The sequence below is a fragment of the Rana temporaria genome, chromosome 1 (genome assembly GCF_905171775.1).
Source record: "Rana temporaria chromosome 1, aRanTem1.1, whole genome shotgun sequence".
NCBI lineage: Eukaryota > Metazoa > Chordata > Amphibia > Anura > Ranidae > Rana > Rana temporaria.
The window spans coordinates 302,321,280-302,393,368 of NC_053489.1; the positions used below are offsets into that span (position 1 = coordinate 302,321,280).

Genomic DNA, 72,089 nt, shown 5'->3' on the forward strand with positions numbered 1-72,089 from the left:
CAATGTACTGCACAGACAGTATATCACAGGGGACAGGTAGAGTGCTGGTGAAATGGGCAGAGATTCACCTATATATTTCTCTACCTATAGCAAGAAGCAGGAAGCCAGCCCTAAACAATGTACTGCACAGACAGTATATCACAGGGGACAGGTGGAGTGCTGGTGAAATGGGCAGAGATTCACCTATATATTTCTCTACCTATAGCAATAAGCAGGAAGCCAGCCCTAAACAATGTACTGTACAGACAGTATATCACAGGGGACAGGTGGAGTGCTGGTGAAATGGGCAGAGATTCACCTATATATGTATCTACCTATAGCAATAAGCAGGAATCCAGTCCTAAACAATGTACTGCACAGACAGTATATCACAGGGGACAGGTAGAGTGCTGGTGAAACGGGCAGAGATTCACCTATATATTTCTCTACATATAGAAATAAGCAGGAAGCCAGCCCTAAACAATGTACTGCACAGACAGTATATCACAGGGGACAGGTAGAGTGCTGGTGAAATGGGCAGAGATTCACCTATATATTTCTCTACCTATAGCAATAAGCAGGAAGCCAGCCCTAAACAATGTACTGCACAGACAGTATATCACAGGGGACAGGTAGAGTGCTGGTGAAATGGGCAGAGATTCACCTATATATTTCTCTACATATAGCAATAAGCAGGAAGCCAGCCCTAAACAATGTACTGCACAGACAGTATATCACAGGGGACAGGTAGAGTGCTGGTGAAATGGGCAGAGATTCACCTATATATTTCTCTACCTATAGCAATAAGCAGGAAGCCAGCCCTAAACAATGTACTGCACAGACAGTATATCACAGGGGACAGGTAGAGTGCTGGTGAAATGGGCAGAGATTCACCTATATATTTCTCTACCTATAGCAATAAGCAGGAAGCCAGCCCTAAACAATGTACTGCACAGACAGTATATCACAGGGGACAGGTGGAGTGCTGGTGAAATGGGCAGAGATTCACCTATATATTTCTCTACCTATAGCAATAAGCAGGAAGCCAGCCCTAAACAATGTACTGCACAGACAGTATATCACAGGGGACGGGTAGAGTGCTGGTGAAATGGGCAGAGATTCACCTATATATTTCTCTACCTATAGCAATAAGCAGGAAGCCAGCCCTAAACAATGTACTGCACAGACAGTATATCACAGGGGACAGGTGGAGTGCTGGTGAATGGGGCAGAGATTCACCTATATAGCAGGATACAACTCTCTGACACTGTCCCTAAGAATCAGCAGCAGCCTCTCCCTATCATAACTACAGCAGAGTTCTATGAATAAATAGTGCTTATTTTAGATTTCTGAGGCAGGATACAACTCTCTGACATTGTCCCTAAGAATCAGCAGCAGCCTCTCCCTATCATAACTACAGCAGAGTGACGATGAATGAAGAGTGCTTGTTTAGATTTCTCAAGCAGGATACAACTCTCTGACACTGTCCCTCTGTGCGTCCCCCTGTCCATCCCACTGTCCCCCACACTGTCCATCCCACTGTCCCTCTGTGCATCCCACTGTCCATCCCACTGTCCCTCTGTGCGTCCCACTGTCCATCCCACTGTCCCTCTGTGCGTCCCACTGTCCATCCCACTGTCCCCCACACTGTCCATCCCACTGTCCCTCTGTGCGTCCCCCTGTCCATCCCACTGTCCCTCTGTGCGTCCCACTGTCCATCCCACTGTCCCCCACACTGTCCATCCCACTGTCCTTCTGTGTGTCCCCCTGTCCATCCCACTGTCCCTCTGTGCGTCCCACTGTCCATCCCACTGTCCCCCACACTGTCCATCCCACTGTCCCTCTTTGCGTCCCCCTGTCCATCCCACTGTCCCTCTGTGCGTCCCACTGTCCATCCCACTATTCCCCACACTGTCCATCCCACTGTCCCTCTGTGCGTCCCACTGTCCATCCCACTGTCCCCCACACTGTCCATCCCACTGTCCCTCTGAGCGTCCCACTGTCCATCCCACTGTCCCCCACACTGTCCATCCCACTGTCCCTCTGTGCGTCCCACTGTCCATCCCACTGTCCCCCACACTGTGAGGAAAGATTAGAGGAACTGAATTTATTCACTCTTGAGAAGAGGAGAATAAGGGGGGATATGATCAACATGTACAAATATATAAGAGGTCCATACAGTGAACTTGGTGTTGAGTTATTCACTTTACGGTCAACACTGAGGACAAGGGGGCACTCTTTACGTCTAGAGGAAAAGAGATTTCACCTCCAAATACGGAAAGGTTTCTTCACAGTAAGAGCTGTGAAAATGTGGAACAGACTCCCTCCAGAGGTGGTTCTGGCCAGCTCAGTAGATTGCTTTAAGAAAGGCCTGGATTCTTTCCTAAATGTACAGAATATAACTTGAGTATTAAGATTTGTAGGTAAAGTTGATCCAGGGTAAATCCGATTGCCTCTCGGGGGATCAGGAAGGAATTTTTTCCCCTGCTGTAGCAAATTGGATCATGCTCTGCTGGGGTTTCTTGCCTTCCTCTGGATCAACTGTGGGAATGGAGTTGGGTGTATAGGATTTTACTGTGTTTTTTATTTTTGTTTTTTTATTTTTTGTAGTTGAACTGGATGGACTTGTGTCTTTTTTCAACCTGACTAACTATGTAACTATGTAACTATGTCCATCCCACTGTCCCTCTATGCGTCCCACTGTCCCCATGTGCATCCCACTACCCCTCTGACTACTCTGCCGCCCCCCTGACCACTCTGCAGCCCCCCTGTCCACCGCACTGCCTTCCCCTGTACTTCACACTGGTGTGGGGTCCTTACATCCTTCGGAGTTCCCCACCACCAAGGTAGTGTAGCAGTGGCTGACAGACTATCAGGAGGTGGTATTGCACTCCTCTATCCACTAACTACCCCCCGCCATACACTCCACACTCCTCTCCTCTACATATTACCCCCCACCATACACTCTGCACTCCTCTCCTGTACATATTACCCCCCAGGAACAGGAAACTGAATCTCCTGCCACGCGGTAAGGTAGAGGGGGGGGCTGTAAAAAAAAAACATGGGGGGGCTTTGTGTGCGGGGGGGGGGGGCCTCCATGACAATTTTGCTTGGGGCCCCCAAATTCCTTCTAACGGCCCTGCTTGTAGCTATTTTGTGACTATATGCATGAACTCCTGCAATGCTTTTCTTATGCCCCGTACACACCATCACTTTATGTGATGAAAAAAAATGACGTTTTTAAAAACGTCACTTTAATTGACTGTGTGTGGGGGAAAACGTCGTTTTATGTCTTGTAAAAAACGACCAAAAAAAATTGAAGCATGCTTCAATTTTATGTGTCGTTTTTCAAAAGTGCACTTTTTACTTCACAGAAATTGACCGTGTGTAGCAAAAAACGTCGTTTTGTAAGACGTTTTTTCATCCACGCATGCCCAGAAGCTACTTCAATGGTAAAACGTGGTGGAACGTAACCTCACTTTGCAAGAACATTGTGAGAAAAACGATGGTGTGTAGGCAACTTCGTCTTTGAAAATTGAAGTTTCAAAAACGTCATTTTTTACTTCACAGAAAGTGTCGTTTTTTTTCATCACATAAAGTGATGGTGTGTATGCGGCATTAGAGTTGGCTTCTCGATGGTGACAATGATAGAGTATGCCTGCACAATTAATGTCAGTATGATTGCTCGCAGTCTACATTAGGCGTGTACAGTTTTGTTCAAAATTATTCAACCCCCAATGCTGTAAAGGGTTTTAGGGAATTTAGTGTACATTTGTAATTGTATTCAGAATGAAATCCTACAAGGACTTCTTAAAAAGAACCATGTGCAACTAAAATGACATCAATTGGTTTTGTAATACAGTAGTAAATGTTTATTTTGGGCATTCTTTATTTACACAATTATTCAACCCCTTAAAGACTACCACTCTGAAGAACAGAGGTTCATTGAAGTGTTTTCAATCAGGTATTGAAAACACCTGTGGATGTCAGGGAGCAGCAATAAAGCCTAATAAGCACCAATTAGGCAGCTTTAAAATGACTGTGATACTCAGCTCCTTCTAGACATTTACTGGTGTGGTTACAAACATGGTGAAGTCAAAAGAATGGCCTAGGAAGACAAGAGAAGAGGTGATTACTCTTCACAGGAAGGGCAATGGCTATAAGAAGATTGCAAAGATGTTAAACATACCAAGAGACACCATAGGAAGCATCATTCGCAAATTCAAGGCAAAGGGCACTGTTGAAACGCTACCTGGTCGTGGCAGAAAGAAGATGCTGACTTCGACTGCTGTGCGCTACCTGAAGCGTAGAGTGGAGAAAAGTCCCCGTGTGACTGCTGAGGAACTGAGAAAAGATTTGTCAGATGTGGGTACTGAAGTTTCTACTCAGACAATACGGCGCACACTGCGTAATGAAGGCCTCCATGCCAGAACTCCCAGGCGCACCCCCTTGCTGTCTCCAAAGAATAAGAAGAGTCAACTGCAGTATGCCAAAAGTCATGTGGACAAACCACAGAAGTTGTGGGATTGTGCTCTGTGGACTGATGAAACAAAATTAGAACTGTTTGGGCCCATGGATCAACGCTATGTTTGGAGGAGGAAGAACAAGGCCTATGATGAAAAGAACACCTTGCCTACTGTGAAGAATGGTGGGGGGTCAATCATGCTTTGGGGCTGTTTTGCTTCTGCAGGTTCAGGGAAGCTTCAGCGTGTGCAAGGTACCATGAATTCTCTTCAGTACCAGGAGATATTGGATGACAATGTGATGCAGTCTGTCACAAACCTGAGGCTTGGGAGACGTTGGACCTTTCAACAGGACAATGATCCCAAGCATACCTCCAAGTCCACTAGAGCATGGTTGCAGATTAAAGGCTGGAACATTTTGGAGTGGCCATCGCAGTCACCAGACTTAAATCCAATTGAGAACCTCTGGTGGGACTTAAAGAAAGCAGTTGCAGTTAGCAAGCCTAAGAATGTGACTGAACTGGAGGCTTTTGCCCATGAGGAATGGGCGAAGATACCCGTAGATCGCTGCAAGACACTTGTGTCAAGCTATGCTTCTCGTTTAAAAGCTGTTATAACTGTAAAAGGATGTTGTACTAAGTACTAAGATTGAATGTCACTTGGGGGTTGAATAAAACTGATAATGATGTGAGCACAGAAAAGACATTTGTGGTTATTTCATTATAAATGTTATGTTATATTTGTCTGACCTACACGTGCCTCTTTGATTTAATTGTAAGCAGGATGACTGAATGATCAAAATCAATGTCAAACTGGCCAAAACAATCTATTTCTGAATTATATTTTTTAATTTTGTCTGGATCGGCTGTGGATAATGCTTTGATGTTACTCTCTGCCCAGACATTGGGAACAAGTGCTGCATACCTATCCTCTGTTCTGTATACTTCTGTCTACCCATTCAGTTTTCTATGTCGATTCTTCATAACTAAGGTATGTGCTGCTGTGGGTAAAGCTATGCCCTTGGTGTTACATTATCCAAATATTTTTGTTTGCATTCCTAGGCAGAGTTTCCTCTTAATCTATATAACCCTGTGAAATATGAATTCTGGGTCATGTAACAGCACAGGCCTTTGATTAACTTTAACTTTGCTAAGATAGGGTAATTAATAGAGTAATATTTGGTACTATTGAGAGCATTTCATTTAGGATATTCATAGACTCTGGATGATTGCCTACAGTGCTTAACATTCAGTACATTGCATTTGCTGCATGATCACTCAGGAGAATACTTCTGATGCAATATCATATTTTAACTCATCTTTCATATTTACATGTTAACATTAACTTGTTGTATGTTAAATACGCATTTACATTCTTTACAAAGTAGATTAGTTATTATTTATCAAGTAATGGTGTTGCTAAAACTAGCCAATCAAATGCTGTCCATACCAGAAAGTCAGCGTTTGCTATTATTTGTAAAGGGACTTAACAGACACTAGTGATGAGCTGAACTGCCCTGGGTTTGGTTTGGCAGGGGTTCAGCAAACTTAAAAGAAGTTCAGATGCCAAACGCTATTAAAACCAATGGGAGATGAATCTGACAAATTAAAAATGCCTATTTTCTGGGTTAATAGGCAAGGGGGTGTCAAAATAGCATGGGGATGGGCACTGCTCTGGGGAACATGTACCAATGCAAAAAATAATTCTACTGTATTTAGCTGTGGAGTGATTTTTGTGGTTGTGAAGTGTTTTTTTTTTTAGAAGCTGGCAATGAATGTAATTTGCTGGCAATTTAATTGTTCTTTCTTTGTAAATGTAATTTTTGCTGTAGCATATCATACATTGAGAATGAAAAAAAAATAGTCTTTGAGTCTCTCATTGTAAATCCATTGTCAATCCTGTTGTCCAGCAGATCCAAATCATTCAAGAACTTCCAAAATAATACAATTCTGCAGCTGAGACATGTCTTGCTTGTTTTCTTGTCAGCCACTGAGTCCAGCCAGCCTCAATCACATACTTTGCCAGTTGCCACACATAATCACAGACAGTCTCTCACTGACTCACGATTACCTAGTATGAAGCAGCAGCACAGCAGTCTGAGCAGTGGTAAGTCTGATGACACTCTCTGAGACACTCTGAGACTAGGCCAAAAGAGAAAGAGGGACATACCTGGACAGGACAACAGCAGTTCATCCATGTGGGGGGCCAGCAGCTACGTAGCACTTTACAAGCACTTTGCACTCCAGGGCCTAGGCAAAGCACCTCTCTGTGTACGGGGGTACAGAGGTGGCTATGGACAGGGGGGTACAGAGGTGGCTGTGGACAGGGGGGTACAGAGGTGGCTGTGAACAAGGGGATACCGAGCTGGCTGTGGACAGGGGGGATACTGAGGTGGCTGTGGACAGAGGGGGATACAGAGGTGGCTGTTGACAGAGGGGGATACAGAGGTGGCTGTGGATACGGGGGGGACAGAGGTAGCTGTGGATAGGGGTTACAGAGGTGGCTGTGGATGGGGGAATACAGAGGTGGCTGTGGACAGGTGAGATACAGAGGTGACTGTGTACAGGGGGGGATGCAGAGGTGGCTGTGGGTGGGAGGTGCAGAGGTGACTGTGTACGGGGGTTACAGAGGTGGCTGTGGATGGGGGGGTACAGAGATGGCTGTGGATGGAGGGGTACAGAGGTGGCTGTGGATGAGAGTTGCAGAAGTGACTGTGTACGGAGGGTACAGAGATGGCTGTGAATGGTGGGTACAGAGGTGGCTGTGAACCCGGGGGTACAGAGGTGGCTGTGAACCCGGGGGTACAGAGGTGGCTGTGAACCTGGGGGTACAGAGGTGGCTGTGAACAGGGGGGTACAGAAGTGGCTGTGTAGGGGGGTACAGAGGTATCTGTGGACAGGGGGGATAGGTGGCTATGGATGGGGGGGTACAGAGGTGGCTGTGTATGGTGAGGTACAGAGGTGGCTGTGGACGGGGGGATACTGAGGTGGCTGTGGACGGGGGGATACCGAGGTGGCTGTGGACGGGGGGATACCGAGGTGTCTGTGGACAGGGGCGATACCGAGGTGTCTGTGGATAGGGGGGGATACCGAGGTGTCTGTGGACAGGGGGGATACCGAGGTGGCTTTTGATGGGGGATACAGAAGTGGCTGTGTACAAGGGGGTACAGAGGTGGTTGTGTACAAGGGGGTACAGAGGTAGCTGTGGACAGGGGGGATACAGCGGTGGCTGTGGACAGGGGGGGATACAGAGGTGGTTGTGTACAAGGGGGTACAGAGGTGGCTGTGTACAAGTGCGTACAGAGGTGGCTGTGGATGGTGGGTGCAGAGGTGGCTGTATACGGGGGGTACAGAGGTCACTGTGGATGGAGGGGTGCAGAGGTGGCTGTGGACAGGGGGGTAAATAGGTGGCTGTTTCCAAGGGGGTACAGAGGTGGCTGTGGTTAGTGGGTGCAGAGGTGACTGTGTTCAGGCGGTACAGAGGTGGCTGTAGTGAGAGTCAGTGATCGGAGTGGGAGCATCAGTGGAGCTCCCGTCCCCGCCCCAGGACCTCCGTATTCCCCAGCCAGCATAGAGTGGGTGGGGCCGGGAGCTCCACTCAAAACAGAGCGGCTGTAGTCAGAGCCAGTGATCGGAGTGGGTGCGTCAGTGGAGCTCCCGCACCTGCCCCCAGACCTCTGTATTCCCCAGCTAGTATATAGGGGGTGGCGGGGCCGGGAGCTCCACTGATGCTCCCACTCCAATCACTGCTCTAACTACAACCGGTCTGTTCCGAACATACAGGCTACATGGGGCAGGGGCAGGGTCAGCACGTCAGTGGAGATTTAGCGGATCAGGGCCGGAGATTTAGCGGATCAGGGCTGGGTGCGGCCTGCGGGCCGCGTGTTGCGGTCCCTGGCCTAAATTGATGAAAAAATTATTTTTTTTTACATTTTTTGTTGGGTATGTTTTATAGCAGAAAGTAAAAAAAAAATATATATATATATATATATATATATATATATATATATATATATATATAGTCGTTACCCTCTGACCAAGAGAGATGTGGATCACATAAACACGCGACAAGACTTACAACATAAATAAACCTGAAGTGTGCCTTGGTGGTCAGGTCAGTATGCCAAGAAAAGGGGGCATACCCAAAGTAAGTAATGGGTAGTTAATTGAAGAAGGATATGCTCAGAAGTGCCCTGAAAAAGGGAAGGGCGGGAGGGTGTCGAATGCGATTGAATGCGCAGACTCACCGACAGGATAGGAAGCATAACGAATTGCAAGATTGCACATGATACGAAAAGGTTTGAATCCTACCTGCGACAGTAAGCGGGAACCGCCGTCGAAAGACCATAAACGGAGAAGCCGCAATGCGCTTGTGATGTTGAATACGATTGAATGCGCAGACTCACAGACATGAGGTGAGCTGGGAAGAGTCGGCCCAGTGACGTGTAGTACCGCACACTGAACCGACAAAGAGTATGTGTGAGTGGGCTGCTTAAATACCCTCCGGGGCTCCTCCCATAAACTCAGGCCACCATACTGGCCTTCTTATTTATGGTCGTTACCCTCTGACCGAGAGAGATGTGGATCACATAAACACGCGACAAGACTTACAACATAAATAGATCTGAAGTGTGCCTTGGTGGTCTGGTCAGTATGCCAAGAAAAGGGAAAAGACTCAGATAGGGAAATAGCTTTTATTGATTTCTTGTATTTATTGAGCCAGCTTGGTAAAGGCTTGTGCCATTTCTTCCTGAGGATTTGGGATGTATGTGGCAAAACAAGGAGACATCCATCATCCTGGTACCTTTATTACGTGGTCTGGTACTCCCTGTTGGGAGGCAGCTGAGGCTGCTCTAATTCGGAAAGAATGTCCAGAGAACTGACTGGGGTTTGAAGCACAAGTTGCTTAGGAGGATTCTGACATGCTTGACAGACTGGCTGCCACTCAGGGAGCTGGTTTAGAAAGGGTAGCAACAAGCTACCATCAGATTGGCTGGGTAGATGGAGCAGTAGTCGGTCGAGCACCGTCACTGGGCGTCAGGCGTTGTTAGTCTGAAACAGGTTGATGTCAACCCCCAGGGCTGGTTTGTTGCGTTTGCAGACAGAGTGTAGTGGTTCGAAAGCGAGTTGGGTTGCTTTGGAGCAGTGTCTGACTGCCGGAGCCACTGACTGTAAATTCACTAGGTCGTAGGGAACCGTAGAAGGCCTGGTAGATGGCTGTTTGGGTGACTATGCTGGGCAAAGCCCTAAACAGGGAACGAGTAAGATTTCAGACATGTCCCTAAAGAGAGCACTCTTGAAAGGTAGGCGCTTGCCACTGACTACAGGTTGGTGCTTCTGTATGCCCTGTAGGAGGGACTTGACTGCATGGGCTCGAGAATACTGGCGGTTTACTGGGGTCCTGCAGGGACAGGAAATGCTGGACGCCATCTAGATATTGTGTGATAGTATTGTGAGAAAGGGTCAGCTGCGTGTGGCAATACGATATGAAGGCTAGGACGTGTCTAACATTGCCTATTGCTGCTCCGGGGCAAGGGGCCAAAAATTAGCGGTTAGTGTTCCAAGCAGTGCGATAGGCCTTCAGTGTGTTGCGTGCCAAGGAGTGGTTAATAAGCTGGGTTGAGTTGGTGAGATGCCACTTCAGTCCATCATCAGCAATGACCAGGGTGGGACAGGGATAGTTGTTGGGTCGGCTCCAGGCTCTTGCTGGAAAAGGTAAGTAAGGTTGGAATGGGACAGAGCATCAGCTGCGATTTTGCATTTGCCTGGAATATGTCTACAGAACATATTAAACTGGTGACGGAGTGACAGCTGCGTGAGCAGGCGCAGGAAGGACGTGATGGGGAGTGACTTAGATCTACCTTAATTGATGATGTCGGCTGTGGCCTGATTGTCTGTGGTGAAGAACACTGTCTGTCCTGTTCAAGTGTGGCCCCAGACCTGGGCAGCTGCCACGATGGGGTACAGCACGAGGCGTGATGAAGACTGGGTGAAGCAGAAATTTAAGAGAATTTCTGGGGGCCAAGGTTTGGAGAACCAGTGGCGGTCGAAAAATGGCCGCAAAAGCCCTTGGTGGCTTGGCTGACACTGCCGGGATGAAGATTGAAATGCTGTTCTATCAGGTGGGGAAGTTGTCCCACATAGCTAAGTCTGCTACTGATGCTTGTTCTAGTTTGAGAACTTGGACTGGATCTTGCATTGGTGTGAGAAAATCAAGACAATACACAGGTGCTCAACAAGACGATATACCTGCACTCGCTGATCAATGTGCACTCGCAGACCAACGTGTGCCCGCAGACCAACGTGCGCCCGCAGACCAACGTGCTGGTGCTGGATGGAAACCTGAACTAACCGCAGGGAAAAAGACAGAGAAAAGATGAGTGGCCCACGTGCCACTGAAGATGAATGGCCAACTAGGTGCCACTGTGTGCTTGTGTGGCTGATTGTTTGTCACTGAGGTGTGTTTGCAAGTTTAGTTTGTATTCGGGTTTGCATGTGGTGCGTGCTGCAAAGTGTTTTATACTACTGCAGACAATATTGTGTGGTTGCAAGGGTGTCAGTTAGTGTCAGGTTGCTGGGATGATATTGTGTGGTTGCAGGGGCCTCGAGTATGAAGGTTTGTTTTGAGACGGCATTGCGTGGTTGCAAGGGTCTCAGTCTGGTTTGCTGAGACGATATTGCGTGGTTGCAAAGGTCTCGATGATTACGAGGTTTGTTTTGAGATGGCCTTTTGTGGTTGCACGGGTCTCAACAAGTGAGGGGTTGCTGAGACGATGTTTCATTTTGCAATGGTCTCAAGTGAGTGTCGGGCTGCTGAGATGACTTTGTATGGCTGCAAAGGTCTGAACGGGTGTCAGGTTGCTGAGACGATATTGCATTTGCAATGGTCTCAAATGAGTGTCAGGCTGCTAAGACGACTTTGTATGGCTGCAAAGGTCTGAACGGGTGTCATGTTGCTGAGATGAGATTGTGTGGTTGCAAAAGGTCTAGACGAGTGTGAGGTAGCTGAGATGATATTACATTTTGCAAGGGTCTCAAATGAGTGTCAAGTTGCTGAGACAATTTTTTTTTTTTTTTATGAAAACGACTATGAAAGAAACGCTGGTAAACATGAATTACCGCGTCTGGCAGTGTTTACAAGCTGTTACAGGCATTGGCATTTTGAATGCCTCTGAACATCTGTCTGAACCCATTTTTTTTTCTTTCGGGAAGGTTTCTAACTCAACTGCCTAGAAACGACTATAAATGATCCCGTGTAGATGTACTGGTAAGATAACATAGAGGAGAGATTGGGGGCGGCTGAAAAAACACCCAACTGTTCCTAAACATCCGTTTACCATCAGCAGTGTACATGATGATTTGTATGGCTGCCAGGGTCTCTATAAATGGCAGGTTGCTGGGGCGAGACTGCATGGTCACAAAGGTCTTTAACGAGTGGGAGGTTGCTCGAGACAGTATTGTGTGGTTGCAAGGGTCTCGATGAGTGTGGGGCTGCTTAGACGGTATTGCATTTGCAAGGGTCTCAACAGGTGTCAGGTTGCTGGGCTGAGATTACGTGGTGGCACATTTTTTTTTTTTTTTTGTGTTTTTATAAAAAAAAATTCTCTTTGCGTTTTTTGTTTTTTTAACGTTTTTTATATATATATATATATATATTTTGCGTTTTGTAAGAGTCATGTGTTGCAAGGATCTTAACAAGGGTGTCGGGCTGCTGAGATGATTTGCGTGGTTGCAAGGGTCTCGATGAGTGTGGGGCTGCTGAGACAGTATTGCGTTTGCAAGGGTCTCAACAAGGGTGTCAGGTTGCTGGGCCGAGATTGCGTGGTGGCAACGTTTTGTTTTTTTGCGTTTTGATATATATTTATTTTTTTCTTAGCGTTTTTTTTTATATATAATATATATTTTTTGCGTTTTGTAAGGGTCATGTGTTGCAAGGGTCTTAACAAGGGTGTCAGGCTGCTGAGATGATTTTGCGTGGTTGCAAGGGTCTCGATGAGTGTGGGGCTGCTGAGACGCCATTGCGTTTGCAAGGGTCTCAACAAGGGTGTCAGGCTGCTGAGACGATTTTGCGTGGTTGCAACGGTCTCGTCAGGTGTCAGGTTGCTGGGCCGAGATTGCGTGGTGGCAAAGTTTTTTTTTTTTTTGCGTTTTGTAAAGGTCATGTGTTGCAAGGGTCTTAACAAGGGTGTCAGGCTGCTAAGACGATTTGCATGGTTGCAAGGTCTCAATCAATAAGAATTGGGTTACTGAGAGAGGATAGAAACGCCTGGTTTGTACCTTTAAGCGAGCAGCAAAAGGTAGAAGGACAACGTCCGTTTGATTCGTAGGTTCTGTAGGGGCCACTAACGAACGATATGGGAGACAACGAATGGTAGAAAATTGATAGGACATAAAGAATGTAATAACAAATCTTACTTGCGACAGTGGGCCTTGCGAGAGAGTTTGCGTTGGACTGTGGCTGGAGTGAAACATATCGTGAAGGTGTAGCGCGATGCCGTGCATGGGGCAAAACAACAAGGTTTGGTGTAGAAAATAGAACGCGAGAAGTGCGTACAAATATTTTGTAAGCTCCACTGCGGGAACCGAACATATGGTACGGGTAATACCACAAGTGGCCACGAATTTGACATGACAAACAAGCTAACGAATCCTACCTGGGACAGTGAACGTGCAACTGGGTTTGCTTTGGACTGGAGTGGGTGTGCAACACATCCGAAGAGTGTGGTGTGACGCCATGCATGACGCACAGGCATTAACTTTGGTAAATAAATGAGAGAGAAGAACAGTGTACAAACAATTCATAAGTTCCGCTGCGGGAACTAAAACACACGGCATGGGGGAAACAACGAATGGCAACGGTAGAAAGTATGTAATGTATCTGATACAAAACGGTTGTAAAATGCATGAAACGAATCCGATACGAATCGGTAGTAAGGAGTATTGAACAAATCTGATATAAATTGGTTGTAGAGTATATGCTACCCCTTGCTGTGAAACCAAACACCTACCAACCACCCATCCCTCCAGGCTAATCAAGTGCAGACAAGGCACCAGGTGAGTCCAATTACCACCTCAATCTGAACCCAAAGAACCCATACAAACAATACATGCTAATCTCCAAATGAATGAGACAGCAACCATGGAGAGTGAATTTTATAACCAGTGAAGCCTTGGATTTACAAATGAATCGTATGTTTGGCAGGAGGAAGTTACAAGTGTACTACGCCTGTGCCGAATGATGTTGGAACATGAGCAACAATGACTCAGAGGCAGTTTTTTTACAAAAGAAATGCAGGATAGGAAGCATAACGAATTGCAAGATTGCACATGATATGAAAAGGTTTGAATCCTACCTGCGACAGTAAGCGGGAACCGCCGTCGAAAGACCATGAACGGAGAAGCCGCAATGCGCTTGTGATGTCGAATGCGATTGAATGCGCAGACTCACAGACATGAGGTGAGCTGGGAAGAGTCGGCCCATTGACGTGTAGTACTGCACACTAAACCGACAAAGAGCATGTGTGAGTGGGCTGCTTAAATACCCTCCGGGCTCCTCCCATAAACTCAGGCCACCATACTGGTCTTCTTATATATATTTTAATTGTCTGCCTTTTTTTGTTTATAGCGCAAAAAGTAAAACCGTAAAGGTTATCAAATACCACAAAAAGAAAGCTCTATTTATGGGAAAAAAAGGTCAAACATGTATTTGGGTACAGTGTTGCACGACTGGGCAATTGTCAGTTAAAATCATGAAGGGGGCCTTCCGGAGCTGAAGTGGTTAAAGTGTTGCCTATGGACAACTTTGGGTACTGTTGTTTTTCGCCATTTCATGGGCACATGCAATTTTTAAGGCGTAATAAGTTTGCTATCTATTTACTCAACTCATTGGGTGTTATATTGTATAGAAAAGAGAAACAAGTGCAGGACTTTAAATGAAGCATGTGCGGGAAACTGTTTGCAATAAATGGGGGGAATGAATCAAAGATAATAAATCTGGAATAGGTTTAAATATTTTATTACTTTCACATAATGCACCGTCCATGACTATATTGCACTATTGAAGAAATAGATAAACATATATGTTTCACAGATTAGTTGGGGGACAAGGTACGTGGGCAGTGACCCAAATATATAAATACAATGAGTACAGCGAGCTGTACTAAATTATTGAGACATAAAATAGATATCACATATTAAAATGGAAATTACATCGCATGACACTGCAGTGATAATACATTAATGCATGAGGTATAGAGCTCTACGCGTTTCGCGACTGTTGGCCGCTCATCAGGAGCAGGCATGCATTACATTGGTTATCTGGAACGACATAAGCACATAGCTGGTTAAACGGGGCATCCAACATTTGTGGGGGCTGAGGACTCATCAAAAAGCCCCAGATGGTACTCACCAGGTTGCCGATTGCCGCCGGCACTGGAGTGAAGCTCCGGATGGACCCCAGGATTGGGGTGGTCACTGCCGGGGACTAGGGCTGGAGAATGAGGGGTGCAGGGCCCGTCAGGAGAGCGCACCCAGGTGGCACAGGCATGAGGCATGGTGTATTGAATGCACTGTGGTCGGTAAGGAATGATGGCTGTATTGGAAATAAATGAAGAATGTATTATGTTTGAATGGGATATGGAGATATGATGAAAAGGAAAAGGGGGGAAGGGGGGAGGAAAACAAGCAAAGGAGAAGGAAAAAAGAAGAAAGAAAAAAGAAAAGGAAAGAGAAAAAAAAGAGAAGAAAGGGGGATGGGGAAGAAAGACAAGGAGAAATGGGAATATAAAGATAGTAAAGTGAGGTGAAGGTACTGGGTGTGGTGAGGTATAGGAGAGAGGAAGAGGATCACCTGTGAGTTCCGAGTGTGCTGCATGGAGTGATGACATGTGAAGAGCCAAATGCCTGTACCTGCCATAGGTTACACCCTCTTATAGGGACCACCCCCCCAATGTTACCCGCCCAGAGACACGCATACGAGGGGGAGGAGAAGGGAGGCGTCTGCATTGGTGCAATTCATCATATCTCCATATCCCATTCAAACATAATACATTCTTCTTTTATTTCCAATACAGCCATCATTCCTTACCGACCACAGTGCATTCAATACACCATGCCTCATGCCTGTGCCACCTGGGTGCGCTCTCCTGACGGGCCCTGCACCCCTCATTCTCCAGCCCTAGTCCCCGGCAGTGACCACCCCAATCCTGGGGTCCATCCGGAGCTTCACTCCAGTGCCGGCGGCAATCGGCAACCTGGTGAGTACCATCTGGGGCTTTTTGATGAGTCCTCAGCCCCCACAAATGTTGGATGCCCCGTTTAACCAGCTATGTGCTTATGTCGTTCCAGATAACCAATGTAATGCATGCCTGCTCCTGATGAGCGACCAACAGTCGCGAAACGCGTAGAGCTCTATACCTCATGCATTAATGTATTATCACTGCAGTGTCATGCGATGTAATTTCCATTTTAATATGTGATATCTATTTTATGTCTCAATAATTTAGTACAGCTCGCTGTACTCATTGTATTTATATATTTGGGTCACTGCCCACGTACCTTGTCCCCCAACTAATCTGTGAAACATATATGTTTATCTATTTCTTCAATAGTGCAATATAGTCATGGACGGTGCATTATGTGAAAGTAATAAAATATTTAAACCTATTCCAGATTTATTATCTTTGATTCATTCCCCCCATTTATTGCAAACAGTTTCCCGCACATGCTTCATTTAAAGTCCCGCACTTGTTTCTCTTTTCTATACCTAATTAGGGATGGAGGTAATTGACCCATTACCTCATTTAAAGTCCCAACCAACCCTCCCCCCGCCCACTTTATATACCATAACTAGGGATGGAAGCATGTATTTTACGGGACTACATTTTTGTCTATTTTGTGTTAATATCCAGTACTGCATTATTGTTGTTTTTCTAAGTGCTAGCAGCAATGTGCTTACAACTGTTTCATTAGTATCTGTCACATTTTGAGTACGGCTGGGTATTTTGGGCCATTCCACATCTGTTCACAGGTTCCCTGGCGCTGTCTGGCTAAGGGTGTTGGCACCTCCGGCCCCCTGTGGGTTGTGGTCCTATCCGGGGGCAGCAACACTCACTGCACACGCTCTCCGTCCTGTGCTCCGAAGACGCACGGACGGATGGGCGGGCAGTGCGTGTCGATGTCACGCCTCCATCACCTGACACGGAACTAGGTCTCCGTGCGGTGTATTGGTATACCATCCACGAGGGGTTACAGGAGTCAAACGGCGCCGCATCATTGGGCGGTTACCCCGCACCAATGCAGACGCCTCCCTTCTCCTCCCCCTCGTATGCGTGTCTCTGGGCGGGTAACATTGGGGGGGTGGTCCCTATAAGAGGGTGTAACCTATGGCAGGTACAGGCATTTGGCTCTTCACATGTCATCACTCCATGCAGCACACTCGGAACTCACAGGTGATCCTCTTCCTCTCTCCTATACCTCACCACACCCAGTACCTTCACCTCACTTTACTATCTTTATATTCCCATTTCTCCTTGTCTTTCTTCCCCATCCCCCTTTCTTCTCTTTTTTTTCTCTTTCCTTTTCTTTTTTCTTTCTTCTTTTTTCCTTCTCCTTTGCTTGTTTTCCTCCCCCCTTCCCCCCTTTTCCTTTTCATCATATCTCCATATCCCATTCAAACATAATACATTCTTCATTTATTTCCAATACAGCCATCATTCCTTACCGACCACAGTGCATTCAATACACCATGCCTCATGCCTGTGCCACCTGGGTGCGCTCTCCTGACGGGCCCTGCACCCCTCATTCTCCAGCCCTAGTCCCCGGCAGTGACCACCCCAATCCTGGGGTCCATCCGGAGCTTCACTCCAGTGCCGGCGGCAATCGGCAACCTGGTGAGTACCATCTGGGGCTTTTTGATGAGTCCTCAGCCCCCACAAATGTTGGATGCCCCGTTTAACCAGCTATGTGCTTATGTCGTTCCAGATAACCAATGTAATGCATGCCTGCTCCTGATGAGCGACCAACAGTCGCGAAACGCGTAGAGCTCTATACCTCATGCATTAATGTATTATCACTGCAGTGTCATGCGATGTAATTTCCATTTTAATATGTGATATCTATTTTATGTCTCAATAATTTAGTACAGCTCGCTGTACTCATTGTATTTATATATTTGGGTCACTGCCCACGTACCTTGTCCCCCAACTAATCTGTGAAACATATATGTTTATCTATTTCTTCAATAGTGCAATATAGTCATGGACGGTGCATTATGTGAAAGTAATAAAATATTTAAACCTATTCCAGATTTATTATCTTTGATTCATTCCCCCCATTTATTGCAAACAGTTTCCCGCACATGCTTCATTTAAAGTCCCGCACTTGTTTCTCTTTTCTATACCTAATTAGGGTGTTATATTGTGTTTGTGTGCACTGAAATTAATTTTAGGGTTTTAGTTACTGAAAATATAGGTTTGATCAGCAGTTCTGCTAATATCACGTGACATAAAAAATGTGCTTCTACCACACACTTTTATTCTACGGGGTCTCTTCTTTCAGAAAATATATACTGTTTTGGGGGTCTTAAGTGATCTACAGGCCTAAAATGTGCGATTTACCATGTATATATATAAAAAAAAAATTGCTCTGGCAGTGAAAGGGTAAATGTATTGAAGCCAGAAAAAGTCGGGCAACTGGATTTTTCAGAAACAGGATAGTAATGACAGCCTACATATTTCTCTCAATATATGTTTCCTTTCAAATAAATGTTGGTTTTGACCAGCTTGCCTCTACAAATGAATCCTGTAATTTGTTGTGTGCAACAACTCTAGTTTTCTCCTCAATTAATTGTATGATTTTACTTTTTATACAGTTCTTTTGACTATTTACAAGAAACAATATGGATTATGTTCTTGTATGAAACTATTGTCTCATTATTTTAATCTACCTCCTAAATGGAATGCAGAACATAATAGAAATAATACAAAGGTAGCAGGCAATGTTGCCAATTTGCATATTTCCACCACACGGTAAAAGCATAAAAAAAAAAAATGTTTGTTGCTAAAATCAACACATTATTCTTCATTCAAAAGCTTTCAAACAAACACTCATGTTTGAACGTCTCTACCTTGACCTTATTTAGCTTTCCTAAACGACTCTTAACCATTTTTTTTTCTAAGCTGTGAACTACAGTAAGGTTGGTTTGAACTATGTTTATTATTTTTTCATTTGCAGTGCTTCGGTATTTGATGTTTCTAGCAGCGAAAGCTTTATTTTAGGACCATAAATCATATTTATCTAGTGTGAGCTGAATGTTTGCTTTCCATCAAAGAATGCAGTACTGACCGATACAGCTGTAAGAGTGCAATTATTTTCCACGCTCCCATTAAAGTGCATGTGTCAGAGTCGAGGAAACTCCGGATCTCAATTTTTGTCTGGTCCTCTAGAGGGCAGTGTGTAATCTTTTTCCCAGAATGCATATGCCATATTCTCCCCAGCATTAATGAGGGCCTTTCGGGGTAGTAAACATTCTGGAGCAAGAGAGGAAACCTGACACCGCAGACAGGTACATATTGCTTGCTGTGAGAGACCATTAGAGAACTAATAAAACTTTTCGCTGCTGGTGAAGCAATGGGAATCATTAGCACATTTCTGCTAGTAGCAATATTATGTTATTCAAATCTTTCCTTGCCTCTGGTCATATATGCAACTTTATTAACCCTTCTCCTATCAATGGATACTATACAACCGTATGCTTAGCTTGGAAATCGAAATTTAGGAAACAGTTCTCTATTTACTATGTGCCTTATGTAAATATTTAGTGTGAGGAGCCTAATTAGACCACAAAATGTCAGGTGGATATGGTTAGACATACAGTAAAAGCTTTCTTATAAGGCCAGCCTTATGCAATTTCAGAAAAGAAGTGATTTTGCGAAGGCATATTTTACCTCCCAACTTTCTAAAAGAAAAATGGACACTTTTTCGCACCAACGTTTCACGACACCAAATGTGCTAAAAATACTTACGTACCATCTAACACCATATAGGCATATGACACCTACCTATACCCATTATGCTCACACAAATTTCTAGAGAATATTTTATCATAGAAAACTGCAGTTATAGCTGGATTTCCTTCCAGAGCTCTCAGAAACTTTTTTGTGGTTGATGAGCAGCTATTTGACTTGTCAAGCACAGTAAAAAGGTGTCCTTTTCAGAGCTTGTCTTCTTCACAATCTATGCAAAGTTATTAATCTGTGCATTTTGAAGCTCCCATAAAAAAAAAAAATTAAGAGTAGGGAAGGATTTATACCTCTATCAGGTTTTTATTGTTGTATTTGACCCAAATCAGAAGATTTTTTGCCTCGCTTACTGCATGGTCACCTAAACATCCAAATTTAGTCAAGGCTAAAATACTTTTTTTGTAAAATTAGGAACTGTTAGAGCCTATGGCTATTGTTGTGTAAAGGAGTTGTAAAGGTTTTTTGTGTTTTGTTTTTTAAATAACAAACATGTTATACTTACCTCCTCTGTTCAAGGGTTTTGCACATAGTGGCCCCTGAACCTCCTCTTCTGGGGTCCCCCAGCGGCGCTCCTGGCTCCTCCCCATATTGAGTACCCCCTCGGAGACCTGCATTCCAAGGGGACACCTGTCCGTGCACGCTACCGAGTCCTGCTGCTGCGTCCATTGACAGCAGGACTCTGCCCCGCCTCCCAGCTCCCTGGTCGGGGACAAGCACAGCAGCTCCAGCCGCTGTCTCAGGTCCTCACGGTAATTGATTAACAGCAGCGGGAGTCAATGGCAACGCTGCTATCAATCTATCCAATGAGGACCCGAGACAACGGCTGGAGCTGCTGTGCTTGTCCCCGTCGATGGAACGATCGGGTTCAGGTAAGTAAAAGGTGGGACTCTGGGGGGCTGCTGCACTACAAAAAGTTTTTCCCCTTAACCACTTACGGACCACCTGCCGTTGTGTTAAGTCGGTTGTTTGAAGAGGGATATCGTTGTTAGGACAGCAGCTAGCTACCATAACCCATTATCCTCCTCTTCAGCCGGCGGTCCGCTATTAATATAAAAATGGTCTCTGCAGTGCAAGATTCGCAGCAAGATCACATTTATTGGCGGCGGGATAGGGCCCCCCCTCCCGCTGCACTTCCGCAGCAGCAAAATCAGTAAAAAGTAACTTCAACATACTATTTAAAGACATCAATTACAGCCTATTGTTAATCCCTGATGAAGTCACGTGATGTGATAATACTTTTTTTTTAATCCCTGCGATATGAGTCGCGGCATCATCAGCGTTTCCATTGCTGGCAATGGGGTGCTACTTGTCATGCGATTTGGAACTGTAAAATTGCATGACAAGTCGCACCAATATGAACAAGGGGATAAACCACAATGGGGTTGATTAACTTAAACTGGAGAATGCAAAATCTGGTACACTCTGCAAAAAAGTAGTTTCCATTTTTTTTTGTCAAAGAAAGTGATACTAAAGTCTTGTTTTATTTCTTTAAAAATAACAAACATGTTTAACTTGCCTGCTCTGTGAAATGGTTTTGCACAGAGCAACCCGGATCCTCCTCTTCTCAGGTACCTTTCCGGTGTTCCTGGCCCCTTCCTTCTGTCGATTGCCCCCACAGCAAGCAGCTTGCTATAGGGGCACCCGAGCCAAGTCGCAGCTTAGTGTGTCCATCCAGACACAGGGCCAAACCGCGCACTCTCTCTCCTGATTGGCTGACTTTTATTGACAGCAGCGGGAGCCAATGGCGCCACTGCTGTGTCTCAGACAATCAGAAGGGAAAGCTCCAGACTGCTGCGGCACTTGTGCACATCGCTGGAGAGAGATGAGGCTCAGGTAAGTATTAGGGGGGCTGCTGCACACAGAAAGCTTTTTATCTTAATGCATAGAATGCTTTAAGATAGAAAAACCTTCTGTCTTTACAACCACTTTATTTGAACAAGCTGTAGATTTGAAGCTGATTGGTTTTAATGCAGAGCTGCACCAGATTTTGCACTCTCCAGTTTTAGTAAATCAACCCCAATGCATGTCTAAAGCTGGCCATACAAGTGTCAGTTTTTTTTTTTACAGAGAGGGCCACATTCTCTCAGTACAGATTCTGCTTCTTGCTCACAGTAGTTTGGTGTAGCAGAGTAACAGTCACACCTCTCATAACAAACGTCCTTACACAGACCTGCAGGACGAGGAGTGTTACTGAGTACTGATTACAGAGAGCACCATGTCAAACTTTGGTGCCTGTCTGTGTATCAGAAATGGAACAGTAAGGCCAGAAACAACAAGAGAACTGCTGGCAGAGCTTTGTTGCCGAGAAAACCGTGCATGTATGGTTTCTCGTCAAGAAAACTGCCTGGAATCGCGACGAGAAAAATAGAGAACCTGCTCTCTATTTTCTCGTTGTGATTCTCAGCAGTGTTTTCCTGCCGAGAAACCCGAGCGTGTGTATACTTACCTGCCTCCATGGAAACCTGCGCATGCTCGATGAGACTTTGGCGCATGCGCAGTAGCTTCCAAGGTATAGTGTAGGGTGTAGAAAGATGGCGTCGACGGAATCGAATGTGACGAGCGCAAGCTCGTCTTAGCCGATGACGTCACCGCGTTCTTGCCATTCAAAAGAACAGCCGTTCTTTTGAATGGTGTGTGTGTACACTCGGCGAGCAAGAAAGCTTGACAGGAATCTCGTCAGGAAAACCAACGTTTTTTTCCTGACGAGATTCCCGGCCGTGTGTGCAGGGCTTATGACTATAAAAATTGAGGTTGATATTACATGGTCTATCTAACTGCATATTTATTTCTGTGACTTTATTTGGGCTCTTTTACACTTATGCATCATGTTTTTTGTATGCCTTCTGAGCCAACACACATACTTGTGAACTATTCACATTATAATAAGTAGACTTTCTACCTTAAAAGCATTTTCATGCAGTAAACATGTTCCTTTCCAATGAGGATGAGTGAATTCCAATAGGTAGATTCAGGTAGGGGCGCGCTAATTTGCGGCGGCGTAGCCTAGCGTGTTTACACTACGCCGCCTTAAGTAAGAGAGGCAGGTACATGATTCTCAAAGCACTTGCCTCCTTACTTAGGGCGGCGTAGTGTAAACGCGACGGGCGTAAGCGCGCCTAATTCAAATGGGTTGGAGGGGGGCGTGTTTAATGGTAATGAGGCTTGACCTCGCGTTTTTGACGTTTTTTGGCTACTGCGCATGCGCCGGGCGCCTACAATTCCCAGTGCGCATTGCGGCTAAGTACGCCGTACGGGCCTATTGATTTTGACGTGGACGTAAACGACGTAACTCCTGATTCGTGGACGACTTACGCAAACGACGTAAAAAATTCGAACCTCGCGGCGGGAACGGCGGCCATACTTTAACATTGTTATTCCACCTAATAGGTGGAATAACTTTAGGCCTCCTAAGGCCTTACGGAAACGGCATAAATCGACTGCGGCGGCCGGGCGTACGTTTGTGAATCGGCGTACAAACTAATTTACATAATCTATGCCGACCGCAATGGAAGCGCCACCTAGCGGCCTTCCGAAAAATTGCAATCTAAGATAGGACGGCGCAAGCCGTCGTATCTTAGATATGTTTAAGCGTATCTCTGTTTGAGCATACGCTTAAACATACGTCGGCGTAGATTCTGAGTTAGGCCGGCTTATCTACAGATAAGTCGGCCTAACTCTTACTGAATCTACCTAAGAGTGTTTATTCAAACCATAGCACATGTAAGAATGTGTGTTTATTCCCATGTTTTTAACATGCATTGCTGCATTGGAACATGCTATATACTTGCTATGGGTTACATTGCCATTTGTTCCTCATTGTACCGCAATGCATACTGTATATACAGTAAAAACAAATGCATCTGTATTATGGCACACCAAAGTGCACATATGTGAATGCTGCAGTGTCAAAAATAGTGCAGGTCCATTTTTTTGCTGATTCAGACACTTTAATCGGTTTCAATCAGTTTTTTATAATGCATCCCATCAAAATGTTTAAGTTATTGTGCAGGTGTTATGGTGTAAATGAACCCTTTTTATCACTTTTTATTGAATAGTGCTTCTGCATTCCCATACATGTCTGCTCCTGGGGTCCTTTGGCATCTCTCTTTGCTCCCCCCCGCGCCAAGTGCCCCCTGCTTGCTATGGGGGCACTCGTGCATGCTCTCTTCTGTGCTGACTCTGTGTGTCCATAAATTACCCCTACCTCCAACTCCCTACTTACTTGCTGTGTCTGAGCCAATAATGAGGGAGAGAGCTGAGAGAGACACTGCTCTCGTGCACATTGCTGGATCAAGATCGGGCTCAGGTATTTTAGGGGGCTTGGGGAAGCTGGACAAAGACGTTTTTTTTTGCCTTATTGCAGATAATGCATTAAAGGAAAAGTCCAGCCAAAGCTAGTTTGGCTCGGCTTCTCCTATGGATCACAGGAGTGCAATACATCTTGCACTCTTATGATTAATTTTCAGCAGAGAGCGGTCTGAAGTCCGCTCTGCTGACATTACTGCAATCAGTTCAGGCACCGTGTCATCATGACAATAAAGTCTGGATTGGTCAGGTGCCTGGACTGACACCTGTCTCAACCTCTCAGCAAGCTGTTGAGAGCCTGAGACGGCTGATTCCCGCCCCTCGACGGCTCAACGCTCTAGTGAGCGTGGAGGAGCAGAGTGGAGAGCTGCTGATTCACAGTCAGCATCTCTCTGCTGGTGGAGCTGCGAGAACCTGAGCCATCGGCGGTGTTCTATCCCTCAGTTCTGAGTACGCTTGGGTTGCACATCTTTACATGCTAATGCAAAAAAAATAAAAAAATAGATGCGACACACTTGTATTATTTCTGCATTGATGTAGTATGTATTTTTATATAGTATCTTATTTTATTTAAATGTGTTTGTCATTTGGTATAATTTCACAGCAATGAATATCATACAGGTTAACATTTTCAGCAGGTCTTTTTCTTAACACATGAGCACACCAATTACAGACCTCCCAGCATGATGAAAAAATTAGATATTACATATGTTTGCTTTTGATTTTGGACATGCCATTTGGAAGAAAAATTATGTTTTGGCAGTGTAGTAGGAATTGAAGCTCACCCATATTAATGGCCTTCCTCTGTGTGTTTTTATACATCTAGTCCAAAAATTCAGTTCTGTCTAGCAGTACCTCCAACTTAAAGAATGCGTTATTTAAAAATAAATAAAAATGTGTTCTTAGTTGATGGTAACATATTTGTATACTTCAGTATATTTTATTTCATCTGGCAATTACATTTTTTTTTTTTACAGAAAAGTGTACAAAGCCTGACTTCATGAATGTTTACCGGTGATTTTTATCCTTACTAGTACTCTTCTTATTGGCAAAAAATGAAGCATGGTGTCTGTAGATTATTATTTTAATTATTTATTGTGATTTTATCACAATGATGAACAGAATACAAAAAAGATTAATGCAGTAAACATTATGATAGGTAGAGAAGAGAAGCAAAGTAGGGGCAGGAATGAAAGAAGGGGAGTCGGTGAGCTGGTACGGCAATGGGTGATATCTAGGTATAGGGAGCACGATATAATTTTTTTCTAAATTTCCATCCCACAGGCATTGTGGAAGATGTAAAGCCTGCATAGTATACATCAAAGAAAGCCGTGTAGCATCGTTCATTTAGATTTAGGAGTCATTTAGTTTCAAAGTTGTAGTGTGCAAAGTGGATGGTTTAGCCATGAGTGCCAATTCAGGAGGAACTTAGAATGGGTCCTTGGAAAAGGAGTTTTCGTATTGAGCATGTTCATTCACAATATGAGTTACACTGTTGCTGTCCGGTGGTGTTGGTGATTTCCAGTTGCGTACAATGGAGAGCCTTGCTGCTATAAAGAAGTGGGTGAGTAGGGCATGAGATTTGTAAGGCCAGGAGTCCATGCCTATGCCCAGTAAAGCCAGTTTTGTGTCTGTATGTTCATTTTGATGGTAGCAGATATTAGTTGAAACAGTTGGGCCCAGAATGGTTGAATAATAGGGCATTGCCACCCGATATGAAGAGAAGATCCTGAATTTCCACATTGTCTCCAACACAGAGGTGATTGGTTAGGATAAATCTTCACTCGTTTTTGAGGAGTGAGGTACCAGCGATAGATTAGCTTTTGTAAGGATTCCTAATGAGAAATACAGCGGGAATATTTCACTGGGAGATCTTGAGCTTGTTGCCATTGTTTAAGCATAGAGGAAAAGTAAAGAATTTGTTCCCAGATTGACATTGACTTGTGTTTGTCCAGTTAAGACGGAGTAGACAACAATAGGTATAGGGGGGGGGAAGTCCTTTGTGTAGGTTTGGAGAAGATTCAAATATGTCCAAGATGGAGTCTACTAGGACCGAGTTGCTAATTTGAATATTTATCAGGACATGACAGATCTGTAGGTATTTAAAGAATGAGGAACATGGAATAGGAAATGATGAGCACAGTTCTTGAAAAAAGCATAAGCGGTTTTGGAAGGTAAGTTGTCCAACTTTAAGTATTCCAGCAGATTCCCATGAGCAGGTAGACAGCTCAGGTATGAGGGTTTCCAAGGAGTTCATAGGTATTTTTTGTAGAGTTGCGATAGATAAGTAGTGGGATTGACCAATTAGGGGAGTCCAGACCCTGCATGCCGCATTTATAGTGTCCAAGAAGTGCTTTTGAGGATGAGGGTGAAGAACCATAGCTCCTAAAAGGAATTTGAGATCATACCCTAGGGCAGCTTTTTCAATTTTAGCCCTGGATGTTGTAGGGCTGGGTCTCCACCAGAAGCGTATTTGGGTTAAGATTGTGGCTTTATAGTACAGTGTGATATTGGGAGCACACAAGCCTGTAAATTTTGTAGGACGAAAGAGGCTTGTGGCTTTTGATACGAGGGTGTTTGCCTCGCCAGATTAAGTTATTGAAAATGCATTGCAGTTTCTTTAGATGAGCTGAAAAAAAGGGTATCGGGAGGACTTGGAACACATATAAGATATGAGGGAGTATGAACATTTTAACTAGAGCAATACGTCCTGCCCATGATAGAGATACATTTTGGAGAAAAGCACTAAGTTGAGTGATTTTGGAGATAAGGGTGGAGAAGTTATTATGTAATATTTTAGAACTGGGGGAGGAAAATTGGATTCCTAAATATTGTAGAGAGGAAAGTGGAGCACACGAGAAAGGTGCAATGGTCGTAATACAATGTTTAGTGAAATTGGAAGGCCAATGAAGAGCATATGAGATTTGCTATGGTTTAGTTTATATAAAGAGAGGGTGCCAAAGGGGTTGAGTAGTTGACAGAGAGGAGATAGTGTAATGCCCTGTACACACGATCGGTTCATCCGATGAAAACGGTCTGATGGATGCATGCGTCGACTTGATTCTGAGCATGCGTTGATTTTTAACCGATGGATTTCCCCACAGACGATAATTTTTTTCTATCGTTTTTTTAACCATCAGATAATTTTAAAACAGGTTCTACGTTTTTTCACTGATGGGAAAAAAAAACAATGGGGCCCACACACGATCAGTTTGTCTGATGAATACGGTCCATCAGACCGTTTTCATCAGATGAACCGATCGTGTGTACGAGGCATAAGGGTCAGTTAAAAAAAGGATTATTTGATCTGCATAAAGTCCAATTTTGTGTTGGGTGTCATCAACATTCATTCCAGATATTGAGCAACTAGTACGGATGGAGAAAAAACTGCGCTAAACCACAAAAAAGGAAGCAGCCAGCACTCAAACAAACAAAGTAAATGGAAATATAGATAATTGGTGCGCCGCTAAACGTGTCAGAACACAATACTTATAGTGACATAAGATCCATGATGGTAAGTACAAAAATTGTGATTCAAAAAATAAGAAATAAGTCTATGTGCCAAGACCAGACACCACAAACAATGTGATGCTGAAAAAAAAATACACAAAACTATATGTGAAGTAGTCCGTATACAAAAAATATGTGTATCTTTCCAATCGCTGACATAAACTGATGAATATCTAGTTGTCTGCAGGGATCACCAAGACATCAAGTATAAATAATGAGGTACTCTTACCATGGACTTTTGCAACAGTAAGTCTAATACGCTTGATGGCCTCTATGGACCTGGATCACTGCAACAGGGACTCCAAGGATGATGGTGCGTTCTCGATCATTCAGGTGGGATGAATGCCAGGAACAACAGGAACCAAACCGATGGGCCTTCCGATGCAGGATAAGTGGGAAAAGACAATTCCAACAGGCTCAGAAAAGCAAAAAGAAACAGAGTGCTCCAGATGGTGCAGGTCAAAAATAAACCATGACAGGTTTTATTTGAAAGGTCATGTAAAATGACAAAAAATAGGTAAGTTAAAAGTGATCACATAAATAAAAGCAGTATAGGGTGCTGTAAAGCGGAACCTGACGCTTAGAGAGCCATCATCAGGGGCATGTCAAACAGGTGTGTTCAGCTAAGGGTTCTATAATAAGGGAGAAGATAATGGGGAAAAGAGGACAACCTTGACTCGTTCTATTTGTAATGGAGAATGGAGCTGAGAGGAAACCTGAAGTCCAAATATTGGCTGTTGGGCATGTGTATAAGGTGGTGATGGCTGATAGGATTCGTCCCTGGAATACAAACCTCTGTAGCACTTCAGTCATGTCCAATGTACTCTATCAAATGCTTTTTCAACATCAAAAGAGATTAATAGAGAAAATATGTTGTGCCGTTCGGCCCATTGGATAAGGTTGATGGAGCCCACGTGGTCAGAGTGGATAAGAGATAGTGTGAATTGGGATATGCGATTAGCCAAAATCTTTGCGTATAATTTGGTATCTGAGTTAAGGAGTGAGATAGGGCGGTAGTTTGCAGGGTTTGTCTGGGGGTTTAACTGGTTTTGGTATGGTTACAATGATGGATTCTTAAGCCCTGTACACACGGCCCAGATTCTCGTCAGGAAAAAAATGTTGTGTTTCCTGACGAGATTCCTGGCAAGAATCTCTTGCAGGCCGAGTGTACAGACATACCATTTTGAATGGCACGACCGCGGTGATGTCATTGACTACGACGAGCATGTGCTCCTCACATTCGATGCAGTCGCCGCCATCTTGCTTCACCCTACCTATGCCTTGGAAGCTAACGCGCATGCATCAAAGTCATTTCGAGCATGCGCGGGTTTCCTTGGAGAGGTAAGTATACACACGCTCTGGTTTCTTGGCAGGAAAACAGGTTCTCTATTTTTCTCGTTTAGATTCTGGGCTGTTTTCTTGACGAGAAACCTCAAAGCCTCGTACACACGCACAGTTTTCTCGGCAACAACCAGCAAGAAAACTGCTGGCAGGGCTTTCTTGCAGAGAAAACTGTGCGTGTGTACGAGGTTTAAGAATCAATCTATGATGCTATTATAGGTGTCGGTCAAGTAAGGGGTTAAGGGAAATTTTCTGTAATATTCATTCACAAAACCATCAGGGCCGGGAGATATGTGTAGTGGGAGGGATTTAATGGCTTTAGATGCTTCTGATGGAGTGGAGAGGAAAGTTCTGCAAGGTGGGTGTCGGATATGAATGGGAGATTAATTGAGTTTAAGATTTGGCTTAGTGTGACCATATTTAATGACGAGGAGGTGGAGTCTGCATTGAAATTATATAGTGAAGAGGTCCGTGATTTCCGAGGGATTATAGATTTTCGGATTGTTATTGGTCGTTAAAAAGGATATCTTGGAGGCTGCTGATTTGCGTTTATGTTGCTTTGCTAAAAATGCGCCTGGCTTGTTGTTTAGTGCATAGAAGGAAAGACAACGTTTTCTTATTTGATATTTAAAGGACTGTTGAAAAAGTCCACAAAGAATGTAGTTCTTTCAGTTTGGCGGAAGTGACAGGGTCAGTTTTTTGTTTGTTTTGTGTTTCTAGGAGACACATTTGGGAGATGAGTAATGGAATGTAGATGTTGGCATTTCTCTTGGGCTGAGATTTTGATGAATATTCCCCTCACAAAGGCCTTGTGGCTGTTTCATATAATTGTAGGGTCAGAAACTGAACTAGAGTTGGTTGCAACAAGGGCAGAGTAGATCTGTTTCTGGTATTCTGATTTAGTGAGAAGGGAAGAATTGAGTCTCCACGGAGAGGGGTGTCACTTTTTGCTGGAACAGAGAGTTCTAGGGTTATGGGATCATGGTCGGACCAAGTAATCAGTCCGATAGATGCTGAAGTTACTCGTTGCAGTGTCAATTTGTCTACCAGAAAAAGATTGAGTCTGGAGTACACTTTGTGGGTAGGGGAGACGAAAGTAAAGTCTTTCTCATTGCCATGAATACATAGCCACGGACCAAAAAGGTCCTCCTGGGGTAACAGGGATTGTAATGATGAGGATGGCCTATTTGTAGGATTAGCGGAGTCCATAGAAGGGCCAAGAACTTTGTTAAAGTCCCCACATATTACTATAGGGTTGGATTGGAAGGATTGAAGTTTAGAAAGAGATTTAGAAAAGGACTTTTGGTGGGTATTAGGTGCTTATAGGTTTTATAAGGTTGTATGAAAGTTATTAACTGTTGCTGTAACTATGGGAAAACAATGATTAGGATCAACATCTAAGGAGTGTAGGATAAAGGAGGCTGAGTCACGGATAGCTATCATGACTCCTTTTCGTTTGGAATCGGCATTGGCAAAAAAGCTGTGGGGAAATTTCGGGTGAGAACATCTAGATGGTTTAGAAGCTATGAAGTGTGTCTCTTGGACGCAGACTACGTCACACTTGGCTGAAAGTGCTTCCTTCCACAAGAGGGATCACTTAAAGGTGCTGTTAAGCCCTTTAATATTTAGGGATAATATTTTATTGACATGACTAATAGGAGCGATTGTAAACAAGTCAGATGTTAACATTGGCAACATGGAAGAATTGACCCTCTGTGGAACTACTAGGCACAAGAAGGTTAATATACCAGATATAACATTGCAATGAGCATGTTAAGACAAGAAAACTGTACCTGCTCATGGGGAGGAGGGGGAAAAGAGAGAAGGGGGGTAGGTGTAGCAGGAAGATACAAAGATAGGAACATAAAAGTGTGTGCATAGCACACCAATACTCTGGAGTGGAGAGTAACAAATGTAAACTAGAGAATAAGAACAAAGATAAAACAGTAATTAGTTTGAACATTAGGAGCCAATACGGGGAAGTAACATTAGAGGCTGTGGAGGCTGCAATGGTCTGTGATGGTCAGTCAAGACGACATGATCAGGTGTTGTCAGCTTGTCGTCATACAGCCGAGATGCGTTGCAGGAATGCAGCGGTTGAAAGAATGGTAACTGGAGGTGGGGATAGGCCCCAGTTTTGGAGTTGTTTTAGGCCATGTTTGAGGTGGTACAGCTTTGCCCTGGAATGTGACAATAAGCTTGGTTAGGAAACCCCATTTGTATGCAATGCTTTGCTCCCTTAGGGCAGATGTGATAGGCACAAGCTCTTTGCGTTTTTGGGCTGTGGCTGAAGATATGTCTTCGTAAAGTGTTAAAGCTGCATATGGATCTGGGAAGGTTGACATATTTCTGGCAGATAGGAGTATTCGTTCCTTAGATTGGAAGTAATGGATTCTCGCCAGTATGTTGTGAGGTTTTTCTGCTGGGATATGTGACGGCTTGAAAATTCTGTGTGCCCTGACGATCGTGAGATCCAGGGTAGTAAGTGAGAGGACTAGCATTTAAAAAAATTGTTGTAGGTAAGAGGTCAACTCTGTAGGGGAGACAGTCTCAGGAATGCCTTTAATTTTGAGGTTATTCCTCAGAGAGCAGTCCTCTAAATCTGCCATTTTTGCAGTGATGTGTTTTAGCTCTTCCGTGTTGGTAAGCGTTAACTAATTCATTATATGCAGTGGCATAGTTGCTCAATTGGTGTTCAAGGTTATCTGTATGCTCCCCCAGGCCATCAATTTGAGATTGAATGTGAGAAATGGATTTGCTTATGTCTTTTCTAAGCTCTTTTCTGAGATTTTTTTGTAAAGACAGCAGCATGTGTTTAAGGACGTTATCGGATACAGGGGTTTCAGTGGTTGGTAAGGCAGCAAAGGTGGCTGTTTGTTCTTGCTCATGATCATGGAAATCATCATCTGTATCCTGGTGGAATTTGAGGTGTTTCTTGCTTACCGGACCTTGTTGGGAAGGTGAGGAGTGTAAGGATGAAGCTGCCCTTTTTGTGTCCCTGGTTTTGTTCCCTTGAGGAGCAGAGCAGTCCATGTCCTCTAGTGTCACTCTGGGAGAGGTGCGCTGTGAGGCTGTGAGCACAGCTCTGTGAAGTGAGGCGGCGCAATTTTGTCTGTCTCCGGGCCGGGAATCTCTGAAGAAATTAGTGAGCTTACGGGGCACGCTGGCAGAGGTTTCCTCCTTGTCATGGCCTACGGTGTCTCAGGAAGTTGCCCTGATGGTTTGTGAACGATGATCGCGGCTGTAGCAGGTTGATCTCTTCCCCGTGCTGGCAGAGAGGGATATCTAAATTTACGAAAACACACATCTTAACAGTATACTCACTGTGTTGGACTGCCTCTTTGCATACATCTTGTAAAACAAAATGTGCGTGTGAAAAAAAAGGTACAGGCAGTAGAGTGACCTCCTACAGGTGACCCTGGGAAGATTTTTTGCTATACACTACTGGATGGTGATATGTTTCGCCATCACCCCATTCCTGAATACCAATAGGACTATATAAACACCCTTTTTTGCTAGGAGCGGCACTACAAGTATTAGCACATCACCCTGGGAATCTTGCTTGTAAGCATCTGTAGAGATTGCTGAAGAATTCAATTGATGTTATCTAAATATTGGTGGATCTCTGACATGAGGAGGACAGTTAAAGTTATGTGTAGGTGGAAGAATCAGTGTATAGCCAAAGACATGTAAACATTTGAGAGGATTATTTTATTGATATCTACTCTGGACAATCACAGCTGAGACATCCTAATATTACATTGTAGATTTCCACAGGGAGGCTGGGTTCACACTTATGTAAACTGGATGTGGATTTCTCTGCATCCAATTCACATAGCAGGAGATTGTGACCGGCTCTCTATGGAGCCAGTTAACACATCTCTGCAGTGGCTCTGATGCGAATTGCATGGGAGTTCTGTGCATCTTTTGGTCCATTTCAGATCTGAATTCAGCCCAAAATTCAGGCGGAGTCTTCTTCTTTGAGGGAGATAAATACAACTACCTATTCAAATCACCTGATTATGGTGTAGATCCCTTGTCTTGTAGCTTTTGTGTCTCTTCCACTCAAGAATTTGGGCTCCCAGCCCAAAGCACTGTTTGGAGTTATGGATATGATCTTTATGTAAAGTGTTTAAGGCCAACAATTTTTTTTAAAACTTACAATTTCTTTCCGTGTCCTCCTAAAAATAACAAAACACATAGAAATATTCCAGCCCTAATTACAAAGATCTAGAAACAAAATACAGACTGAGTAATCTTTACCACTTTTCAGGACATGAGGCGGAATCTGTTAATTATTGGGTGTAATACACTGTCCAAAGGCCCTATTTTTATGCAAAGAGTTTTATGCAAGGAGTTCATTTTTAACAATATGTAATAAAATGTTATGCTTTTTAAAATGGTGGTTTTATTTTGGGATCGTTTAGGGTACAGCTTTTTTCCAACAGTCGATACTAACTAAAATGTATTGAAAATGTGCAATAGGGATCGTGGTACTCACCCCAAATATTGTGTCAAGACCCAGATATGCGAATGCAATATTCCCAACGCACACATTTCTGTATAGATGGCTGTATTTATAGATGTGTGCTTGGCTTCGTAACTTGGCTTTCTGCTGTAATTATGTGATCACTGATTAAAGTTTTGGACCCATTTTTGGAGATCCTGCTGTGCTGGTGACATTACTTTATAAGACCCAGATCTGAACCTGCAACCTATGTGTTCTGTGTCTGGCAGTAGCTCTTAATGCTGAGCCACCTGATATACTGTATGGCTCCCTGGACAATTCCTGGGACAATATTACTTACCATGAACTTTCTATTTAAGCCATGCCTTTGTACTTCCTGTGTGCCAGATTAGTGTGCTCCCTCCGCGCCAATATTTCACTCTTTTTACTTCTGTTGCTGTCTGCATCTTCGCTACCACTCACTAACAGCTGCTTGGACAGCTTGTTCCTTGACTACGCTTGTGCTTGATTCGAACTTGCAATCACTTGCTCCCAACCTATTGTTTGTTTGTTTACTTTCTATGTTTCTGCTTGATCTCTATCTGCTATACCTGCTACTGGACCTCAGCTTGCTCACCTTCTGGTGGGGCAATCCTGAGGACCGTGACCTGATACTATGCAGCAAAACCCATCTCCACTATCTGGAGCTCTGGTTAGTGCTTAGACCCTGCACCTGGGGTAAGCCTGCATCATCCACTAGGGTGACCTGCTTGCATTCTTATGCTGCTGGTCAGTGGGAGCCTCTCTACTGCTATAGCTATTGGTCTCTGAGCCTGACCAATTACCATTACATAATGGCTAATGCCAGAACAGGTATCATAGGAGGTTTGATTTGTACAACATTTTTCAAACTACATGTATGTCCCTGTAGAATTTGTTGTTTCACTTACTGTCTGGTTAAACTATTATTGACAAGAGTGATATCTTTCTTTTTCCATCAAGATCTGGGGACTGTAAGCTACTCAAAATCTCACTGAGAAGAAGCTCCCAGCACTGTAGTACAGTGTCTTCTCATATGATTTGGAGTGCTCAGCAGTCTCAGGGATCTCGTCGGCAGGAGAATGACATGCACCAAGGAAGCTGAAGGATAAGTGAGTATATGAAAATGAACCTTGCAAGATCTGCTTTGATTTTGACAATGCTGAAAGTTGTATTCGATTTTCATTGAGACATTGGATTGGAAAAATGGAAACACTTTTGGTAAACAATCATTATGCTTTGAAAGCATATATCATTACCTCAATGTTTCTAATCTAACTACAGTAAGTATTAGGGGTGTTGAAAATAATCGTAGCATCGATGCATCGAGATTCGACCACCCACGATGCTGCATCGATGCTACGACTTGCATTAATCGATTTTTGATGACGTCACCTGCGCGCCGCTTTAAAGGCCTTTCGAGTCTCAAAGCAGAAGCCGAGGGAAGCCGTGGGCGTCAGCTGCGGGCGTTAGCCGCGCCTCTATTCCCGCCCCCGCCAATGCAGCTAAGGGAGCTGTGGGCTTAAGCCGCGCCTCTTTTCCCGCCCCCGCCAATGCAGCTAAGGGAGCCGTGGGCTTAAGCTGCGCCTCTTTTCCCGCCCCCCTGCTGATGCAGCCGAAGACGCCGCGCCTCCTTTCCCGCCCCCCGCTGACGGCATGCGAGAGACACGTGGAGCGAGTGTCCCCGGTCCCGGTTCCGGTCCCGACCCCCGGAGCCTTCCTCCTTGGCTCACCTCACGCTGTGCACACTGCACAGGCTGCTGTGGGAGACCCGACACGGCCGAGTACTTCAGGCAGCAGAACAGTGACAGGAGTCGGAGACCATCATCATCAGGTACTTGGGGGGATGCACACTGGTGGCAATTTATGGGCACACTGATTGGCAGCAATTGATGGGACACTGATTGGCAGCAATTGATGGCACACTGATTGGCAGCAATTGGTGGCACACTGATTGGCAGCAATTGGTGGCACACTGATTGGCAGGAATTAATGGCACACTGATTGGCAGCAATTGATGGCACACTGATTGGCAGCAATTGGTGGCACACTGATTGGCGGCACACTGATTGGCAGCAATTGATGGCACACTGATTGGCAGCAATTGGTGGCACACTGATTGGCGGCAATTGGTGGCACACTGGCGGCAATTGGTGGAACACTGATGGGCAATTTGGGCACACTGGCAGCAATTGGTGGCATACTGGAAGCAATTGATGGCATTGGCACACTGGCAGCAATTGATGGCACACTGGTTTATGTATGTCTTATTGTCTTAGTGATTGATTAACATCACAACTTCATTGATTTGAAATTGATACCCTTTTTTTTCGTATGATTTTTGCTTTTGCTCATCACTGCCACACACATGCAGCCATGCATTGCACGTGTGTGGCAGTAATGAGCAGAAGCAAAAATCATACAAAAAAAAGGTATCAATGAAGTTTTGATGTGAATCAATCACTAAGACAATAAGACATACATAAACCATAATTTATGACATGGCATACATTGTCGTTTGGCAATACATTGTCGTTATGGGGACAATGTCCGCAGTCTCTGATCCTCTCTAGTATCATTGTCCGCAGTCTCTGATCCTCTCTAATATCATGTCTGCAGTCTCTGATCCTTTCTAGTATCATGTCTGCAGTCTCTGATCCTTTCTAGTATCATGTCTGCAGTCTCTGATCCTTTCTAGTATCATGTCTGCAGTCTCTGATCCTTTCTAGTATCATGTCTGCAGTCTCTGATCCTTTCTAGTATCATGTCTGCAGTCTCTGATCCTTTCTAGTATCATGGCCGCAGTCTCTGATGCTTTCTAGTATCATGGCCGCAGTCTCTGATCCTTTCTAGTATCATGTCTGCCGTCTCTGTCCATCTCTTGTAGTATTTTGGGGTCAGTCTGGAGCTCCTCTTTAAGTTGGCTGCTATGTATACAGTTTTCTACATGCAGAGATTTTTTTTTAAGAACAGAAGAAAACCGTGCGCAGTAATCTTGATGCATCGTGATGCATCGCGGAATCGAATCGAATCGAATCGTGGACTTGATAATCGTAATCGCATCGAATCGTGAGACCGGTGAAGATGCGCAGCCCTAGTAAGTATACACTTTAAAGCTCAGAGACATTTTGGTACAGCTGTAGCCATTCATGGCAAAAGCATTCATATGTAGTTAGCTGGTATATCTACATTTGATTATACATTTAATAACAAAAAGTTTTGGAATACATAGTTCTGACAGATTCTACTTTGCAGATTTAATGGCACAAAATAGAAGGCATATGGAATAAAGGTAGCGTTAATAAAGTATAACAAACTGCACTCTCAAGATGCTCTAATCAAAACAACTCTAATAGAATACAGAATACATAAAGAAAGTGCATCAATAAAATGCAGTGTCCATTGAACAACCACCAGGTGTCTCCAAACAAGTGTAAACACATTTTCCTTATAGATTTTCCCAACAATAGGGAATTTTCAGTGTCTTTTTCCACCAACATTTAAGCACACATCCCATTCACTGGACATATATGACCCATAATACAGGTAGTTACAAACAGCATTTGAATAAGGGGATGCCACTCTCACCAGTCCTCTTAACCGGTCTAATGAACAGACTCAGGATGCCACATCAACCACTGGTGCTTCTACACTAGGGTGACCACATTTTCAAACTACCATTCAGGGACACCCCCCTTCCCAAAAATCAGCTTGTGCTGTAACGAATCACAGCACAGTGATTGGACACAAGAGGCGGATTTATGATTTCTCCAATCACAAGCAGGGGTTGGGGACTGTGCTCCTCCAAGCATTCCCGGTCAGGGCAAGTACTGTCAGTGAGTAAAGCAGTGATTTGGCAGCCTTTTTTGGGGGCATAAGATTGGCATGGGTGGTGGCTGTGTCAGTTTCATTCCGGGACACTGTATTGTCCTGGAATGAAGGTGCCCGGGACAGACCTGCAAAATGCGGGACTGTCCCGGCCAATCCGGGACACGTGGTCACCCTATTCTACACCCTCATGAACCCAGACCAAGTCTCACACAGAAAAGCAAAAATAAAAGGTGCCTCTCATAGTGCAGTACAAAAAGGTTTATTAAAATTCACACATTAAAAAATGACATTTACAATGTTTGGTATTAAATACAGCCTGTTAAAAGCAGGGACGCCTGTTTGCGTTCCACCTGTGTTCCACACAGGTGGAAGTGACGAGACATGTAGATCCAACCCAATGTGATCCCAGTAACATCTAACATCATCAGGACTGCATAGGGAAGCTTTCTGGAGTTGTTTTAAAGGTAAGCAGACTTCCCTATGGGAGAGTGGATAGGAAGAGCTGTGTAGGACAATGTCACTAAACATGTTGTTTTTTTTTTTCAAATACAGGGAGTGCAGAATTATTAGGCAAGTTGTATTTTTGAGGATTAATTTTATTATTGAACAACAACCATGTTCTGAATGAACCCAAAAAACTCATTAATATCAAAGCTGAATATTTTTGGAAATAGTTTTTAGTTTGTTTTTAGTTTTAGCTATTTTAGGGGGATATCTGTGTGTGCAGGTGACTATTACTGTGCATAATTATTAGGCAACTTAACAAAAAAAAAATATATACCCATTTCAATTATTTATTTTTACCAGTGAAACCAATATAACATCTCAACATTCACAAATATACATTTCTGACATTCAAAAACAAAACAAAAACAAATCAGTGACCAATATAGCCACCTTTCTTTGCAAGGACACTCAAAAGCCTGCCATCCATGGATTCTGTCAGTGTTTTGATCTGTTCACCATCAACATTGCGTGCAGCAGCAACCACAGCCTCCCAGACACTGTTCAGAGAGGTGTACTGTTTTCCCTCCTTGTAAATCTCACATTTGATGATGGACCACAGGTTCTCAATGGGGTTCAGATCAGGTGAACAAGGAGGCCATGTCATTAGTTTTTCTTCTTTTATACCCTTTCTTGCCAGCCACGCTGTGGAGTACTTGGACGCGTGTGATGGAGCATTGTCCTGCATGAAAATCATGTTTTTCTTGAAGGATGCAGACTTCTTCCTGTACCACTGCTTGAAGAAGGTGTCTTCCAGAAACTGGCAGTAGGACTGGGAGTTGAGCTTGACTCCATCCTCAACCCGAAAAGGCTCCACAAGCTCATCTTTGATGATACCAGCCCAAACCAGTACTCCACCTCCACCTTGCTGGCGTCTGAGTCGGACTGGAGCTCTCTGCCCTTTACCAATCCAGCCACGGGCCCATCCATCTGGCCCATCAAGACTCACTCTCATTTCATCAGTCCATAAAACCTTAGAAAAATCAGTCTTGAGATATTTCTTGGCCCAGTCTTGACGTTTCAGCTTGTGTGTCTTGTTCAGTGGTGGTCGTCTTTCAGCCTTTCTTACCTTGGCCATGTCTCTGAGTATTGCACACCTTGTGCTTTTGGGCACTCCAGTGATGTTGCAGCTCTGAAATATGGCCAAACTGGTGGCAAGTGGCATCTTGGCAGCTGCACGCTTGACTTTTCTCAGTTCATGGGCAGTTATTTTGCGCCTTGGTTTTTCCACACGCTTCTTGCTACCCTGTTGACTATTTTGAATGAAACGCTTGATTGTTCGATGATCACGCTTCAGAAGCTTTGCAATTTTAAGAGTGCTGCATCCCTCTGCAAGATATCTCACTATTTTTTACTTTTCTGAGCCTGTCAAGTCCTTCTTTTGACCCATTTTGCCAAAGGAAAGGAAGTTGACTAATAATTCTGCACACCTGATATAGGGTGTTGATGTCATTAGACCACACACCTTCTCATTACAGAGATGCACATCACCTAATATGCTTAATTGGTAGTAGGCTTTCGAGCCTATACAGCTTGGAGTAAGACAACATGCATAAAGAGGATGATGTGGTCAAAATACTCATTTGCCTAATAATTCTGCACTCCCTGTATATAAGCTGTACATGCCAGAACTAATATCAGAATAAAGCAGAAACCAGAAAGAAAAACACAATGAAATATTTTGTGTCAGTAATATGACAGTATGATTGATTTTTACAGAACAGCATATCGGTGTAACAACAACCAATTTGCCTTGGAAAGAAGTACAGATTTCTTGTGAGGCCCACAGCTTAGAAGCACTAAGTTGTTTTTGTCTCAGAACCACATTAATTCCAACCATTTGTGCCCTGACTACGATTTAATCGAGTGTTTTGAGGTCTGGCATGGCTCCCCAGTTCGTCCAAATACATTACTTACAGCTGCTGAAACGCCTCTGTTGAACAGTCATAACAGTGAGAAAATGTCATGCAAATGTTATTATGCTACTCTAGGAGTAAGGAGGAGCAAATGAGGATACCCAGATCGTGTTAAAGGCAAGCTGTGGTTTCAGGAGACTGCAGCCAAAGTTGTGAGGCAGACTCTTACATTTAACACTGCATTTAAATCCTAATGACCTTTCTGTGTTTGCTGTATGACTGTAACCCACAGCCTCTTCCTCTGCAATAAATCTGTTGAGGGAACAGTTTGGATAAAATATAAAAGGTTTTTTTTTCCCAGCCATTGTCGAGTCAAACCCAACACACATTTGACCTTTTAGAACCCTTTAATCTACTTAAACTCACTGAAATGTATAGTTTTACCACTAACTTCCTGCACAGAGCTATAACTTCTGTAGCACAATAACAGTACACTTTCCATTCACATTTTTGTGGAGTTAAATGGTGCATTTAATGGTACAGTAGATATTAATGCATCATATAAAGCAAGCATAACAAATGCAAGGTCATGCTTGTTTCACAAATGGATGTGGCTGAAAATGGATATACAGCACAAATGTGAGATGCTTATATCAAATATCATCATATATCAATTCTTATACATAATATCATCTCTGTTTTGTATTATTGTTGTTAGGAATTCTTCTTCAGAGGCTCAAGATATACTGTACAGCTAAATGACAGAACTGTGTATTCAATTTTGTAAAATACAATAAAAAATAATTGAGTTTCTAAGTAAAATAAATACCTAAAAAATATTAACATAATTATGTTTAAATCTGTAATATGCCATCACAGGATCCAGCATTCCCTGCATTAAGGTTAAAAAACATTTTTATATCTTTCTGTCTTCCCCTTTTCTGTGTGAGGGCCCGGGAAGAGAGGGGAAAAGAGATCCAGAACTGTGCATGGCTACATCTCTTCTTCGTCACACAGGGACTTGATCAAATGCATTAAGTAGGAAGTGTGGGGGGGGGGGATTAAGCCCTGCTATGTGTGTCTATGGAGCACTGCAGCACTGCTTAGCATGCAGCTTGCTATGAGGGCACACAAAGAAATTGAGAAGCCAAGATTGCCAGCAGGGAAACCCCAGATAAGGAGGTTTGAGGCCACTCTGTACACAGAGCGGGTGAGTATAACATGTTTGTCATTTTAATAAAACAAAATTACCTTTATTAACACTTCGGTGAAATATATAAAGGCTTTTTACACTCTATATGACTGATGTCACTACATGTGGTGGAATAACATCAAGTTCAGCATGGTTAGCATACTGTTTATGTAGACATAGGTGCAACACCCATTCTTATAAATAATTCTGTGATTATTGTTTTTTCCACTAGGTATATTGGGAACAGAAAGAGCAAGTAGAACTTTAAACACCCCTCCAAAGTACATAATGTAATTATATTTATTCACAACAAATCATTATGAAAACTTCACTAAAAAGACAGAACAAAATACTTTAAAGTATTTTGTTCTGTCTTTTCAGTGAAGTTTTCATAATGACTTTTTGTGAATAAATATGATTACATTATGTTATGAATCACACTGATATGCTCTTCTGCATTTATAGAAACCATCACAATGGTTCCTCAAGAGCTAGGCGGTCTCAAATAAGTGGTATTTCTGAAAAATGCGTAGACATATATCCTATATTTTGATCCTATGCCATGCAACTCCATGGTGGCTATATTTGGTAGAATCAATATGCAGGCTCATTTTTCATATGTTGTATGTTTTAACACATTTTTTTTGTCAAATAACCAATAAAATATTTTGTATATTTATATATACGTTTGTACGTGTGTACTTTGGTGGGATATTTAAAGTCCTACTTGCTCCTTCTGTTCCCAATATATTTGAAACAAGGATGATACCCTCCAAGTGTACACGACTTTGATCTATACGCCCCCCCCCCACACATTCAATTAATCTTATCTTCATTGAAGCTTCAAAAGAGCACCACGAAGCATCACCAAAGCATTATCGAAGCACCACCAAAGCACCACCGAAGCACCACTAATGCATAAAAAAAGCATCAAAAAAGTATGTTCAAGTGGTAGGTGTTTTAATGTGTGTTGAAGTTGAAGCAGGTATACATGAGCCCTAAAGTAAGTACTATATCCATGAGCAGAGTTGATGGTCAAATTGTGCACATATGCAAGTTTAAAATTGTGAGAAGTTTGGAAAGTGCATGAGAGATCACATTTTAGCAGTAAACTATCTATATACATTAGTAATACAATAAAATAAATAAAAAATAAAGCTGATGAAGGACCAACACACTAGACTAAATAAGATGTACCTTAGAAATGGTGCAAAGTAATTAGAGATTGTCCTATGCCAGCACTGCTGCCTAGTGGCCCCCCAAACTACTATGGGACACTTATTACACGTGTTGTTCACCTCAGATGATAAATTGACCCTGGAATATGTAAAAGGCTAGCTTGTCGATGAGTATAAGTGAAAAACAGAAAGTGCAAGCCCTGAAAATATTGCTATGTCAAAATCTGCACCTAAAACCAAGAACCACAATGATAGTAATATGCAGTGTGAAACATGTGAATGTTTTGTGTGCAAAAGGATGTCATTTACAGGCAAACTGCAGAATTTGGAAAGCTAGAATTAATTGACAGAAGAGACAAGTTAAACAACAAATAGCCAAAAGTTACAGAACAAAATGAAGATGCTTTAGATACTGAATGTGCCTTTCACTCCAAAGAAAGCTCCTCCTCATTTTCCACCTGGTGCTTTGACTCCAGATCCACAAGTCATTTGCCAATTGATAAAGATTATGTTATTCAGTTTGATAAAAGCAAGACAGAAATAGTTACAAAAGCCAATGGGTAGCATTCAGAAGGGATAGGGAAAGTTTATCTACACTGTCCTCCATCTCAGATAAAGACCAGAAAGATACAAATCAAAGATGTTCTGTATGTTTCTTCTCTTAAAAAATAACCTCTTGTAAGTGAAGAAGCTCACCAAGCAAGGAAATGTACTGTAGTGACTTTCAGAAGTTACAGCTGTATTATCACAAAAGGAAGCCACATATTAGCTAAAAGAAGAATCATAGATGAACTGTATCAGCTATGTGCAGTGAAGTCGTTAACGCTCTTAAAGAGAAAAACATTTGAATTGCATTCACTCCTGTCATTGTCTTTGACAGAGGAATCCTAAAAACTATAATACAGCTAGCTGAAGAACAGCATGCCAGTGGCATAACGATTGACCCAAAGCCCCTTGATTTAATTTACTAGATCTAATGCATTCATTGATGCCTGCTCAAGGTATACAGTGTGTGACGGATCCCGCACTTCTGAGAATTATGTCTGCTGTATACACTGCCCTAGCCCGGTAGAAGCAAGATACAAGATCCCTTAACCTACCCAGTCACTTGTCGAGACATCAGTGTAGGGTGGTAAGAAACATAAAATCTTACATCCTACATTTATTCAAACACAGGCACAAAGAGATATACACTCAGGGGACAATCCCCCCTTCTTTGCATAATGACACAGGGTGGGGTAAACTACATTCAGTAACACGAGACACACAGACAGCCTTTAGGAAGGGCTGCAGGAGATATTCCCCCTCCCCTCTAGCAGCTAATCCACATACACATATACATCCCATAATAGGTTGCTCCCAAGGCAATAAACACATAACAAATCCCCCATCCCACCTCAAACAATCTGGTAAAAAAAAGTCTATGAGACCAAGCTCATACAATACTCTAGTAGTCTGAAAGGTGGAATTATGTATCTTCACATATTTCTTGAGAAATATTGTTCATAAATATTACTGTCCCAAGTAAAAAAAAGTCCTTTCATTCTTTCAACACAAACCACACATATAAAAACCTGGATAACAGGGGTAAAACAAAATGCTGAGTCTGGCGTGGCTGTACTGGGATTTGGATAGGTGCAGACCCCACTGTGGTTCTCAATCACCCTGTGCCCCTAATAGACACAGGGTCACTTGCACATACGAGGGGCTGGGGAAAAGAGCTGGAAAATGGGTTTCATGAGCTCTCTAAGGTAAGCCCCCACAAGCCCCCTGCCCAAAGTGACTCCTATCACACACTGTGTTCTACCTGTTAAACAGCAAAGTTCAAGTTCCAATTAAACTTGAACAATACAATATCTTGCCCAGGAAAACAACACATTTGTCAAAAAGCCTTAAAAATCTCTACACAGATAATGGCACAGAATACACAAGTGGTAAAACACAAGCTATTCTGAGGAAACATGAAATTATGTTCCAGACTAAAGTGGCATAAAAAAGTAGTATTGCAATAGAATGAACCACACATTAGGGTTTTGGGAAAAATGGAAACTGATTAATTTCTATGCAGACCTACACCAAATGTTGCACTCCCCAGTTTTAGTAAATCAACCCCGTTATCTGAAAGTGGTAAAAACATTATTTTTGAGACCAATATGCTAACAACATACTGCTGAGAGGCAATTATGACAACCTTCTATCTCTAAAAGCACTTATTTGGAAAAGTAGCAGAGAAAACTCCATATGAGCTATGAAATGAAAAGACCTGAACACATTATAATCTTTGGAAGTAAAGCATACAGTATCTCACAAAAGTGAGTACTCACTTAGGGGTGTACTCACTTTTGTTGACAGCAGTTTAGACATTAATGGCTGTGTGTTGAGTTATTTTTAGGGGACAGCAAAGGTACACTGTTATCCAAGCTGTACACTCCCTACTATACTTTACAATGTAGCAAAGTGTAATTTCCTCAGTGTTGTCACATGAAAAGATATAATAAAATATTTACAAAAATGTGAGGGGTGTACTGACTTTTGTGAGATACTGTACATACCTGTTTCTAAAGAAAACTGTTTAAATTGGAACCTTGGGCTAAGGAAGATATATTTGTTGACTACAATGAGTCTCAAAGGGGTCACACAGTTCTGCATCCAGACACCAATAAAGTTAAAAATCAGCAGACATGTAACTATTTATAAAACACCTTTCAAACAACCTGTGCAAGAAGCCCCACCAGTATTGCAAGAAAGGGAAAAGAACATTGCAGAAACTAAAATTGGCATTAGTGATGTATCCTCTGGAAAGAAAGAAGCTGAACCAACTGCAATCTCAGAAATTTTGTGTCATCCATGCTATATTGTCTGTACAAAATCATTGACTGAGCCAGCAACATGGAAAGGAACACAAATATTACCTGTTCCTAAGAGGGAAATGCATACATTATTAAAGTTTCAGATGAAGAGAAGACATTGCTTAACCAGCCACAAGCTACACTGCATGCTACTCCTCTGGAGATGTTTAAGTAACCCCTGGCAAAAGGATTGGAATACTATTAAAAGAATAATGCATACCTAAAACATACTCAAGTCAAGACGTGCACCTGAGATTATCTGCAAATAATGACCCAGCACTCATACGATATGTGGACTCAGATTTTGGCAGGTGATCCCAGTTTTCACAAATCTACCAGTGGTATGTGTTCCAATTAGGCAATATCCCAGTAACCTAGTCCAGCAAAAGCAAATCTCAGTGGTATTATCTTCTACAAATGCGGATTATATTTCAGCAGCTAATGCTTATCAACAAGGCAATGGGGGGGGTGGGGGGGGGGGGGTGGCAGCTACTTGAAGATTTTAAAAAACCAATGTCTCAGCCAACAGGTTTATATTCGGACAATCAAGGATGTATAAATCTTGCAAAAAGTGAAAAGATCAATGTCAGAACTAAGCACATTGATGTCAGGTACCATTGACTCAAAGGCCTTGTAAAATAAAATGTTACTGTGCTTAAATACTGTGGAACCGATAAGGAGATGCTAGAACCAAATCAATACCAAAGCAAAAGAATGAAACACTGAAATAAGATGGGACATACAGTATGTGAGATGTAATTAGTTAGTGGAGGTGTTAACATGCTGTTTATGCACACATAGGTGCAACAACCATGTTCATGTTGTTGTGGAAATTTAATGAAGATGTATTTAATATGTATTGTCATAGTGTCACCCATTGTTGATTTTCTCGCAGCCCGCTCTAAAGAGCTGACTGGGGCGGACTGAGACTGGTTGAGATACACTTCCTGATTTGGAGAAGGGTGTCTGTGGATTGGGAAGGTCGGCCGGCGGAAGGGCCCCTGTGTCATGCACAGATATTCGCCTGACGTGTGCGTCCACTCTGCAAACGCATTGTCGGTTTAACAGATATACGCTCCTGTCATCTCTCGGTGCCTGATCAACACTGTTTTGAGATGTGAGCATACACCTACAGATAAGCTCCCCTCATCAGGAACTGTGTTCATTGGTTATTGTATTATTACTGTATCGTATTGTTATTGAATTATTACTGTATGGTTATTGTATTATTACTGTATCGTATTGTTATTGAATTATTACTGTATCGTTATTGTATGTATCCCTTTCGGAAGGGTTATTCTATATTGTCCCATCCATATATGGGCATTTGCTGTGTCGAGCCCACATGCTGTGACATCACTTCCTATGGTCACATGCTGTGATCTCCTCCAATCAGCTGTGGTCTGTGAAGGCTTTTGTTCTAATAAAAAGACTCTGTGTGGGCGTCGCCAGGCAGTCTAGTGAGGATGCCGTGATGAGAACAAGCTGCTGTCAATGTTGCCTTATTAAATGAATAAAAGGGGATGAATGGTGAGTAAAACTTTTAGCTTAAAGATGGGTTAATTCACTAAGATGAAGTGTGTGATTATAGCACAAGGCAATTTTTCCATGTCAATGTTATACTGTGATTAGTGATTCTGCTGCTAGGTATTGGTCGTCTGTTTGTTGATGTATAATGTAATGTAATTTCTAGTAGAACTACATGATTATGTTGTAACTTTCTGTTTCTGTGTTCCAGCTTTTTTCCAAGAAAGCAAGAATGTCTCAGCCATGGGTCCAGCAACATCTTGACTGATAAAAGTCATGTCTGTGGTAGCTTCCCAATAACCATGCTATCTTCTTGTTCAACAAAATAGGTTCTTTGGCATGCAGAGGTTTTCAGTGGCCACCATTGCTCTAACACAGTGTTTCTCAACTCCAGTCTTCAAGGTGCCCCAACAGGCCATGTTTTCAGGATTGCCCTCAGATGAAACAGCTGTGGTAATTACTAAGGCAGTGAAACTGATCAAATCACCTGTGCAAAACAATGTAAAGCCTGAAATCATGACCTATAAGGGTGCCTTGAGGACTGGAGCTGAGAAACACTGCTCTAATACAATTCACAGAGAAAATGTGTTTAGTTAAAGCCTCCACGCCACCAACAATGTCAATTGTTTCAGCTTTGGTGGTCAGGCCCCATCAGGTCCTCTGGCTCAGGTTTTTAAAAACATGATTTAAAGAGTGTAAGGAATGTGAAATAATGGAATATTATATGTCTGACATTATCTACTCCATTTTAGATCTAGGATTCCATTTTATATAACATAGGTCTCTGTAGAGACATTTCAATATGTACTTTTTGTTTTGCTTTTATTCTATCATTTAAGTTTTGCGGTTTTTCATAAAATACAAATAGATTATGCTAAATGGCTAGTTCCGGAACAGACATCCTGTGTGCAAGTAGCTTGTAAGAATGAAACTTGTTAAAAGAGGAACATCTGAATCTGTATAAAATACTCTGAACAATATAGACAATTTGCAATCTCTAATACAGCATATATCGTGTCTGTGTTATAATTGACCGACCGGTGTGGGGGTTAAAATATCCAACTGTCCAAGGTCCAGCCTAGGCAACAGAACCAGAACCGAACCTAACAGAACTGGTACCAGGAAGCGGGGTACTGATTGACCAGGTAAGGCCACACTTATTCTCGAATTTTACATTTGGGTGTTTTTGTGTTCTTTGCCTGGCTCAGTAGAACCTCGGATAATTTTAATTTTTAGTTTTAAAATTCTGTTGTGCGTATTGCAGAGGTTGCGGTTATAAAGGATAGGGAGAGTCCGACGGAGTGTCTGACTATAAACTAATGAGTCCGACGGGGTGTCTGACTATAAACTATTGTAAGAATATTTCAGGGTAGCAGCAGATTGCTCCCTGAAGAAGGACGGACAGAGTGGAGCCCCAAGTACAAAAGAGCTCATTTCTTGTTTTGTATTGTCTGAAATTGATGTGATTTAATCTGTTACAACCTTTTGATTGATATAGAACACAATGTATTGTATAATATAAGATTGATGGTTGTTGTTTTTGTGACAAGTGATTGCATGTCATACTCTGTGCCAAAGACCTCCTGTAGTGAGTGCAAAACAGGTTTAACTTTCTTGGCAGACGGGTCAAAGTTATCCCTAATCTCTGTATGGCCGGGAGGACATAGAAGTCCAACCCAACTAGGCAACAGGAGATTTTACCCGTTTAATCCCCAAAAAAAAACAGTCCCCCTGCACTAGAGTGCACCGAGTAAATATATATACAATCAAATACCGTTCACCCCACAGGAAGGTCTTAGAGAAGGCCTGTCCCCGGACGAAGTGAAGGAGATTGTGCAAAGGACAGGACAAACTTTAGTTGTCTGTCCCTTTTCTTTACCAGTGTCCCGAATATTTTAAGGAGGACTTGAAATACAGAGTACCGACATGGGTAATAAATTTGGGAAGGAGTGTTCAGAAGGTGAGCTGAAGCAACCCTCCCCTATAGAGTTTGTTAAGAATGAAATACCAATTGTATATTGTGATCCTTTTTGGGATTTGATAATGAAACGAAGCCATCAATTGCATATGTCAGGATACAGTCCAGTGGGTCCTGTGAATAGGGTATGAGGTAGAGAAGATGTGTGGAATAGGAAAGAACATATATCCACCAGGAGATTGGGATACGGAGTATATGAAAAAAAAATGTTGTAAGAAGTGGAGGCCTTTAGTGGAAAAATATGAAAAGAAATATGCGGAGTTGGACCAAGGTACTGCCCTTCCTAGGGAGGTTCCTCCACCTTATACCAGGCGCCCACCCCCAGTTCCAACCGCGCCAACTCCACCATCCTATGTTTTTGTTAAAGAGGAAGCTCCTCGCAGAAAATTATACCCCGTTCTTTCAAATCCTCAAGTTGCAATCATGGCCTATGGTTTTGCAACTGACCAGCAAAAACGGCAATGGGTGTTACGACCCTGATTCTGAGAACACTCTGTCTCAAGTTTAGACTCCAGCTGTAGAGGCCTATCAGAATTAACCACCAGCTCACTCTCACTGAACTATAAGAGTATGGGGTCTATATCATCATATCCTCTGATTGGAGCAAAACATGTAGTAATAGTTTAATACTTGTTAAACTATATAGTAACCTTTGTCTAGAGCAATGACAAGGATAAGTCTTTAGTAAGTGCTTTTTGAATATATAGGTACTGAACTTGAGTCATGTAGGAAATTAGCACTCCTGATATAACATATAGAAGCAAAACCTCAATATATTTAGAGCAAGTATCTCAATAGTTAATATGTATTTCTGAAAGAGAGAGAAGGAGGTAGTCCAGACTATGGGCAACAACACTAACTATATGGCAAAATAGTCTTTAAACACAAGCAGTTAAAGAGGTAGTGTGGACCAGGTCAGTTTGCATAGTAGTAGATGGTAATCCCAATGTGCAATAATATGCTCTATATAATTATGCAGTTTAAGAAGTAGTGTGAACCAGGTCTGTTTGCACAGGAGTAGATGGTAATCCCTTTATGCAGAAATATGCTATATATCCTTATGCAGTTTAAGAAGTAGTGTAAACCAGGTCTGTTTGCACAGGAGTAGATGGTAATCCCTTTATGCAGTAATATGCTATATATCCTTATGCAGTTTAAGAAGTAGTGTGGACCAGGTCTGTTTGCACAGGAGTAGATGGTAATCCCAATATGCAGTAATATACTCTATATACTTGCGGTTAGGAGGTAGTCCAGACTGGGAAAATAAGCACAGGTGTAACGCTGGTGGTCCTTCTATCTAGTATAGCAACTAAGATCAGGATCCAAGTATCCCAAAAGTGAAGTTCAAGGTTGGTGTGAGTTGGTGGAGGGTCTCCAGGTGGCGACAGGGTCCAACAGGAATATTCCAACAACCTGTCGCCAGTGCTGGAGGTTTAAATAGCCCGGTCTCCCATGCACGCCGAGCGCCGCACACTGGAACGCACTTCCGCGTTCCAGCGTGGAGCGCAGACGTCCGCGTACCGGAAGTGACGCGGATGTCTTTGTGAATGGAGCGCAGCTGTCATATTAGGTAAAGCTGCGCTCCTAGTACATAAATTAACGCTAATAGCGTTACATACTCCCCTCCTCAAGGGGGCCCATCCGGGGCGCCTAATAGGAGATGGTTTATCAGGATATTTGTGATGGAACTGCTTAATAAGTCTAGGGGCATGAATATCTGATGAGCATTCCCAGGAATCATCTGTGGGAGAATAGCCTTTCCAACGAATCAAGTATTGAATGGAAGAACCTCTCCTCCTAGAATCCAAAATTTTCTCTACTTGATATTCAGTCTCACCAAAAACTTGAACTGGTGGAGGAGGTTGTGGATCTCTGTTTGGAAAAGGGTTTGGTTTGAAAGGTTTAATTAATGAAACATGGAAGGATGGATGAATCTTCCAATCGGAGGGTAGAATTAATCTGACAGCATTATTGTTAATGATGTGGGAAATTGGAAAAGGTCCCGTGTACTGACGGCCAAGTTTCTTAGAAGGAATCTTGAGTCGTAAATTCCTAGTAGATAACCATACCAAATCTCCAATCTTATAAGATGGGGGTTTTGTTCTATGAGAATCGTAGTACTTCTTTTGTCTAATCTGCGCATCTTCAAGATTAGAACGGAGAGTATCTAGAGTATCCTTTATGGTTGATAAAAGATTCTGAACAGCAGGGACATTAGTTGAAGGAAAAGTAGACGGTAAATTATTAGGATGAAAACCATAATTTGCGTAAAAAGGTGAAAACTGGGAGGATGAACTGGAGGCGTTGTTGTAAGCAAATTCTGCATGTGGAAGTAAATGAAACCAGTCGTCTTGGAGGTGGGTGCAGTAACAGCGCAGATATTGTTCCAGTGTTTGATTTACCCGTTCTGTTTGCCCATTAGTTTGGGGGTGATAGGCGGTAGACATGCGATGATCTATTTGTAGCGTTTGACAGAGAGCTTTCCAGAATCTGGAAATGAATTGTGAGCCTCTATCTGAAATGATCTGAGATGGTAAGCCATGAAGTTTAAGAATATTGGATATGAAAGCCTTTGCCGTCTCTTGAGAGGTTGGTAACCTCTTCAAAGGTACAAAATGGGCCATCTTTGTTAAAACATCAACTGTGACCATGATGGTGTTTGTTCCATTTGACCTTGGGAGGTCAACTATGAAATCCATAGAAATAACGTCCCAAGGTCTATTTGGTACTGGGATAGAAGTTAATAGACCATAGGGAGGTTTTCTAGAATGTTTGTTGGTGGCACAGGTCTGACAAGAATTAACATAGTCCTGAACTGTCTTTGTGAGATTTGGCCACCAGTAATTTCTCTTGACTAGATGAAGGGTCTTAGTAATGCCAGGATGTCCTGCAAGTGGAGCATCATGAAGTTGTTTTAGTAACATAAGTTGCAATTTTGGTGGAACATATATCTTGTTGTTAAAAGTTAATAGTCCGTTAGACTCTTGTTGTAAACCCATAGGTAAATGAGATCTCTCTTTAGTGAGGGTTTGAATAAGCAATTTATTGAAGGTCATAGTAGTACCCAGAATCCTATTGGATGGAATAATTGAAAATGGTGGAATCTCCAATGTTTGTTCTTCATGCATACGAGACAAAGAGTCTGCTTTAGTATTTTGAGTGCCAGGAAGGTAGGAAATAACAAAATTGAATCTATCGAAAAATAGACTCCATCTGACTTGACGGGCAGAGAGAGTTTTGCAAGATTTTAAGTGTTGTAAATTTCGATGATCAGTGAGGATGGTGATAGTATGTGTTGAACCCTCCAGCAAATGTCTCCAGTTAGAGAGAGCATCTCTTATTGCTAGTAATTCTTTCTCGCCAATAGGATAATTTTTTTCCGCTGAGGAGAGTGTCCTGGAAAAAAAGGCAACTGGATGTAGTGGTTCCGATAATGTAGGTTGTTGGGAGAGTACAGCGCCAAGAGCAAAATGCGAAGCATCTACTTCTAATGTAAAATGGTATGATGGATTTGGCAATTGAAGAATAGGAGCAGAAGTGTAACTATTCTTGAGTGTGTCAAAAGATTTCTGTGCAACATCATTCCAAACAAAAGGTATCTTTGAACTGGTTAAGCTGGTTAATGGTCTCACAATAGCTGAAAAGTTCTTTATGAACTTTCTGTAGTAATTTGAAAAACCGAGAAATCTCTGAAGAGCTTTCCTAGTTTGTGGTGCAGGCCAGGACAGAATACAATCTACCTTAGATCGATCCATCTGAACTCCACTAGGAGTAATTTGGTAACCCAAGAAGGAAATAGTAGTTTGACTGAATACACACTTTTCAAGTTTTGCATACAAAGAGTGTGTCCTAAGCCTAGCCAGAACCCAGCGCACATGTTTGTGATGTTCATCCTGATTCTCAGAATAAATTAAGATGTCGTCCAAATAAATTACAACGCAAATATCAAGTAGATCATGAAAAATATCATTAATGAACCACTGAAAAGTTGCTGGAGCGTTACACAAACCAAAAGGCATCACACAATACTCAAAAAGGCCATATCGGGTTTTGAAGGCAGTTTTCCATTCGTCACCCGAACGGATTCTGATCAGATTATATGCACCTCTGAGGTCCAGTTTTGTATAGATCTTGGCGTTCTGTAGACGCTCAATGAGTTCCGGAATGAGTGGTAATGGGTATCTATTTTTTACAGTGATATTATTGAGGGAACGATAATCAATGATTGGTCGGAGTGAACCATCTTTATTCTTTACAAAAAAGAGAGCTGCACTTGCTGAAGAGGTGGAGTTCCTAATAAACCCCTTTTTTAGATTCTCATCGAGGTACTCTTTTAAATGTACAAGCTCTGGTTGAGAGAGGGGGTAGATTCGAGCAGTAGGAATAGGACTGTCGGGAATAAGGTCTATGGGACAGTCGTAAATTCTATGTGGAGGAAGTTTATCTGCATTAGTCTTACTGAATACATCAAGGAAATCATGTAAATATTCAGGTAGGTCATGTGGAATGGCGTCAGAGAAAGAGATGATGCATGGGGAATAACAGAACTGTTTACAATAATCAGACTGTAAAGAAATTGATTTGGTGGACCATAAGAAAATAGGCTGATGAAGAAGTAACCATGGGAGGCCTAGAACAATGGGAAAGACAGGTGAGGAAATAATATCAAATTTGAGGGTCTCAGAATGACCAGTGGCACATGTAACCTTTAGGGGAGATGTCTGAGATATAACAGGACCATGAGTTGAACTGGACCCATCAATAAAAGTGAGTGACACTGGATTTTGCTTAAACACACAGGGAATTTTATTTGATTCTACAATACTTGAATCTATAAAGTTGCCGCAGGCTCCGCTGTCGACCATTGCTTCAATGGAAATCTCTTCTTGATCCCACTGTAGAGTAAGAAGGATAAAGATATATCGATTAGACGTGGAAAGGGATGAGTCTAATTTATTAATGTGGGAAAATTTACCTTCAGAGTTTTTCTTAAGTAGAGGACAGGTAGACACAATGTGGTCTGGAGCTGAACAATAAAGACATAGATTATTGGCTCTACGGCGTTGCTTTTCTGCTGGAGTCAAAGGTCCTCTTATAGTTCCAAGTTCCATTGGAGACTCTTTTGAAGGCGATCTGAATCTCCTGAAGGAAGTGACTGGGTATGTATTTGCACGTTCTGCCTTTCTCTCACGCAGACGGCGATCGATAGTCACTGATAGGTGCATGAGGTCTTCTAGAGTATCAGGGAGCACGACGCGAGCAAGCTCATCCTTCATAGCCTCTGATAAACCCAAACGAAATTGATTTCTAAGAGCAATCTCTGACCATTGGGTCTCCCTGCTCCAGCATTTAAATTCTGAAATAAAGTCCTCCACAGGCCTCTTACCCTGTTTGAGGGTTCTGATTGAATTTTCAGCTGTTAGCTGTTTGTTAGGATCTTCATATAAGAGAGACATCTCATTAATGAAAGTCTCAAAAGCTCCCAAAAGATCTCCATGTTCTTCTATGTATGTATCAGCCCACACTCTGGGTTCACCTCTGAGATAGGTAACTAAAGTGAGGATCTTTATTCTATCAGAGTAATAAGTGCGCGGACGTAATTCGTACATCAAACGACATGAACTAATAAATTGTTTATAATTCTTCCTTTCACCAGAAAAAAGTTCTGGTGGGCAGACCTTAGCTTCAGGTCTGTCTCTAGCTTGTGCATGATTGAGATTGCGTAAGGTATCATTCTGAACACGCAATTCATTCATGTTAGCAGTCAGGTTATCCACTCTTTGGGAGAGTGTAACTAAATGATTTGCAAGTTCAGCTGGATCCATCTTGAATGTTTCCCTTTTTTTTTTTTTTTTTTTTTTTTTTTTTTTTAAAGTGGTTGGAATATTATGTTACGACCCTGATTCTGAGAACACTCTGTCTCAAGTTTAGACTCCAGCTGTAGAGGCCTATCAGAATTAACCACCAGCTCACTCTCACTGAACTATAAGAGTATGGGGTCTATATCATCATATCCTCTGATTGGAGCAAAACATGTAGTAATAGTTTAATACTTGTTAAACTATATAGTAACCTTTGTCTAGAGCAATGACAAGGATAAGTCTTTAGTAAGTGCTTTTTGAATATATAGGTACTGAACTTGAGTCATGTAGGAAATTAGCACTCCTGATATAACATATAGAAGCAAAACCTCAATATATTTAGAGCAAGTATCTCAATAGTTAATATGTATTTCTGAAAGAGAGAGAAGGAGGTAGTCCAGACTATGGGCAACAACACTAACTATATGGCAAAATAGTCTTTAAACACAAGCAGTTAAAGAGGTAGTGTGGACCAGGTCAGTTTGCATAGTAGTAGATGGTAATCCCAATGTGCAATAATATGCTCTATATAATTATGCAGTTTAAGAAGTAGTGTGAACCAGGTCTGTTTGCACAGGAGTAGATGGTAATCCCTTTATGCAGAAATATGCTATATATCCTTATGCAGTTTAAGAAGTAGTGTAAACCAGGTCTGTTTGCACAGGAGTAGATGGTAATCCCTTTATGCAGTAATATGCTATATATCCTTATGCAGTTTAAGAAGTAGTGTGGACCAGGTCTGTTTGCACAGGAGTAGATGGTAATCCCAATATGCAGTAATATACTCTATATACTTGCGGTTAGGAGGTAGTCCAGACTGGGAAAATAAGCACAGGTGTAACGCTGGTGGTCCTTCTATCTAGTATAGCAACTAAGATCAGGATCCAAGTATCCCAAAAGTGAAGTTCAAGGTTGGTGTGAGTTGGTGGAGGGTCTCCAGGTGGCGACAGGGTCCAACAGGAATATTCCAACAACCTGTCGCCAGTGCTGGAGGTTTAAATAGCCCGGTCTCCCATGCACGCCGAGCGCCGCACACTGGAACGCACTTCCGCGTTCCAGCGTGGAGCGCAGACGTCCGCGTACCGGAAGTGACGCGGATGTCTTTGTGAATGGAGCGCAGCTGTCATATTAGGTAAAGCTGCGCTCCTAGTACATAAATTAACGCTAATAGCGTTACAATGGGAAGGTAGAGCCAAAGAGGAGGCAGATAAGAGGGCATTTGAAGAAGACAGGAAAATAAGAGAAGCCCAGACAATAGCGGATACACTAAGAGAGCTTGGGGAGTTGCAAAGGGACTTAGAGGAGATAGAAGAATCGAGACGCATCCAAGAACAGCATAGAGAAATAAGATTAAAACGTGAACAAATGAGTGAGCATAAACAAACTCTTGATGAGCAAGCCCGGGAAATGAGTAATCTTAGGAAAAAACTTAGGAGGGATGAGGAGGAAATATTAGCACTTTAGATTTCAAATGTTCGAGTCCCATAGACTTTAACAGGTCTTTTTGAGGCAAAAGGAGGATTGTTCCAAGCTTTAACGGGAGAGCCCATGCTGGAGGAAACACCCCTGTTGGCGGCACAAATGCCCTACCAACAACAGAATCAGTATCCTAGTGATAATCAGTATCCTCCACGCTCTGTGCCATGCCCTCGCCAGGGCCCACAAAATGATCAAGCATGTTTCCATTGTGGTGGCTTTGGCCACTGGAGGGCTAACTGCCCACAAGGGAGACAAAGTCATTGAGGTAAAAAGGGAAACAGGGGAGCTTATAGAGGTCAAAACCCTAACTGGAATGACAATAGACAGATAGCCCAGTACCCACAGTGGAACCAACAGGCACAATCTCAGTCCCGTCCTTAGTTCTTTGCTCTTGTTCTGGCATTTGGCAGGCTTTACCTACTTGAAACCTTGTTGTAGAGGGGGAAGACACCTCCGTTCCGGTTGACACAGGGAATTAATGGGATACCAACACCACATGACATAACATCAGATTTAGAAATCTGTAACCAAGATGGCAAGTTCCTATGTAAATGCAGTTTTGCTCTGTTACTTACTTGCCCAGTCTCTCTAGCTGGTAGAGACTTACTGTCCAAATTACGGATCAAAATAATTTTTGAGACCAATGGCACCGTGTCAGTTAAATCACCAGACTGTGATGTGTCAGTGCAGAAACGGGTGGACATCAGATCTTTCTTTGTGGCTCTACCCCCACCAGTAGGTCAGCATAAAATATGGGCAGAGTCCAAAGATTCTGTGGGTTTCCTAAATTGCACACCCTACCGGCCGACAATCAGACAGGGATGTCTCCCCATTTTTCAGAAACAATATCCCCTGTCTGAGGAGAAGTTGAATGGTATAGACCCACAGATACAATTATTTTTACAAAAGGGCATACTGACTCCAGTCATCAGTCCTTGGAACACACCCATTAACCCCGTAAGAAAGGCAAACGGAACATGGCGCTTGGTACAAGATTTAAGACCCTTGAACAAATGCATTATACCTCTACCTCCCCTCGTTGCAGATATTAGCACCATCTTTGCTCCTCTGACACCAGAACATAAATGGTATACGGTGATAGACCTTGCCAATGTATTTTTTAGTGTGCCCGTTGATGCTGCTAGTCAGCCCCTCTTTAGTTTTTCATGGAAACGCGACCGACTGACATGGACCAGGTTACTGCAGGGTTTTGTGGACAGTCCGGCTGCCTTCAGCATGGTGTTAAATCAATCCCTGACTGACTGGGTGCCTGAACATGGTTCAGTTCTGATCCAATACGTGGACGATCTTCTAATAGGAAATGGGACGGAAACTGGCTGTAGTAATGACTCTGTGCATCTGTTAGACCACCTCACTGACAAGGGTCACTTAGCGTCTTTCAAGAAGGTGCAGTGGTGCTCGTCTCGGGTGGAATACTTGGGAGCGGTCATCTCGGAAGGTGCCAGGCTGGTATCCCCTGCCAGAGTAGAGGCCATATCGGCACTGAGCAGACCGAGCGACAAGCGCTCACTGCTGTCTTTCCTAGGCTCAATAGTGTACTGTAGGCAATGGATTCCAGACTGTTCATTTCATGACTCAGTCCTTAGGAAGGCTACACTCGCCACAGCCCCCAAACAAATTAACTGGACCCATGAGATGGTCACTCCCTATGACACACTGGTGCGTTCACTTTGTAATGCACGCGCTTTGGGGTTGATACAACATGGTAGGCCTTTTTCACTGTATTGTCTCGTTGTGGGGAATACCATGGCTGCTGTTCTGACTCAGGAGCATGGTGGTAAGCAAAGACCTGTAACGTATATTTCAAAAAAAAAACTGCCTCTTCAGGTTCAGGGTATGCCCGCTTGTCTTCAAGCACTGGCCGCCTGTGCCTTAGCAGTACAGGCGGCAGAGAAACTTGTTCTGGCATCACCCATGACCCTTTTCACAACTCACAGTGTCACACAACTGATGCAAAACATGAACACGCAACATATGACAGCTCAAAGGCTAAGTGGGTACGAGATAATTCTCTTAAACACACAAAATTTAGAGATGAAAACTTGTCCATCCACTACTCCTATAGTACGGTTTCTGCACTCCCTCATTAAAACTAATGCCTGAATCAGAGCCAGTGCCCGAGCATAATTGCGAAGACCTAATTTCCCAAACAACCTCCCCAAGAGCTGATTTAAAGGAGAAACCCCTAGAAGGGGGCATTGACATATATGTGGACGGTAGCTGTACACGTCCCGATGATAAAACCTACCGTACTGGTTATGCAGTTGTCCAACTTCCTGACATTATTCATGAATCAAAACCCTTAGTCGCAAAATCTGCGCAAGAGGCTGAACTTACTGCTTTAATACGTGCCTGTCAGCTGTTTGCAAACCCTTATTGAAACATTACTAGATGCCATACACCTGCCTAAAGCAATTGCAGTGATTAAAGTGAAAGCTCATACTACGAGTAGGACCACGGAAGCACTTGGCAATGCACTTGCTGACAAAGTAACCAAACAAGCAGCGGATACTATCCCTGCACATGATTTGCCCCCTCCATTAGGACCTCTTACAGACTTACAAATAGACTTTACACATATGCCAAAACAGAAAGGAAATGTAAAATATCTTTTGGTAATTGTGGAACGAATGAATAGAAACATTATCTTCCAGGTGTACTTTACCAGATAAGGGTCACTCCTAATTCTAGAGGGTATTCCCCTTTTGAGATACTCATGGGACATCCTCCAGCTGAGAATAGTGTAGGAAAGGATAATGATTTGTTTTCTCAACAGGAGACTTGGATGAAACATCTGGTGAGTACTATCCAACATACCCAAGAAGGAGTTGCTGTCACCCTTTCTCCTCTTTCCACAGATCCAACTCACCCCTTTATACCTGAGATGAGGTATTGGTTAAGCAATTGGCCGTGAGGAGAAAGACAGGCCCCATTTACCAAGGTCCATATACGGTGGAAAAGGTCCCTTGAAGATAAAGACCCCAGAAGCCCCGATGGCTCCCCCCTTGGAGCGAGGGCTCAAGAACAAGGAGGACACAAAGCTAGAAGCCCCGATGGCTCCCCTCTTGGAGCGAGGGCTCAAGAACAAGGAGGACGCAAAGCTAGAGACCCTGATGGCTCCCTCCATAGAGCAAGGGTCCGGGAAAACCAGCACTTAACTGCCAATCAGGTGTACAATAGAACGATACAAGGAGGGAAATATTGTGGACTATTGCTTATACTGTTTGTGGTGACCGCTTTTGTGGTTTGCTACTTCACCCCAGGTTGATACATAAGATAGGAAAAGGCCAAGACCCAAAATTAGTCATAGTAAGGAAAAGATTCATACCATTTAGATGGCGAACCAAATTTGGTATAGTGAGTGATCCCAAGAAAGTAAACATTCTTTGGGATCAGAGGAGGGATGTAAGGAATGTGAAATAATGGAATATTATATGTCTGACATTATCTACTCCATTTTAGATCTAGGATTCCATTTTATATAACATTGGTCTCTGTAGAGACATTTCAATATGTACTTTTTGTTTTGCTTTTATTCTATCATTTAAGTTTTGCGGTTTTTCATAAAATACAAATAGATTATGCTAAATGGCTAGTTCCGGCACAGACATCCTGTGTGCAAGTAGCTTGTAAGAATGAAACTTGTTAAAAGAGGAACATCTGAATCTGTATAAAATACTCTGAACAATATAGACAATTTGCAATCTCTAATACAGCATATATCGTGTCTGTGTTATAATTGACCGACCGGTGTGGGGGTTAAAATATCCAACTGTCCAAGGTCCAGCCTAGGCAACAGAACCAGAACCGAACCTAACAAAGAGTTTTCAAGATTTTTCTGTAGCCCTTCAGTAACAGCAAGTATGTGTAACTTCCTTCAATACTTTTGTACATGCAATGAAGTTAATTGGTCAAGTAATTACAAGCATGCAGGTTGACATGCTGAGCAGGCAGCGAGGGAAAGGTGATTTTTGTAATGAATTACCAGACACTGTCCAACAGTAATAAAGACTGCATGTTTTTCTTTACAGTGCTGTTTGCCCATTGGCTCTCACAGCTGACATGGCTTCTTATTTAGCTTCTTACTGGCCTGACTACTTTCCCCGCTAGTACTGATAAGTGCCTATATTTTTTCCACAGAGTGCCTCTGCCTCCACAAAACTACAGGCAACTATTGTCTCTCAGAATTGTACTTATCAGTAGATGTCACCATATTTTGCACAGATATGTATTTTCTGTACGCCACTTTTTAAAGTCACAGACATAGAGACTGGTATTAGGTCCCAGCTCTTGTGCTTGCCTACCAATGGGCAATGTATACATTGATGGGGGTTAAATGGGACATATAGGGGTTGATTTACTAAAACTAGAGAGTGCAATATCTGGTGCTGCTTTGCATGGTAGCCTATCAGCTTCAGCTGCACCAGATTTTACACTCTCCAGTTTTAGTTAATCAACCCCTTAGTGTAAAAGCCATGCATGATGCCCATTATAAGTCAAACTAAAGGCAAAGGGCTAGTCATTAGTATTGCCCTTTTTCTTTTTTCCATTACTGACTTATCATATCTTGTATAATGCCTTGCTGTGCACTTTCTCTATGTGGAGGTGGTCATCTTGGTTAATCGGCAATGCTTTGCTTCTTCATTTTAGACATGCCTCCTGATGACTAATGATCTGATGAACTAATGACTGGTAGAGGTAAGGATCAGTGGGTAGCAGGAGAGGTAGGGAAGTCATGGAAACATAGACTTAATGAGACACTAAGCTCTTGTAGCCCTCTTTTTTTTTAGTGGGTGGGGTGAGAAATAGCCATGCCTAATCAGTATAGTGTGCTAATCCTGTAGGTAAATAAGAGAACCTTTGTTAAGTGGAAGAATAGGTTTGATGATAAAGTTAAAAGTGCCTCCACCCAGGACAGTACATCTGTGAAAAGAGAGAATTAAATTTCTTGGACATTTATCAGTAATCTAATCAAAGTAAGTGGGAGCAGAAAAACTTCTACAACCAGCATATAACCTTAATACAAGCTTTATATAAGGAAAGATTAATAGTACATACAGTCACTATACAAACAAGTAATATCAGCAAAGGGCCCAACTAGAGTCCTGTTGGAACCATGCACATATACCTGAATATATATAGTTATTACTAGAGACACCTCCAGATGAATGTTGCAGCAAAGTTCAGTTGCAGGGTTCCTTAAGGATGATTGCAATGCAGTACCTGTCTGGGTGTAGGACCTTAATGCAAGATCAGAGGTGATGAGGAGATCCTCCAACCGTTGTCCAACCCATCTGAAATGCAGCTTTTCATCAGCAGAAACTGTGGTGTGAAACTAGAATAAGAATCTACTCTAAGTCTTAGTTCCTAGTAGTTTCTAACCTGTCATGCAGCTGGACCTCTAACTATTAACTTGCCATCAGATATCTAATCTGGCTGTAGCCTATGCTGGTTATTGAATCCTAGGTTAAAACTATCTATAAAATCTCAGACCAGAAGGGGCAGGGTTAACAAAAATAACAGGAGCAGGGATATGCAATTAGCGGACCTCCAGCTGTTGCAGAACTACACATCCCATGAGGCATAGCAAGACTCTGACAGCCACAAGCATGACACCCAGAGGCAGAGGCATGATGGGACTTGTAGTTTTGCAACAGCTGGAGGTCCGCTAATTGCATATCCCTGATCTACACTATATTGCAATAAACAGGTTAATCTACTAATACTGTATACTGGAAGGTGACATACAGTAACACAAACCTAGCCACCTGGCACTGTACACGTGAGATCATAACAATAAGATGGAAATATGTCTGTCACAAGGATTTGGACAGGCTACTTTCACACTGAGACAGTTTTCATGTGTTTTAGTGCTAAAAATAGCACCTGAAAACTGCCTCTCATGCCTCCCCAGTGTGAAAGCCCAAGTGCTGTAACACTGGGGCGGGACGGGAAATAAAAGTCCTGCAAGCAGCATCTTTGGGGCATTGTAGTTTATAAAGGAAGAACCACCACAGAGAGTAATAAACTCCCCCTGCCTATTGGAATTAATGGGCAGTGTTTCCGAAGCACCTAAAAAGCAAATCGGAATTGCCACAACATGAGCACATTTAACAACTTGGTAACCCCTTCTTGGGGGTTAAAAGTGCCCCGCTAATGGCCAAAAAGCTGCACTTAAACAGCGGTAAAGCGCCGCTAAAACTAGCAGTGCTTTACCGCTAATGGACCCTCCGCCCCAGTGTGAAAGTAGCCATATACACTCAAGAAGCAACAGGCAGCTGAAGATAAACTGTTAGAACATAGGAATACTTGCATAATAGTTTCTACTTCTGGTCTTGGTGAAATATAGCAGCTTCTGTCTGTATAAAATCATGTGGCTCAGTTCTGAGTCTACTTCCTGCAAACTTTGCTTTATTTATATATATATATATATATATATATATATATATATATATATATATATATATATATATATATATATATATATATATATATATATAAATCACAGTCATCCAATTAGGGTTTCCAACCCAGCTAGCAGGGACAGAAAATACCTGTCTATAACAACTAACCATATGGAAAAAAATAAAGAATAGCTATTTATAAATACAGACAGTAGGGGGCAACTGATCCCTATACTCTGGTTTATTCTGCCATTTAAAGCCTCTAAATTCCCTTTTTTTTTTGGTTGCTGTAATTCGACTTCCTGCTAAAGCGTGGCTATATTTCTTCTCCATGTACACACTCTATGCAAGAAGACTGAGGCCCCATACACACAAGAGGATTTATCCGCGGATACGGTCCAGCGGACCGTATCCGCGGATAAATCCTCTCGAGGATTTCAGCAGATTTCTATGCGATGGCGTGTACACACCATCGCATTGAAATCCGCGCCGAAATCCTCTGGCGATGACGTGTCGCGCCGTCGCCGCGATTATGACGCGGCGACGGGCGCGACGCTGTCATATAAGGAATTCCACGCATGCGTCAAATCATTACGACGCGTGCGGGGAATCCCTTTGGACGGATGGATCCGGTGAGTCTGTACAGACGAGCGGATCCATCCGTGGGATCCGATTCCAGCAGATAGATATTCTGTGCATGTCGACAAATATTTATCTGCTGGAATTCGAAAATATCCGCGGATAAATATCCGCCGGAGTGTACACACCATAGAATCTATCTGCTGAAACCCATTCGATGGGATTTATCTGCGGATAGATTCTATCGTGTGTATGGGGCCTAAGGATTAATGACTATGGACTGTACATAGAGCAGTGCACATGGCCACAACTAATGTGAAATGCTTGTTCCAAATAAACACAAGAACTGGAGGGAAAGGGAGGTTTTGGAGCTCACAGAGCATGTAACATAGCAGAAAAACACAAAAAACACAGAAATAAACAGTTTTAAAATAATAGATCACAGTGCCATACAGGATGTATATAGACATTTTTTTGGCAAATAAGGATATAGTTTAGTGCCACTTTAGGCCCCTTTCACACTGAGGAGTTTTTCAGGTGGTTTAGCGCTAAAGATAGGGCCTAAATACCGCCTGAAAAACTCCTGCACTGCATTCTCAATGTGAAAGGGCTTTCACACTGAGGCAATGCGCTGGCGGGAGAAAAAAAATCTCCTGCAAGCAGCATCTTTGGAGCGGTGAGAGGAGCGGTGTGTTTACCACTCTTTCACTGCTCCTTCCCATTGAAAACAATGGGAAGAGTGCGCATGCGCGGGACTTCCGGGAAGACGCTCTGAACGGAGGCTCCGTGCCGCCTCAGCACACCGAGGCCCACAGAGCGCTGATAGCTGGGAGAACAGTCCCGAGAAAGGTTGGATAGGGGAGCGGAAGGAGTGGAGCATACCCCTGGATGTCAGGCAGCGGCGACAGGCGAGGTATTAGCCGCCAGCTGGACTTTGGCCTCGCGGCTCCCCCAGGCTCCAAGATGGCGGCCGCAGCTTCTCCTCGTGGAGATACAGCAGACCCGGATACTATCGCGGACCTTCCGTCCCCAATCCAGCACACTATGTTACAGCTGGCAACACCTGTGAGTAATTCGCCCCCTCAAGCAGCATCCCCAGCCTCCACAGAATCACTCCTTAGCCGCACTATGGCAGACATGCTGAATACCCCTATGCTGCAAACCCCCTTGAGCCATGCTGGATTCCAGATGCCCCCTACCACCCCTCAGCCATCACAGACCGACATGGCACAACTCCTTAACTGCTTTTCTGACATGCTGGCTGCAGGGTTAACGCAGACTGCAGCGCAGATTACATCCTCCATTAAGGCTGACCTACAAAATATAGGGACCCGCATGGACACCATTGAACAGGCGGTAGATAACACTGCAGCCCGCACCAACCAAAACACTAACTGTATACAGTCTCTGCAGGACCAACTTGAAATCGCGCTAGCCAAAATTGACGATTTGGAGAACCGTAGCAGGAGATATAACTTTCGTATTAGGGGAATCCCTGAGGGGGTTGTTAATATCCCCGACGTAGTAACATCCTTCATTAAAACCGTTATTCCTGACATCCCTGGTCATAAGCTCGAACTGGACAGGGCCCACAGAGTTCTACAACCTCCTCGTCAAGATGGTCTCCCGAGGGATGTGGTGGTTAAGCCCCACTACTATAGTGTTAAGGAAGAAATTATGAGGAGATCCCGTAATCTTGATGACCTTAACATACAGGGGAACAGGATACAGATCTTCGCAGATATCTCTCCAACTACGATCCAGAAGAGGAGATCTCTGAAGCCCCTTTTAGGAGTTCTCTTGCAGAAGTCCATAAAATACAGGTGGTCCTTTCCATTTCGTCTTCAGTTTGATTATAAAGATAAATCCTACGGTTTCTCGAATTTCCGAGACGGTGAACAACTACTACTGCGCCTTGGGTTCATCAATCAAGAAATGCCCCCCCAGGAGCCTTCTCTCCGTCCTGGATCGTCTAAACGGCCTCCCACCGGCAGCCCCATCACTCCGCTGTGGAACAAGCAGCAGCCAAAGAGGCCCAGAGACTCTCGTCCTCCAAGATGACTGTGCATCTTAGATTCATCTCCTTGGAACTTTTGTACCATGTCTCGGGTGTCATGGTTCCCGCCGGTGTAGTGCTGTTCACTATACACACCGAGTTTGCGCCATTCACTTGGCTCCTTTTTGTTCTTATTTTTATTTCTTTATTTTTATTTCATTATTTTACTTATCTTTTTTTTTCTATTAAAGACCTCAAGAATGGTCTTTTCACTGGGTTTGTCATCTCTTGTTGACCCAGCCCTCCCCCCGGGGACGGCGGGGTTATGACCTATTTGATAGACATAGGTTACACTATTTGCCATATTTTTTTTTTGAGCTCCAGCATTTCTTAGTGAATTACAATCTTAACTACTTTTTTTTATTTTCTCCTTGGCCCATGTACCTAGAGGTCTCCCACCTATAGCTTAATTGTTTTACTGTGGGCCTTTGGGCTGGGGCGGTCAAGCATGCCACTCCCTCTGCGGTACCAAGACAGAGTTTGCTCTTCTTGTGACTGCAGGTATACGACCCCCATAGGGGTTGTCACCTTACTGGGCCCATCCTTGCGTTGGGTCCCAGTCAAGGACTGGGCTGACCAGTCCTAGTTACTTGTTATCCTAGTCAGTATTGTCTAGGTCTCTTTTTTGTTTTGTTTTTTTTCTTTTCTCTTTTCTTTTCTTCTTTCCCTTCCTTTTTCTTCTCCCTATCCTCATGTCCGAATATTTTTCATCATGTTTTTCCTTTTGTGCTCTTTTGATCCTCCAGGTGCTCACACGGAAGGCCTTCACATTATCCAGAAAGCAACTGCGATTTTTCCTTGACTCTTCTCTACACGTTCCCGGCTTCTTGTGGATTAAGGTAAGCCTTTCTCCCGTGTGCTCGTGCGCACCCTCTTTGGTCCATGGCTGAAACACCTCCTAGACGAGCTGCTCTTAGGGTGGCCTCACACAACACACAAGGTCTAAACTCCCCGTCCAAAAGGCGCAAAGCTTTCCAGAGTTACCATTCTAGGGGCCTTGACGTCGTCCTACTCCAGGAGACCCATTTCCCCAACACTTATAACCCCCCTTTTCTCCATCGCGGATACCCAACCTTTTTCTTAGCTAATGCTGGGTCTAAGAAGAGAGGGGTGGCTATACTTTTCTCAAAAAAGACCCACTTCATACATTCCTCAACTATCACGGACAAGGAGGGACGATACATTCTTGTTAAGGGATCGATAGAAGGCAGGGTCCACACCTTAGTTTCTTATTATGCCCCCAACAGTGGACAAACTCACTTCTTCTCCAAATTGTTTTCCACTCTCGCACCACACTTCGAGGGTAGGGTGATTTTGGGTGGGGATTCTAATATTACTTTTGATAATATCCTTGATAAATCTACAGCAGGGATCCCCCACCTCAAAAGACCTCCTAAACAAAGCCTCCACATCGCACGTCTTCTACACTCTCTAGGTCTCATTGACACTTGGAGGGAACTTAACCCTACAATGAAAGACTATACACATTACTCGGCACCTCACAAAACTTATGCCAGAATTGATCATATCTTTTTACCAGTTTCTGACATTCATGCTGCTTCGCATGCATCTATATCTGATGTCCCTTGGTCGGACCACTCCTTGGTGCTCGTTAAGCTCTCTGACACTGTTACCCCTTCCGGGCCCCGCCCGTGGCGCCTTAATGCTTCACTTCTCTCCAACCCGGTACACTGTACTATGTTGGTGAAGGAGATTCGGGAATATTTTGAGAACAATGACAATAACGAGATCTCCCCCAGCTCCCTTTGGGGTGCTCATAAAGCAGTACTGAGGGGAAAGATCATCCAGCTTTCAGCGAAACTGAGGCGGGAACGGAAGGTGGACATAGAAAAACTTGAGAGAGATTTCAAATTTCTAAGTAGGTCCCATAAGCGAAACCCATCTCGGTCTTCCCTTACCAAATTGGATTCTGCCAGACTAGCGCTCAACTTGGCCCTCACATCTTCGGCGGATAAACATCTTCAATGGCAAAATAGTAAATTTTACATGAGGGCGAACAAGTTTGGCCCTCAACTAGCGGCCAAACTCACCCCCAAATTGCGGACGTATGCGATTCCTAAGATTAAGGCCTCGAACGGAATGTTAACCCAGAACCCTGAAAAAATTCTTAAGACCTTCCAATCATTCTACTCTACTCTGTACTCTTCTGACACGCGACACTCTCAGATAGACCTTGACGCCTTCCTGCAGAATGTCCCTCTTCCCAGACTTTTGGACTCCCATCGTGCTACTCTTGACTCACCATTTCAGGTAGCGGAGATTAGTGCAGTCATTAAAGATCTTAAGACAGACTCTGCCCCGGGCCCTGACGGGTTCTCTAACCTTTATTACAAAACTTTCTCTGAGATTCTGGCCCCTTATCTGGTCCGGTTCTTTAATTCCTTGCGCAGGGATTCCTTGGCGGATCCCTCGGCGAACCTAGCTTTTATCTCTGTAATCCCTAAACCGGGGAAGGACCCTAGCGAAGTAAGCAATTATAGACCAATCTCGTTGATTAATAACGATTTGAAGATAATGACAAAAGTTTTAGCGAATAGAATGGCTCTCTTTATTGGTTCTTACATTCACAAGGACCAGGTGGGCTTCATACCGGGGAGACAGGGACCGGACCAGATACGGAGGGCAGTAGATATTATTTCACTTATGAGGTCAGGTTGGGATGGCGGCTCGCCCCAGGAAGGCTACTTACTTTCTATCGATTTACAGAAGGCGTTTGATACGGTAGAGTGGCCCTATCTTTTCGCTTTGCTCCGTAAATGGGGTTTTGGCCCTAATTTTCTCAAAATTCTAGAGGCACTCTACTCCCAGCCGGTAGCACGGGTTGGGTTCCAGGGTCACCTCTCAGAACAATTTTCAATCAGGAAGGGTACAAGACAGGGCTGCCCCCTTTCCCCCCTTCTCTTCGCGGTAGCCATTGAAACTTTGGCTATCGCGATCAGAAATCATCCGGACATCCAGGGAGTTCGCTGTGGCCAATCGACACATAAATGCGCCTTGTTCGCAGATGATGTCCTTCTTTTTATCACCTCTCCACTCACCTCGACCCCCAATGTGTTCCACCTTCTTAACGATTTCGGTAGCGTATCAGGTCTCAAAGTTAATATGTCCAAATCAGTAGCCCTCAACGTTTCCCTCCCTCAGTCCCAAGTTGATAGTCTGAAAAGCCACTTTCCCTTCTCCTGGAACTCTGCTTCTATTCCCTACTTAGGCATTAACCTTACTTCTCAGACTGAGCTTCTACATAAACACAATTATCCACCCATGGTTAAAAAGTTAACGGAAGATTTACGCCAATGGTCCCTTTATAATTTATCTTGGCTTGGCCGTGTTAACGCGGTTAAGATGACCCTTTTGCCCAAAATCTTATATCTTTTCCGCTCCCTGCCCATCCCGATCACCAAAACGTATATTGATTCTCTTCAATCCGCTATAACTCAATTTATTTGGGACAAGAAGGGTAACCGCCTTTCTAAGACGGTTCTATTTAGGCCTAGATTGAAGGGTGGCCTTGGTCTACCTAATTTATGGTGGTACTACCGAGCGGCTCAACTTAGCCAGTTTTCGATAATATATCTAAAAGGTCCCAAACCTGACTGGGTCTCCATGGAAAGAACCGCTACCCCAGGGTTTACCCTAGACTTCCTTTTGTGGACCCACCCTAGGAACCGTCCCCCGATATTAGCTCCCACACTTTCCCATTCTATGTCTCTATGCGACTCACTTCACAAACTGAATTCACTGATATCCTGTTGGCACCCTTTGGCACACATATTCCACAACCCCCGATTCCCCCCCGGGTTAGACATCGTTGCCTTCAAATGGTGGCTTGACAAAGGCTTATACAGAATTGGCCACTTCTTCAACTCTAACGGACCCATCACTTTAAGCTATTGCATCTCTAGACTAAAAATGCCCCCATCCGAAAAATTTCGCTTTTTTCAACTTTCCCACTTTTTAAACCAGATTAGGAGAACCTGCCCGGTACAACCTTCCGTGACTCTCTACGAGCAGTGGTGTTCTTCGGCCATGGACACAAGAGGGGGTATTTCTTTAATTTATTCAGCTCTGGCAGAGCCTATGGAGAAAGCGCTTTACATGACAGGCTGGGATCGTGACCTTGACCTCGATTGGTCCCTAGAACGATGGCACTCTAATTTAGCTCGTTCCTTCAAGGGCATTTTGAATGCTTCACTTATTGAAGCGAGCCTTAAGGTCATGACTCGCTGGTACCTGGTCCCTACCCGCATTGCAAAATTTTATCCGCAATCCTCTCCCTTGTGTTTTAGGGGATGTGGGCTTACTGGCTCCCTCCTTCACATACTGTGGGAATGCCCTAGAATTCGATCCTTTTGGCATAAAATTTTCCACCTTGTCAGAAAACTCACGGGTGTGGGAGTTGCTCATGATCCCACCATAGCCTTACTCAACAACCCTATCCCTAAAATTCCCAAATGTACACAGGCGCTGATATTTTTTATCTTCTTGGGAGCCAAGATGACTATTACCAGAGCCTGGAAATCTCCTACAGTTTCTTTTATATTGGCCAAAAGGAAAATTTCCTGGATAATGACTAATGAGAAGATTTCCAATATTATTCTGGATAATGTAGATAGATTTAAATCCACCTGGGAACCTTGGGCCTCATATGTTGGAGTCCTACTCTGATTTTCTCCGATTGCCCATGAATCCTATGCATGCTAGGCCTTCCGTGTGTCTCCTGTTTCCTGGCCTTCTGTTCTTCTCCTCTTCCTCTTTTTGTTTTATTTTTTCTCTTTGTTCTGTTTTTTCTTCTCTCTTCTTTCTTCCTTCTGCTATACTTTCTTAGTCTATTTAATTTAGCTAACGATGCATTTACGGACCTTTTAGGTCCCTTAGGCATTTCCCTCATGATTGAATGCTGTTTTACTGTTTGCATTGAGGGTCTACTGAGTATCCTAAGCGGATTTAGAGGTGTTGGGTTTAATTCCCTCTCTCCTGGCTCCTATGTTTTGATGGCCCTCTAGTTATGTTCAAATTGATCCTGGATCAGAGTTTCGTACAAATTAACATGCCTTTCCATGTCCTTGTTAGTGTTGATAGGGTGAATGTTATTTTGGGAGTATTCCTGGGTCGCTCACTCCTGGGGCAGTGTGATCCCTTTTTGGGGCTCTGGGGGAGGGTGAGATGGGAGTACCAACCATCTTAGCTTGACATTAATGTAAGTGTTTTTCCTTGTTTTTTTTTTCTTTTCTTTTTTTATGCTGTTATGGATCTGGCTAATCACAGTATTATATAGCTCTGGTCATATTTTGCCTTTCTCTGTATAACTGCAAAATTTTCAATAAATATTATTGTCAAAAAAAGAAAACAATGGGAAACCGCAGTAATACCGTTGTCAATGCGCCTCTGCAGAGGCGCATTGCGGGCGGTATTAACCCTTTTTCAGCCATTAGCGGGGGTTAATACCACACTGCTAGCGGCCGAATACCACGGCAATTCAGACGGTATTTTTAGCGGCGCTATACCGCCACCGCACGTCCTGCCCCAGTGTGAAAGGGGCCTTATTAAGATAAGAGCAGGCAGATTCTTGCACTGTAGGTTCTTAGGCACAGCTTTCTCTCCATTAGGACCTCAAAAGACCAATACTATGGGCCGGGTGCAATTTTTCCACTGGTCGCTAGGTGGCGCTTCCGTTGATTTCGGCGTAGAATATGTAAATGACTAGATACGCCGATTCACGAACGTACGCTTGCCCGTCGCAGTAAAGAAACGCCGTTTCCATAAGAGATACGCCGGTAAAGATAAAGCTGCCCCCTAGGTGGCGTAGCCAATGTTAAGTATGGCCGTCGTTCCCGCGTCGAAATTTGAAAATTTTACATCGTTTGCGTAACTCGTCCGTGAATGGGGCTGGACTTAATTTACGTTCACGTCGAAACCAATGACGTACTTTGGAGCAATGCACACTTGGAAATTCTACAGACGGCGCATGCGCCATTCGGGAAAAACGTCAATCACGTCGGGTCACCAATAATTAACATAAAACACCCCCCCTCATCCTCATTTGAATTAGGCACGCTTACGCCGGCCCCATTTACGCTACGCCGCCGTAACTTAGGAGGCAAGTGCTTTGTGAATACAGCACTTGCCTCTCTGACTTACGGCGGCGTAGCGTAAATACGATACGCTGCGCTGCTGTAAAAATGCGCAGAACTACCTGAATCCAGCCCCATATCTATAGTTACCACTTGTTTTTCTAGAAGTTTTTGTGTATGAGCATTTACATGCCTCCCAACTTTTTGAGATGGAAATGAGGGACACCTATCAGCAAAAGTATGCAGGCATAGGGCACACCCCTTGCCACACCCCCTTAACCACTAGCCGACCAGCCACCGTCATTATACGGCGGCAGGTCGGCTCTCCTGGGCGAGAGCCCGTAGCTATACGTCCGCTCTTCGAGTGGCCACTAGGGGGCGCATGCGTGCCGCCGGAGGCGCGCGCGCGCGCCCCCCGCTCGCCCCCGACTCCCGTGCGTGTGCCCGGCGGGCGCGATCGCCGCCGGGCACACGCGATCGCTCGTTACAGAGCGGGGACCGGGAGCTGTGTGTGTAAACACACAGCTCTCGATCCTGTCAGCGGGGGAAATGCTGATTTTCTGTTCATACAATGTATGAACAGAAGATCAGTGTTTCCCCTAGTGAGGCCACCCCCCCCCCACAGTAAGAACACGCCCAGGGAACATACTTAACCCCTTCCCCGCCCCCTAGTGTTAACCCCTTCACTGCCAGTGGCATTTTTATAGTAATCCAATGCATTTTTATAGCACTGATCGCTATAAAAATGCCAATGGTCCCAAAAATTTGTCAAAAGTGTCCGAAGTGTCCGCCATAATGTCGCAGTAACGAAAAAAAATCGCTGATCACCGCCATTACTAGTAAAAAAAATATATTAATAAAAATGCCATAAAAATACCCCCTATTTTGTAAACGCTATAACTTTTGCGCAAACCAATCAATAAACGCTTATTGCGATTTTTTTTACGAAAAATATGTAGAAGAATACGTATCGGCCTAAACTGAGGAAAAAAATGTATTTATATATTTTTGGGGGATATTTATTACAGCAAAATGTAAAAAATATTATTTTTTTTCAAAATTGTCGCTCTATTTTTGTTTATGGCGCAAAAAATAAAAACCGCAGAGGTGATCAAATACCACCAAAAGAAAGCTCTATTTGTGGGAAAAAAAGGACGCCAATTTTGTTTGGGAGCCACGTCGCACGACCGCGCAATTGTCAGTTAAAGCGTCGCAGTCCCGAATCGCAAAAAGTGCTCTGGTCTTTGACCAGCAATATGGTCCGGGGGTTAAGTAGTTAAAGGAGAATTGTACAAAAAAACAAGATTGGTTAAACCCACAAGTGCTTTTTTTTACCACTAGTATTCCTTTATATTGGCTTTTGGAATTTACAAATGCAGCAATTAAGAAATCAGATTAACGGTTTAGCACTGGGAAACAGGGCTGTCTTAATGAGAGGGCACACCTGGGCACTGCCCAGGGGCCCCAGCTGCATGGGGGCCCCTGCCCTTTCACCAAAGCAGCCGATCCTTGAGCCCGGGCTGCCCTTCTACATCCCAGATATCCTTCCAGCTCTCCGACCCCTCTACACCCTAGATAT

General features: G+C 43.4%; 1 protein-coding gene and 1 long non-coding RNA gene across 2 annotated transcripts; both read left to right on the forward strand.

Moving 5' to 3' along the window:
• Nucleotides 1-16,520: 16,520 nt before the first annotated feature.
• On the forward strand, nt 16,521-17,734 carry LOC120944403. The gene is made up of 3 exons (XR_005750386.1): nt 16,521-16,890; nt 17,149-17,331; nt 17,423-17,734. It is a non-coding gene; the product is annotated as an uncharacterized LOC120944403 (long non-coding RNA).
• Nucleotides 17,735-47,193: 29,459 nt separating this feature from the next.
• LOC120944407 lies at nt 47,194-55,414 on the forward strand. The gene is made up of 2 exons (XM_040358465.1): nt 47,194-48,483; nt 55,062-55,414. The coding sequence occupies exons 1-2, from the start codon at nt 48,160-48,162 to the stop codon at nt 55,341-55,343; spliced, it is 606 nt and encodes a 201-aa protein (XP_040214399.1). The 5' UTR covers nt 47,194-48,159; the 3' UTR covers nt 55,344-55,414.
• Nucleotides 55,415-72,089: the final 16,675 nt, after the last annotated feature.

Coding starts and splice junctions, on each gene's coding strand:
- LOC120944407 (XM_040358465.1), top strand. CDS start 48,160: ATGTGTGGAATAGGAAAGAACATATATCCACCAGGAGATTGGGATACG. Junction 48,484..55,061: donor ACCAGCAAAAACGGCAATGG/GTGTTACGACCC, acceptor GCGTTACAATGG/GAAGGTAGAGCCAAAGAGGA.